At 43.8% G+C, this 71,549-nt stretch overlaps 3 protein-coding genes and 1 pseudogene across 3 annotated transcripts; all 4 read left to right on the top strand.

Moving 5' to 3' along the window:
* The first annotated feature begins 3,299 nt into the window (after positions 1-3,299).
* PTCHD3 (patched domain containing 3) lies at positions 3,300-11,056 on the top strand. The gene is made up of 4 exons (XM_048510494.1): positions 3,300-4,058; positions 6,357-6,478; positions 8,090-8,235; positions 9,046-11,056. Exons 1-4 carry the CDS (start codon positions 3,300-3,302, stop codon positions 10,656-10,658), a joined length of 2,640 nt encoding a protein of 879 aa, XP_048366451.1. The 3' UTR covers positions 10,659-11,056.
* Positions 11,057-14,887: 3,831 nt separating this feature from the next.
* On the top strand, positions 14,888-32,524 carry LOC125440633 (annotated as a pseudogene).
* A 6,126-nt stretch (positions 32,525-38,650) lies between these two features.
* On the top strand, positions 38,651-52,697 carry LOC125440632 (patched domain-containing protein 3-like). The gene is made up of 4 exons (XM_048510493.1): positions 38,651-39,430; positions 45,137-45,258; positions 49,646-49,791; positions 50,836-52,697. The coding sequence occupies exons 1-4, from the start codon at positions 38,651-38,653 to the stop codon at positions 52,362-52,364; spliced, it is 2,577 nt and encodes an 858-aa protein (XP_048366450.1). The 3' UTR covers positions 52,365-52,697.
* A 6,378-nt stretch (positions 52,698-59,075) lies between these two features.
* LOC125440485 (patched domain-containing protein 3-like) lies at positions 59,076-67,287 on the top strand. Its single transcript, XM_048510316.1, has 4 exons — positions 59,076-60,020; positions 61,102-61,223; positions 63,482-63,627; positions 63,747-67,287. The coding sequence occupies exons 1-4, from the start codon at positions 59,256-59,258 to the stop codon at positions 65,360-65,362; spliced, it is 2,649 nt and encodes an 882-aa protein (XP_048366273.1). The 5' UTR covers positions 59,076-59,255; the 3' UTR covers positions 65,363-67,287.
* Positions 67,288-71,549: the final 4,262 nt, after the last annotated feature.

The raw sequence follows: 71,549 nt of genomic DNA, 5'->3' as shown, positions 1-71,549 counted from the left end.
GGATTTTACTGGGCGGAATAGCAAAATCCACTTGCAAACAATTGTGAAAGTGGATTGAAAGTGCATTATTCTACATGTGCGGAAGGGGCCTCAGTGACAGCCAGTGTGGCACAGTGCTTAGAATGAAGGACTCAGATCTGGGAGTCCAAAGTTCAAATCCCAGTAAGGCCATGCAAATATACTGGGTGACCTTGAGCCTGTCACACACGCTCAGCCTAACCCATTTCACTCATTTGTTTTGAGGCAAATGAAAGATGAATTATGTAAGTCAATTTTGATTGCCGCTGAAGAGAAATGCAGGATATACATGAAGTAAACAAATACACCAGATGGCATCCGTGTATAATCACCATCAATGTGGCTGTGAAGTGATGCGCCATCTACCTGCACCATCTACCAGCCTAAAAAGAAAGCATAACATTGAAATTAACTGCCTCTCATCTCTAATGTATGTGTGCTGCAGATATCACACATAGGCACATGCAAAGATGTTAGAAGTCATCTATCGTTTTAACACAGCACGCTATCACCGATCTAGTGCTGGTGGTAACCATGGTGGCAACAATTGGCACTAAAAGCTCAACTAAATTTTATGTTTAGCACATGGTTCATTTTCTCATGGCCATAGTCTGGTAGACAGCCCATCTTTTCAAGGCCACATTGACTGCAATTACACACAGGTATCATGTGGTTCATTTAATTATTGAGAGAGAGAGAGGGGGGGGGGGTGTAGCGGGGTAAGTATTGGACTAGGATCTAGAAGACCCCGGTTAAAATCCCAACTCTGCCATGATATCTGGTCCAGTCATAGAATCTCAGCCAAAAGTATTTTACAGGGCTGTTGTGAGAAAAAAATGGAGGACAGCAGAATGATCTAACCTGTTCTGGAAAAGACAGGATATAAATGAAGTCAATAAATACAATTTACTTTTATCTATAGGTTTAGCTACAGACTTATAGCTGTAGGGAGCGTACTGCCCCCATACACCTCTAGGGCAATAGGCCTTTATTTTCTTGGTCACCAAGTCACAGCTGACTTATGGTGATCCCATTAGTTTTTCGCCTGCTTCTGCAAACCTGTTTTCATTCTGGTTCTTCAAAACTGAGGGTGGGGAGTGTTCTTAAGTTAAGGTTGATGGTGATCAGATCTGACTAACAGCCCAATTTAGACCTCTCCGGTGGATGGAGCTGGAACTACTGCAGCACCACCGTCTCCAAAGAGTTTGTCTGCAGCACAAGTAGACACCCCCACCCCGAAAGGAAAGCTGGCTAAAATGGCTAAAATGGACGTATGCCACAAGAAACAGGGCATACATTCGAGGATGGCTCTGTGGGTAGGTGGAAGCTGGGAGGGGAGCAGAAGCCAACTATGGTCAGCTCCACCCCCTGGAACACCCCCAAACTGCCCCTGGTCATGCTGGGGCATCTTTCTGCACCAGCCAAGCTGGGGAACGGCAGTGGCTTGCGTGGTCCCTGCGTATCTTTTCCCTTTGCCAGTGCATTTGTTCCTTGTGCCAGTGGGGTGGGCACCCTCATTGGCGCAGGGGTGTGCCAACTCCTAAGGTAAGTTTCCCCCTGCCCTGCATTAGGCAGTTAAGGTCCTTCCTAAATTTTAACACATTTCTGAATTTTCACTCTTCCTCCGGTCTTTGCTAAATTAACCATGTTTTGTAAACACTTAAGATTGAAAATGCGAAAGAAAACACTTCAAACCGTCCTGAACAATATTCATTTTTATTGCTGAGTGTTTGGTGCCATCGTGTGGTCAATTTAATTTTAGACATCAGCCAGAGCTGGTTGTGCACCAATTGCTAAACTGAGGCCCCTTCCACGCATGCAGAATAATGGTTGTGATGTGGTTGTGATCTAAGGAGATGACCTGTGATATGATCTGAAAATATGGCTTTGATGAGGGTGTATGGCTGTGATCTGTCATTTATTGGTGAATTTTGAGGGGTAGATCCAATGCTTACCTTTCCCCAAACTGGGTAATATGCTAACTTGTGTCCTTCCTTTGTATGCCAGTTGTTGTACAACACAATCTCCAGACAGACTTATCCTATTCTAAGTCCACTGATTACTCCATTTTTAAGTCCATTGATTCTAAGTCCACTGATGATATTGATTTAAATCTGACCAGGATTGCATTATTAATGTAACTGCAATTTTAACATAGTACTTCTGAAATCCTTACCATTTTGCTTACCCTGTCAAATCAGTTTTTTTCTTAATTAAATGCCAGTTAGAAACCAACAGCATTTGAATAGGCCTACTCAAATGCTGGCAACCAAGTGTATTCAGCACTTCCAAACCCCCCAGGAGAAAACAACTAGTTTTCCCCAAGCATGCATGGATTTCCTGTTTTGTTCCTTGGCCATCCACACTTTCCCAAGTACTGAAATCAAATTTAAAAACAAACAAACCGGAAACACTTTTTATGGATTAATCAAGAGAAAGCACCCGCACCTTCCCAATACATAAAACAGCCATGTTCAAATGGGACTACCTGGCCCATTTCAAACAAACTGGTGGTTTCTGGTTATGAGAAGCTGATCTTCATAATAAATATAAAATGATAAGAGAAAAGAAAAGAACGGTAGATGTTAAGTTTAGAATATTATACAGGATAGAATATTATATATACTTTGAGGTAGAGTAATAGACTTACTATTATTTTCAGTTTGATTGCATTAATCAATACAGATGTTTTAAGTTTATTGTTTGTATATATTTTAATTAAATAAAGAATTTTTTAAAAAAATGATCTTATCAGCATTTGAAATAAGTACTTTATAGCAAAAGAAATATTTTCAGTCTAACGATTGCCTTTGGAGGATATTTAGTTAAGAAATAAACTGATTTGACAGACAGAGAAGGCAAAATGGTAAGGATTTCAGAAGTAGTGTGTTCAAATTGCTGTTACATTAATAATCCAAACCCGGTTAGAGTTAATTCACCAATGGATTTAAGAATGGAGTGATTCTGTATGGGATTGTGGACGCAAGTTCAAACGTCACCCAGTGTGGGAAAAAGAAAACAGTGGATCTACACAGATCCTCATGGATCTGCCTCCGACGCAGTTCGCTGGTCGAGAAGGGGTTCAAATTTACCCGCCATCCACGCTCGAACTGCGCCACAATGGCATCGCCTAGCAGCGCCATTCAAAGACTCTGGCGCGCCCGTCCCTTCCAACGTGCAAAGAACACTTGCAGGAGGGCAGGCCTGGCGCGGCGCTCCTTCCAGCTGGTTGCCCTCCAAACCCGGCTCGGAAAGCGGGGTGGGGGGACCCCAAAGGCACGATGCCGGACCTGTGCCACACGGACTGCGTGGAGCGGCCCCTGACCCGCTCGCTGCGGCGCCTGGGGGGCTTGGTGGGCGCCCACCCGTGGCCCTTCCTGCTGCTGCCCGTGGCGCTCTCGGCCGCGCTGGGCGCCGGCTTCCGGCAGCTGCCCCGCCGCCAGTCCAACGACATCGAGACGCAGTTCACGCCCCGCAGGGGCCCCGCCAAGGCCGAGCGCCGGGAGGCGGTGGAGCACTTCTCGACGCGGGACTCGGAGCGCTTCTCGGCGCAGAGGCAGACCACCGAGGGCACCTTCGCCTCCTTCGTGGCCGTGGCCCACGAGCGCAGCGCCACCATCCTCACCCCCGCCGCCTTCGCCGAGCTGCTGGCGCTGGACGCGGCCGTGCGGGGGCTCAACGCCAGCGGGCGCGCCTACGCCCAGGTCTGCGCGCGATGGGACGGCGCCTGCAAGAGCCCCAACCCACTGCTGACTGCCGTCGGGGACGACCCGGCGCGCATCGAGGCGCTGCTGCCCAACCTGACCTTCCCGCTCTGGCGAGGGCAGGTCATCCTGGGCTTCTTCTTGGGGGACGTCTCCGTGGGGCCAGCGGGGGCCGACGAAAGGAGCCGCCCCGTCCGGGCCGCTAAAGCGCTGCGCCTCTTCTACCATCTGCAGGAGGAGGACCCCGCGCAGCGAGCAGCCAGCTTGCAGTGGCTGAAGGCTTTCCTGCGGCGCATCGGCGGCGTGCTGACCGAGCTCAACCTGGCTTCTGTGCAGGTAACGGCACCAGAGCCTTATTCCTTTCTGGTACCCATCTGCAGCCAGTTTTCTGCATAGAATCATAGAGTTGGAAGAGACCCCAAGGGCCATCAAGTCCAACCCTCCTACAATGCAGGAACCACAATCAAAACACTCCTGGCAGAGGGCCATCCAGCCTCTCTTTGAAAACCTCCAAAGGAGACTCCACCACACTCCAGTGTAGTGCATGCCACTGTCAAACAGCCCTTACTGTCAGGAATATTTAAGTGGAATCTCTTTTCCTTCACCTTGAACCCATTACTCCTGGTCCTAGTCTCTAGAGCAGCAGAAAACGACCTTGCTCCTTCACCAACATGACATCCCTTCAAATATCTAAACATGGCTATCATGTCACCTCTTAACCTTCTCTTCACCAAACCAAACATACCCAGTTCCCTAAGTCTTTCCTTGCAGAGGATGGATTCCAGACCTTTTACCATTTTAATTGCCCTCCTCTGCGTTGTTAGGAATAAGTGTCAATTTTAGCTGAGGTAAAATTATAACATATGCATTTTTTATAATTTTGTTTTCTATTCTGTTGTAGATTCCTTTTTAATGTTAATCAACTGTGGCTCCTTTTAATTGTTATAGTGGATTATACTTTTGATGCCCATGTATGTATGTATGTATGTATGTATGTATGTATGTATGTATGTATGTATGTATGTATGTATGTATGTATGTATGTATGTATGTATGTATGTATGGTAGTACTCATCTGCCTGCGCCACTGTGGATCCCTGCAGAGAAAGGAGAGGGATAAATGAGGTTAAATAAATAGGGTATGTTAGATGGGGAACAAGAAGATCCATGTGTAGCCATAAAGCTTCTTGGTGATCTTGAACTATGAAGTCTCCCTCCATCCTTTTCAACTTTACCAACCCCACATGCTTGTTGCGGCAGAGGAGACAACCTTGTGCGTCACCCCAAGCGTCTAGTCCCTACCCCAAGGGTAGGTTGGGGGGACTGCTGTTCTGCCCCTTGACCTTTAGCCTGTCAGGATCTCCAAAGTTCCATCTTGTCCTCATGTTTTTCAACATCTGTGTAAAGCTGCTGAAATCTCTGTCATTTGGGCTGAGTTGCCACTGATAAGTAGATGACACTCAGCTATGTCGCATGCTACCATCAGATCCATGGTAAGCCGTGGGAACAGTGAGCAAGTATCTGGAGGCAGTTTTGGAGTGGATGAGGGCTAACAAGCTGAAATTTAATATTGATAAAACTAGGTGCTACTGGGGGGTGGGGAGAGGATGTGACCTAGGAAATGGGTTATCCCCTGTTTTTGGGGCTCTTGGCGTGCTCCTAGACCTGGTACTCTCTGTTGAATAAACAGGTGGACAGTTGTGTTTCACTAGCTTCAACTGGTGAGCTAGCTGTGACACTTAGTGGGCCGAAAAGACCTTGCCACTGCAGTGCATGCCCTGGTAACATCTAGTTTAAGTTTTTAGAGTGTTCTCTACGTGGGGCTGCCCTTGGACACTGTCTGGAAACGACAGTTGGCATAGAATGCTGCTGCCGCCGCCAGAGTATTGATTGTACTGGGCCATAGGGATCATATTGGTTGATTGAGCAAGTGGTAGCATTTCTGGGTTGAGATGCAGTACAGGCTGTTTTTTAGGGAAATGGTCTCAGGCTGTGGTAAGCCTCTTTAGGGGGAAAAAGATGGAAACCCATTCGTGTCTTTTGTGCCCAGAGAAGGCACTGTCAGTTGAGGAAATAATTTTTCTTTTCTAGTGTTTGCAGCTTTGATTTATCTGTTGCACAAGATGCATACATACATACATACATACATACATACATACATACATACATACATACATACATACATACATACATACATACATACATACATAAGCCTTTATTGGCATAAATCAGGAACAATTGCATGGATACATGATAGATAAAAGGCCCCACGGGGAGCACAACAAATACGTTCTACTGGGAACTCTCAACTATCTCCGCAATGAAATTGGCGATCTCTTCACAAAGACCAGGGTCCGAGTTGTTTAACAATAGAGATAACCTAATCAGATCAGGCAGCCCAGATTGAAAGAAAAAGTGTAGGTTGGTATATTTAGATCTGATGTTATCAAATCTGGTGCAGTGCAAGAGTTGGTGAGTCAGGGTTTCAACCACATTAAGTTTGCAACTGCATAACCTTGCGGATTTATCTAAACAAGATGCTTTTGCGAACTGAATCAGATGTCTGACATTTCATTACATGTGAAGTGAAATAATATTTAACAAGGGACCTCCCCTTTTTTCTCATCCTTGCAGGTGGCTTATTTTTCCTCAATATCCAAACAGGAAGAATTAGAAAAAAATTCTGAGCAAGTGATCCCTTTGTTTATTGTCACGTATATTTTAACAGCATGCTTTTCGGTCTTATCATGTTTAAGGTAACATTTTCCCCTTCATTTCTTGGGTGGGGGAGGAGTGAGGAAGCACTGTTGGGTCATTGTCCAGTCATCGATTCTCGGTTAAATTCATTCCCAAAAAAGAAAGTCCACAAATGTCAGTATTATTATAATTAGAATCAGCATTATGTGCAGTGCACATTTAATTGCATCCAAAAGGTGTAGAAACTGGCAAATAGTATTCATCTATTTGTAGAGAAAATATTGGGGCCTTCCAATGAATTAGAAATTCATTTAATTGCTTGGTCATTTTTAAAATTTTATTTGCTTGTTTTTCTCACGGCGCTTCAAGGCAAATTGTAAAATATAGAACAGCACAATCATTCAGTGTAAGACATCCAGTAAACTGCAACAGACCTACAAAATTGGAAAACAGTAAAATAAAAATCTGCATAAAACACTACCTACTATACACAATGCAAAAACTGGATTCCAGAAGATAAAGCAATATCTTTGCTGATAATAAAGTTCATTGTCTTGGTCTTTCAATTAGTCAATGAACCAGGGGCATGTGTTCTGATAGAAATTCACAGGTATGTGTTACACGCATGTCTAATAAATTTGTACCTGATGCATCCGTTGAAAGGCACAGTGCTTCTCCCATCACTGTGGTATGATTTAACTAAAATGTGATGTCCCGGGAAAAAAAATTTGGAGGAAAAATAAGAAATTTGGGAGTGAATTTAAAAGACTCCTATGAAATGTTTTTCTTTTGGAATGAGTCAAATGCTTTTTAAAACGGGGCTGTATTCCAAATGTAAAGCATGGAAAAAATGTAAAACAGCCTGTATTATTAATCTAATTGTCATTAACTAATGATAATTTCTACATATACTGTATAGATTACAGAATATGTTCACTATTGAAAGTGAATACTTTCATAATACATAATAAGCTATAATGTGTTTGATGATAAATTATTAAAGTTCAGTGTTATCATGAAGTTTTAACTTGATGGATGTATACGGGTTATCATGAGAGAGCCTGCTGACACTTCCTCAAATGAGGAGGAGCGGGAGGGAGCCTCAGGCTGGTACCAGAGGAGCAGTTACTACCGGTAGCAGAAGCTGTTACACTGTGCCCTCAGCTCTCCAGCTCCAGAATTTCAGCTGTGCCTGAAATCCAACCGTCAACCTCACATTCAGGGTTGTTGGAGCCTTTGGAACAAAGGAGGAGGCATTTACAAATACAAATCCTTTAATGGCATATATGAGGAGGAGGCATTTATAAAGAGAACTCCAGGAAGAAGGAGTAGGAGTAGTTTATTTACGGTTAATCAAAAAACCCACCCCTGTTTGTTGTTGTTGTTGTTGTTGTTGTCGTCGTCGTCGTCCCCCCCCCCCCAAAAGTACCCTTCCCTCCAGGGCTTTGAAGCTTTTAGAAATTTACACCTCTGATTTCATCTCTCCCTTCCTCCACCAAGAACTCCCTGCGATAATATTGTCATGATGGGAACTATTTCTAATTCTTGTGGCTTTACAAATTGCCTCTTAAATACAACAGCTGCTCTATTTTTCTTTAAGGAAGCAGTGACTCTGTAGGTGCACCATGGAACATTGAATCCAATCAGATGGTTTTTATTATGTTTTGCAGGCTCGACTGTGTACGTACAAAAGTGTGTGTTGCAGCGTTTGGAGTGTTGTCATCAGGCTTAGCTGTTATCAGTGGTTTTGGGTTATTGCTCTTTTGCGGGGTGCCTTTTGTTATCACAGCGGCAAGTGGACCATTTCTTACACTTGGTAAGTGAGAGATGGTATCCATTTCCATAAGTAGTACTGAGGCTTTGGATAGATGAAGGTGGAGAGAATTTGTAAATGCACACATACAAAATCATACCCTTAAGAAGCAAGGTAAAAATCTAAGATTTTCCTTCAGAACGTCATTCTTCCTCCAAACATTTCTCATAAATCTTATCTGCATTTTTATTTCTTCCTCTTGCCCTTCTTATCAGTAGCCACAGAGAACACTTAGTCCCCTTCCGCACATGCAGAATAATGCACTTTCAATGCACTTTGCAGCTGGATTTTACTGTGCAAATAGCAAAATCAACTTGCAAACAATCCACTTGCAACGTTATTCTGCAACTCTGTTCTGGATTGCAATGTTAATTTTCTATGGATATCTTTTTTGAACCTTGATTCTAATTTTAGTCAGTCAATAGCCCTTTTAGTCTTCTATAATTTCATTTTCACCCAGTTGCCCCTCTGCCCTACCCCTGTCAAATGGGATCCTTTCTTGTTGCCCCGGTGCTCCCAGCCCAAAATGTCACTTCATATACATCAGGATGCTCTAGGGATCATTTTTGCTTCAGTAGACATAAGCTAGTTTGAAAGTACACCCCAACTCACTGTGGAATATGGATGTAATTTCCACCACACTTCCTCTCAAAACACACAGTAACAGATGCCAGATCTGGTTGAGATATCTATCTGCACTTTAAAGTAGGACGGGGGAAAAAGTGCTTTCATGCACCCGTCTTGTAGATGGGGGTCATGTGAATTTGGAACTGTTCTAGGCGTGCAAAAGTAATATCCCTTTTCTTTCTCCAGGGGTTGGTGTTGATGACATGTTCATCATGGTGTCCTGCTGGCAACAGACAAAAGTCAAGCACAGAGTTGAGGATCGGATGGCTAGCACCTATGCAGAGGCGGCTGTGTCCATTACCATCACAACCCTTACTGACGTTTTAGCCTTCTACATTGGCATTGCGACATCCTTTTCATCCATTCGGTCCTTTTGTCTTTACACAGGAACGGCTTTCATCTTCTGCTACATATACAATTTGACGTTCTTGGGGGCAGTCCTTGCTCTGAACGGTAGAAGAGAGGAAAGCAACAGACATTGGCTGACTTGTATGAAAGTGACAGATGAAGCTCAGCATAACTTTGTATACAACATGTGTTGTGTGGGAGGACTTTATGATAAAGCCACTGGAAGAGAGTTTGAGCATCCCATGAATGGATTTTTTAAAAAGCATTTTGGTCCTTTTCTTATGCATAGCTGGTCGAAAGTGGCTGTAGTTGCCCTGTATTTTGCATACATATGTAGTAGTATTTATGGGTGCACTCAAGTTAATGAAGGTATAGATCTTCGAAATCTGGTCAGCGACCATTCCTACGTTGTTCGGTATTACAATTTTGAAGAACAGTATTTTAAAGAGTATGGTCCTAGAGTTATGGCCATTGTTACTAGAAGCATACCGTACTGGGATGCAAGTGTTCGTGCAAATCTTGAGCACTGCATGGAGATGCTAGAAAACGCAACCTTTGTGGACAAGAAATTATCAGAGTCGTGGCTAAGAATGTATGAAGTGGCTGCCAACAGAATGTCTCTAAATATAGATGACCGAAGTTCTTTCATTGGTAATTTATCTATCGTGTTCAGACAAAATCCGCGGTCTCGATGGGATATCAATTTTACTGATCTGGAGATATCAGCATCCCGTTTTTTCATACAGACCGTCAATATTACTACTTCAGTGGATGAGCGGAATCTTTTAAGTCAACTGAGAACTCTTGCAGCAGACTGTGACTTACCGCTAACTGTTTACCATCCTGCTTTTATATTCTATGATCATTTAATTTTAATAGCACAGAACACCGCTCAAAACATTTTGATTGCTACTGGAGCCATGTTAATTATTTCCTTGCTGCTGATTCCCAATCCTTTGTGCTCGTTGTGGGTCACGTTTGCTATTGCCTCTGTTATTATTGGCGTGACTGGCTTCATGGCCTATTGGAATGTCAACCTTGACTCCATATCCATGATCAACCTTATCATGTGCATAGGATTTTCAGTGGACTGTTCCGCTCATGTTTCTTATGCCTTCGTGAGCAGCAAGAAAACCAGCCTGAATGACAAAGCCGTGGATGCTCTATACCGCCTTGGTTACCCCATGGTGCAGGGAGCTATTTCCACCATTGTGGGAGTATTGGCGCTTTCCATGACGGACACCTACATTTTCAGAGCATTTTTTAAGATTATATTTCTAGTTATTTTGCTTGGAGCAGCTCACGGTCTCCTTTTTATCCCTGTGTTTTTAACCTTTTTCGGCTTTTGTGGGAGACTGTCAAACATGCAGCGACGAGTTGACTGCCAGTTCAATGAAAACTCAGCCAGCACTGACAGCAGTGTTGTGCAGCTGCCTGTTATAAACACCTAGGCTTTACTATGTATCAAGCCAACCGGAAGGATTATGTTACCTGATGTACCTTAGGTTGCAGTCCTATACATGCTTACCTTAGGGGGTAAGCGCCAGTGGACACAGTATGATTGACTTGCGCTGTGAACATGCGTTGGATTGCATTGCTAGCCAGCTGAATTTATTCTACAATGTAGGAAGGTGCTTTCATGTATAGTATTTATAATAAACTGTTTAAGATCTGTTAGAAAGCTGCATATGGCAACAGTGACCATCAGCTACTCATAGCAAGTTCCTTACGTTACTAGCCGGACAAAGTCTTCTCATACTGTATCTCCCTTGGCTTACCTATATTCAGTTGGAACCAGCTGCTTTAAGGTGGAATGGGAACTTAGTAGTGACTTTATATGATCAAATAAATTATCCTGGATTTTTTTTTACAATTAAGACATTCCCTGCTTATTATTCAAGGAGCCATCCTAAGCCCTCCCTCTGACAGGATTGTCAAATGGCTGCAGAAAACAAAGGGTCCTGTCCCTTTAACATATACTTAATGGGATGTTATTTCCCTGGAGTTACTTGCATCCATGCCATGAAAAGCTTCAGCTGCCCATTTCCACAGGTTAAGCCTCCAATAAGATGCACTGGAGAAAACAGATGCTCTGGCACTATGCCTGACATGGAGGCCATGTAGAAATGGACAGTGTCAGGGAGAAGCAGAGCTCAGTTGGTACCCTAAGTCTTCCAACTATTGGCACTACCAGTTTCATGTTGATACTGATGATAACCTTAAGAGAGCCAGCATGGTGGAGTGGTTAAGAGCAGGCGCACTCTAATCTGGAGAACCGAGTTTGATTCCCCGCTCTGCCACTTGAGCTGTGGAGGCTTATCTGGTGAACTAGATTAGCTTGTGCATTCCAGCACATGCCAGCTGGGTGACCTTGGGCTAGTCATGGTTCTTTGGAGCTCTCTCAGCTCCACCTACCTCACAGGGTGTTTGTTGTAGGGAGAGGAAGGGAAAGGAGTTTGTAAGCTCTTTTGAGTCTCCTTACAGGAAAGGGGGGGGATATAAATCCAACTCTTCTTCTAATGGAAGTCTGACTGTTCCCAGTGAGCACAGGAAGAATAAAAACTAAATGCTGCACCAGGTTTCTGTCATGCACCATGAGGGTTGCCAGCTGCTTCTTGCTCTTCCCCCTTTCTCCCTCCTTCCCTTTCTTTCACTTTTCTCATCCCCTCTTCTCTCTCTCACCTCCTCTCTTTTCCCCCTCTTCTCTCTTTTCTGCCCTCCTTTTTCTCGTTTCCTCTCTCTTCCCCTCTTTTCACTCTCTTTTCCTCCTTTTCTCTCTCTTCCCCACTTTCTCTCTGGATGGAGGATATAGTACTGAGTCATGGTGTGTGAGAACAAGATCTTGGGATACAGGTGGACAGTAAGTTGTGAGCAGTCAGTGTGATTCAGCGTCAAAAAAGGCGAATGTGATGTCGGGATGTATTAATAAGGACATAACATCCAGATTGCAAGAGGTTGGGTGGGAGCAGTTTGAGAGCTTGCCCCAGGCACCATACAGACTTTAAAAGTTACATTCAATCAGAATTAAAGCTGTATGTGAAAATTATTTTATTGGGATACACATAAAATGTAAGGACGACATATACTTCCCCTATGCAGTTTGTTTACATTTAAGGGGAAAATGGAGTTTACCACTCTGTGTCATGGGTCTCTGAAAGCTTCCCCATTCCTTTCATAACAAGTTGGTGGAAAGGTTAGGATTCTTGTGGCAGTTCTAGACAACAGTCAGCTATGTCAGGTGAGACATATTCCCTGCTCATCTTCGCTCTCAAGGTTTTTTTTATTTTTGCACTAGTACTCCTGTGGTAATGTTATGTCTGTCATAACAGCTGTTATGTCTGTCAGTCATCAGTGTTGGGGACATTCTTGCTGGTGCAAAGTTCCATCAAGTTACATCCGACTTAGGATGACCCCACTGAGTTTTCAAAGCAAAAGACAAACAGGTGGCTTGCCATTGCCTGCCTCTTTGTAGCAACCCTGGATTTCCTTGGTGGTCTCCTATCCAAGCAGGTCTGACCCTGCTCAGTTTCCGAGATCTGACAAGATTGGTCTAGCCTAGGCCATCCAGGTCAGAGTACAGATATTCTGAATTGCACCCATAACTGTATCAACAGCAGAAGATAATTCATCTGTTAGGTGCGGTCCTCTGTGTTCAGGATCCAGAAGGACTGCTGCACTATGAACTGGATGAGAGCAGAACTTATATCTTAGCAACCATTTGTTTTACTTTTTTATAGAGAGGGAGGCAAAGAAAGCAAAAGAAGCTCAATTCAGTTTTCTTTCAGTTCGACAAGTATCTCAGAAATATTTAGGTTTGATATGTCCTTCAGGTTTCATAACAGCCACCGGAACTGGTAGTAGCAAACTGAATGCTCCTTTAACTTGAATTTACATTGTCAATAATCTGCTTCTGAATGTATAAAGAAACAATCAGGGATGCTGCCTTATCTTTTGAAGCATACCACATTTCGCTTTGCACAGCAAACTTTCTAAATGCTTTGTAGCTGGCCCCTATCTAAGCTGGAAGCAAAAGCACACCATCCTTCCCCAGCTTCCATGTCTGTCATTTCTTCAGTCTGTTCAGCAACACTGGGCGATCCTTGGAAGCCTCTATAATCGCCTTGTAGTTTGCCAGTATTGCCATGGAGATATTCACAGGTCAATTCAGCTATGATCCTACCTCACTCTGAAGGCAAACAATACTTTACTTTTAACAGAACCAGAGGCGTAGCTGGGCCAAACTGCGCCTGGTGCGCATTCCACATTTTCCGCCCCCCCCCCCCCCCCCCCCCCTCACCAGTTCGGCCACAAGCGCTCACCGTTCCCCTTCCTGATACTTAATTTTGTTCCTTTTTCAGAACTTTTTCAGGCTTCAAAAGGCTTTGTTCTCAGTAAAAAAAAGGCCTGATGGAAACTATACTTCCCAGGAGACCTTGTGAGCCCCAAGGTCTCCTGGGAACTGTAGTTCCTCAGGCTGTTTTTACTGAGAACAAGGCCTTTTGAAGCCTGAAAAAGTTCTGAAAAAAGGAACTAAGGTAAGTATGGGAAGGGGGGTGGGGGGCGCCACCAGGAGGCGGGGCCTGGAGGCAATTTTTGCCCCCGGCATGCGCCCGGTGCACGACGCACCCCACCGCCTCCTCATGGCTTCACTGCCGAACTGCTTTTAAAAAAATATATACACATTTCTACTGCAATCTGTCACAGGAGTCCGCCAAAGAAGACGACTCTGCAGAGAAAGGCAATGGTAAATCACCTCTGCTTCTCACATCCCTTGAAAACCCACCAGGGGTTACTATGTCAGCTGAAATTTGACAACACTTTACACACACACACACACACAGACGACAACTACATACTTAGTGCAAGCAATAATACAAGTCAGTGTTTTTCAAATGAACAATACTCCAGGCTCAGAGTTGCATTAATTTTAAAAAGTAGCTTTAAAAACCACAATATTTTAAAATAACATAGATGTTTATCTGCCATATTGTTTAAGATGCTAGTTTATGGCATACATCGGAGTCCTGAAGTTGACTTTCTCAGATGATCTTCCACTGCTTCTTTGGAATAGTTTTGTGTATGTGGCTTGCACTTTTTTCTACATGACTGTTTCTATGCGTTGTTAAAGCTTCCTAATTCTTGTTGAATTGTTAATATATTTCCGTCCAAAGTTTTTATATTTTCCAACTGCGCTCCTACTTTTGGTGGTTTCACTGTAACAATGCCACATACCAACGATTTAAACATTACTCTGACTAATTCAAACCGAAAGCTCCAGTAAATGCTTAAGCCAACACTTTTACGTACCGCAGATCAAGAAATGAGGCGTTTGGGGGGGGGAAAGTGCACATGTTTTGAAAACAGACGTGAATAAATATCGGGTGGAGCAAACTGAATTCAGGGACACTCCATGCAGCACTAGGGCTGGATGTCGAGAGTTTACTGGATGGCTGCAATTATTCATCCTGGGGATCCATCCCACTAGGGGACAAGGCCAAAGCAAACCCGGTGGCCCGCTTCTTGGGGGGACCTGCAGGCCTCTGCCGCAGCCGGGACGCTCGCAGCGCCACTCTCCGGAGGAGGCCCGAGGCGCCTTTCACGTGGGATTTGTGTCCCACCAGACGTGCGTCAGGCGGCTCCCTCCGGCACAGAACGAAGGCGCGAGGTGATGGAAGGGGGCATGGCCGAAGGGGGACCGGCCGATGGGGGCAGGTGCCGGACGGACTGCGTGGAGCGGCCGCTGTCCCGCTCGCTGCGGCGCCTGGGGGGCCAGGTGGGCGCCCACCCGTGGCCCTTCCTGCTGCTGCCCGTGGCGCTCTCGGCCGCCCTGGGCGTCGGCTTCGTCCAACTGCCCAGCCGCCAGTCCAACGACATCGAGGCGCAGTTCACGCCCCGCTGGCGTTGGGGCCCCGCCAAGGCCAACCGGCGCCTGGTCCAGGACCGCTTCCCGTCGCGGGACTCGCAGCGCTTCTCGGCGCAGAGGCTGACCACCGAGGGCGCCTTCGCCTCCTTCGTGGCCGTCGTGGAGGAGCCCAGCCACACCCTCCTCACCTCCGCCGCCTTCGCCGAGCTGCTGGCGCTGGACGCGGCTGTGCGGGGGCTCAACGCCAGCGGGCGCACCTTCGGCGAGGTCTGCGCCCGAAGCAATGGCTCCTGCGCCAGCCCCAACCCACTGCTCAGCGCCGTCGGGGACGACCCGGCACGCATCGTCGTGCTGCTGCCCAGCCTCACCTTCCCGCTCTGGCTAGGACAGGTCTTCCTGGGCGCCTCCTTGGGGGGCGTCACGGTGGATGCTGGACCGGCGGAAGTCCAAAGAGCCGCCCCGTCCTGGCCGCCAAAGCGATGCGCCTCTTCTATTACTTGCAAGAAGATGATCCTGCGCAGCGCGAGGCCAGCGTGAAGTGGCTGAAGGCCTTCCTGGTGCAGATCCCGGACGTGCTGGCCTCCTTGAACCTCACCTCGGTACAGGTAAGTGTGACCATTTCAGAAGGTGGAGGCTGAGGCTGCAGGATAGTTTGGAGGGAGTAAAGCCCAGTGAGTCACATGAGACTTACTTGTGAGTAGACCAGTTTAGCATTGCTGTTACCAGTTAGATGATGTGCCTTGTATACTATCAATTGCCTATAATATGTTACTTCCACCATGCAGTGGCATCCCAATCTTGTAGAGGATTGCTATGGGGCATGCCTATGATCCATCCGAGACTGATGAGAGTCTCTTACATTGTAGAAAAATGATCAAGTCATTATGGCTTATAGGTGTTCCCCAGTGAGTAACATGAGACTTACTTGTGAGTAGACCAGTTTCGGATTGCTGTTAGCATTTAGATGATGTCCCTTGTATACTATCAGTTGCCTACAATTTGATCCTTCCACCATGCGATGGCATCCCAGTTTTGTAGAGGATCACTATGGGGTATGACTTTGATCCATCACTGTAGAAAAATGATCATTATGGCTTATTAGATGTGCCCCATCTGGACAATGTTGATTTGTCACCAGTTTGGCTTGTGTGCTGATCTGGATAGCCCAGGCTGGCCCCCTCTCATTAGATCTTGGCTGCTAAGCAGGTTCAGCCCTGGTCAATATTTGGATGGGAGACCACCATGGAATCTGAAATTGTATGAGTCTGAAATTGTGTGCATCGAGGAATGCTGCTGTAAATTTCGTTGTGCGTGCACAATGACAATAAAATGCTTATGCTTATGCTTATGCTTATGAATGCTGGGACTCAAGGTAATGGTGAACCACCTCTGATGCTCTCTTGCCATGAAAACTCTGTGGGGATGCCGTAAAATGCTGTGACTTGATGGTAAAAGAAGTCTGACATGAAGATTTGTTGTTGTTTTAATACACTTCTAAGTTCTGCTTCAGTAATTTGCCATTCATCAATATGTGACTCTTGTGTTTGTGACATGCCCATATCCCTTTTGCTTTGGATAAGTGCATTGTAATAAAAACCAGATAAGGCAAGTCAAACTTTTAGGAGAGAATTGTAAAGGAGCTAAAAAAATTTGGACGCAAATCCATACATCAATCCAGAAGACCTTAAAGACTAAAATTCAACTGAAACTGGGAATGTACCTTTTGGGATTTATGGACAATTTGATAAAAAATATGGAATGTTATTTTTAGACATGACATCAACAGTATACTTTATGCACAAAAGTAGAATACTGCCTGTGGTGGGTTTTCTGGGATGTGTGGCCATGGGGTGGTAGTTTTTGCTCCTAACATTTCGCCCACATCTATGGCTGGCATCTTCAGAGGCATGTCACAGTGAGTTGTGTTTCTCTTCATATCAAAAACTACCAGACCACAATCACGCAGCCTGGAAAACCCACAACATTCAGGCCGTGAAAGCTTCCAACATCACAACAGTGGAAAAAATTCATCTATTCCTACTACAGAAAATTGGTTAGTGAAGCTGCTGGAATTGGCAGAAATGGCAAAACTTATTTTGTTAATTACAGAAAAGAATCTACCTGAATTCACTGATAATTGGAAACCTTTTTACACAAGAAAGAAAAAATGGTACAGAAGAAATCAGAAGTCCTTTTTTCTTTTCTTCTTTTTGTATTATGATTTTGTGAAGTTTTTGATGTGAGTTTTAAGTGTGTTTTAAAAGCGGTCATAATTTTTTAAAAATTAAAAAGATAAGGCAAACATCCCTACTACCAACTATGGCACATCACATTGTATATTTTTCAGTATTTTGGACTCCATTTGGGAAAAAAACATTTATTACATTTGGTTCCATTATTTGGTCCAGAATCATCGTTGGATGGCGACAGGCTGACTTCACGTAACCTAGGGCCCCTTCCGCACACGCAAAATAATGCGTTTTCAGACCACTTTCACAACTGTTTGCAAGTGGATTTTGCTATTCCGCACAGCTTCAAAGAGCACTGAAAGCAGTTTGAAAGTGTATTATTCTGCATGTGCGGAATGAGCCCTAGAAAAGGGGGCTGCTCCAGTTACCAAGACAAAGATGACCAAAAACATTAAAAAGCTGATGTTGCAGTGAGAAAAACAGTTTATTAGTAATAATATAAAAACCTCGACACATTTCAAATGGGAAAAGCTCTGAAGGTCAGTATGCACTATGATATTTTGACAAAGTACCATGTGAAACACACAGAGCTTTCGATATTATTGCATTGCTTATTTTCCAACTGCACCATTGGCTTTTCCTTTTTTGTGTGTGTTGAGTGCACACGATTATGTTCCAAAATTGCTTTGTGAAACAGATAGGAACTGTTGTGATAGGAGTGGGCACCTATGGTTATGAAATCTGAGAAAAAGCCATTCAAATTGAAGAAGAAGAAGAAGAGCTGGATTTATATCCCCCCTTTCTCTCCTGTAAGGAGACTCAAAGGGGCTTACAAACTCCTTTCCCTTCCCCCCTCACAACAAACACCCTGTGAGGTAGGTGGGGCTGAGAGAGCACAGAAGAACTGCGACTAGCCCAAGGTCACCCAGCTGGCGTGTGTTGGAGTGCACAGGCTAATCTGAATTCCTCAGATAAGCCTCCACAGCTCAAGCGGCAGAGCAGAGAATCAAACCCGATTCCTCCAGTTTAGAGTAAACCTGCTCTTAACCACTACGCCACTGCTGCTTGTCTGTATTGTACTGAATACTGTAGGAAAATTTGCTAGGGCAGATTCTGCAGTCCTAGAAGGATATTCTTGAGATAACTGTGATAATGAACTGACTTGTCCAGTCATTTGTTGCTTGTGGGATTGGGTAAAAGTCAGATCTAGATGCTTTAAAATGGATTCGCATGAATTCATATGATTTTTACATTGAAACAAAATAAAACCACTGTCGTATTGTAGATCATATAGTCTATGGCAGCCCCACAAAAATCATGCATTCATTGCTTCATGGCACCATAATGGTGCAAAAACGTAGTTCCAGAGACAGATCCTCATGGATCTTATGATTTTTGTAGCGTGTCACCCCAGACTCACCATCAAATCATACATCATATCCATAGTAATAGATTACTCCATAAAAGTCATGGATTCCTGATAGTTGAGAAACTAAGGTCAGATTAATCAGAACTTTGACGGTTATTAACTATTATTTCCAACTTGATTTGGGAAAAAAAGTATGAAAGAACTGATATTTGCTAACTTTATGATCCCTGGTAGTCTCTTTGGGAAACTGTGTTAAGAGAAATAATATTTAACAAGTGTTCCTCCTTTTCTCTCTCGTGGCAGGTGGCCTATTTTACCTCCATATCCCGACAGGAAGAGTTTGAAAAAAGTGGCAAGGCAGCGATCCCTCTGTTTTCCATCACATATTTTTTAACAATATTCTTTTCAGCTATATCATGTGCAAGGTAATTTGTTTATATTTGCAGGGGAGGTTAAATTTTCTAGTGATAGTATGATTTTGCAAGTATGCAAGTATATCTCTTTAAAATCAATGAAACATCACATCAGAAATGTCACATCCACCTCAGAAAACACAGAAATCGGTTAAAATGCTTGTTGAAAAACAAAGAATAAATTGTACACATATATAATTGACACTGTGTGGCAACCATAATGCCAAAATCACGGGAAGATTTTCCATATGGCTGATGTGGATCAAATCTGGTATCATTTCATTAACACCACTGTTGAACTATGAGCTTACTATACTTTTTAGAGACTTACAGTTAGAATACGATCTTTCCCTCTCAAGCCAGAATTGCAATATACAACTTAGTAAGCAAATTCAGAAAACAGTATCTCAGGTTGTACTGCGTAATGTTAGATATCTTTAGATGTTAGTTTACATTTAATATGAATAAGATTAGTCTTCACAGTTTTTGGATCCCTGACAGATTTCTCAAACTGATGCTACTGGACTTAAATACGTGTTTGAGGTGTCAGCAACCAAGAGTAAATTTGACGCAGTTGTTACGGATATACCGGATTATCAGGACATTTGGAAGTTAATACATTAATTATGACTAGGGAAGGGGTGGTCCAGTGGTGGTTTGGCTCATGCCATTCCAGTGAGCAGCACTGCCTGTTAATTGCCCTGGGAAATTCCCAGGTTGGCCGTGGGGCTCTTGAGGGGTGAGATCACGGTGAGACTGTAGAGTCTATAGCTGACATGCCCAAATACAACCTGATCAGCAGCAGAGGTGGGATCCAGCAGGTTCTCACAGGTTCCCGAGAGTAGGTTACTAATTATTTGTGTGTGCTGAGAGGGGGTTACTAATTGGTGATTTTGCCACGTGACTTTTGCCTTAGTTACGCCCCTCCTCTCAGCAGTAGCGTGCAGAACTTGAAGCAGTCTAGCAGGAGGTGCACCAGCGTGCGTGGCAGCCTGCGCCTGCGTGCATTCATTTCCCGCCCAAGGACCAGCACAGCGGCTGCGTCCTTGCCACAGCCCCGCCCAGGAATGCCCTGTCACCAGAATGCCCGCCTACGCCCCCGTCGTGTCCCGCCCAGCCCCATTGGCACTACACCACAGTTTGAATCCCACCACCATGGGAACCTGTTACTAAAAATTTTGGATCCCACCACTGACAGCAGTATCTTCACCTGGTGGATTTTCCTGACCTTTTAAAATGTTTAATTTGTGGTTAAGAAAGGAGGAAAGAAAGGAAAATGGGAAAAATATGCAACTGATTACAAATTTTCAAAAAACAGGGAAGGGTAGAGAGACCATCCTTAACCTTCTCATATAACATCATAAACAAAGCCCATCTTTCTGTGACTTTATCAGTGTTTGCTCTTCTAGATCTGCTTTGATCCATCATGTTAAACAAAATAAACTTCCCATATTTTCATAATCCATTCACTGATATTGGGGGCCACAAAGGATTTCCAACTAAGTGTTGTCTTGTAGCAGTTAACAAGTTCATTGCAAGTCTTCTGTCAGAGTCAGGGACACAATCCCTTTCGCATGATGTGTTGTCAAGTCAGGTGTCACCCATCCTATATCTGTGTATTTCATTTTTTTTCTGCCTAAGTGTAGCATCTTAAATTTATCTCTGCTGAAATTCTTTATCTTCATAACAACCTTGTGGTGTGAGTTAAGCTGAGAGTGCGGGATTTGTCTAAGCTTACCCATCAAGCTGGCAGAGTGGGGATTTGAAACTGATTCTTCCAGATTCTAACTTGAGATTCAAGATGCACCACCACTCTGGTTCATAATAAAACATAATAATGCAACAGTAGGATCAAATGGCCCATTAAAAAGGGCTCTGATGTAGAACTTTAAGGATCATATAATACATTTGCGTAAGTGACATTTCCTTTTACTGTCAATGTACAAATCATACTTTCTGGATTTTGTGTCCAATCATTCCAATCATTGATTTTCTAATTTTAATTCCTTTGCATTTATCATTCCTATTCTTTTGCATCATTCTCATTCATTCTTTCTTGAGGTTCTCCCAGTTTGTTTTATAAATAATTTTCTAATATCTCTGTAGTTATCCTCTCTCTTTCTTAATCCATTTTTCTTTCTTTCAGCCTTCCCCTCCCCCCACCCTTGCCTTTCCTGGACTATTATTAGCTAGTCTGTAATTTTCTCCTTAACCCTTGCTTTAGCCTCCTTAAATAATAAATCAGACATTTAAGCATGATGATTTCTTTATTCAAAATAATAAAAAGAATTACAGAAGTTTGGTGAGGAATTTAATAACTGCAACAAGAATGAAAATAATGCAGATCTGGAAGCAAAAAGTGATTATAGGACTAAATGATTGGTTGCAAAGAATATGGATTAAAGCACATTGTACGAATACATGAGGAAAGAGAAGAAAATTAATTTGCAATCGTTTATTAAGAATGAGTCTCAATGTGTTCAATATTAGATTCATTAGATGGACAGAAAACATGGAGGGGAGGGAGGGGTGGCATGCAAAGGAAGGGGAGGGAGGGAGTAAGGGATGGCATGCAAGGGAGGGGAGGGGGCCTGGCATCTGAACATGGCCCACCCACCCTAGTGAAGGGACGGGGAGGGGTGGCATGCAAGGAGAGGGAAGGGAGGGAGGGGAGGGAGGAGTAGCAGGCAAGGGAGGGGGAGTAGAGAGCTACGCCTCTGGGAATAGCAAAATCCACTTGCCAACAATTGTGAAAGTGGATTGAAAGTTCATTATTCTGCATGTGCGGAAGGAGCCTCAGAAAGACATTAAATGTGTTGTGAGTACCTGTTTTGCAGGCTCGACTGTGTACGAACAAAAGTGTGGGTTGGAGCATTCGGAGTGTTGTCATCAGGCTTGGCTGTTCTCAGCAGCTTTGGATTGTTGCTGTCCTGTGGAGTACCCTTTCCCATTACAGTCGCAAATGCACTATTTCTTATACTTGGTAAGTCAATCGCTGTTTCCAGTACTATACGTATCGCTATGGCTTCAGATGGTTGTGTTAGAACAGACATTAGAGAACATTTACATTCTTCTACCTCCTTAACCCTGATGAGCATATTAGAATTTTGCCATGCTATGTAGCTTTACTTTTCCGTATCAACGTTTCTTCTCCAAATGTGAATGTGGATCATAAATCAGACTTCCACTTGGATTTCTTCATCTCATTCTGCTTGATGAGCTTACTTTTTCTATGTTTACCTTTTCTGTACCAGGCTGCTAATGTTAACCAGTAGCTCTTTTAACTCTTCTGGCACCTTACATTTCTTCAAACTAGTTGCTTTTTCACTGCACAGCACTTTGAGGTCACAAATGGTCCCCTTGTCACTGATCACACTGTAATTAATTTATATGTCAGATACTCTTAAGACTGAGTTTTCACGTATCCTTTTTTACTCAAGTTCATATAAGCTAGTTAAAAAATATACACAAACTCACTGTGTTATATGAAGAATGCAAGCACCAAAATCGTAACCAGGCTATCAGGTAAGTAAAATGAATAAACTGGTACTCTGTGTATATCATAAAAATGGTATTAATATGAAGAATATTTAAATGTGTTTTCACCACATACCTTCAAAATGCATGATAACAGATGTTTAAAATAGAATGTGGTTGGATACGTGTACGTGCCACCTGCCTACAAGTAGGGTATTGCATAATTTGATGGAGTGGTGTGAAAAACTATATAAAGTGAAGCTGAAATTCCAGTAGAAGCCAAAGTTTCTATTCATCTAGCAATCCACAAAGATTTGTGGGTGGAGCCTTGGGAGCAGAGGCGTAGCTGGGCCAAACTGTGCCCGGTGTGCAGTGTGTTTTTTACGCCCCCTCCCCCCCGTGGCACCCCCCCGTCCCCTTCCCACACATACCAGTACCTTAGTTTCTTTTCTTTCTCTAGTACTTTTTCAGTCTGAAAAAAGCGGCCTCTTCACAGTTCAGGCTAAAAACTGCCTGAGGAACTATACTTCCCAGGAGACCTTGTGAGCCCCAAGGTCTCCTGGGAACTGTAGTTCCCCAAGCCGTTTTTGAGCCTGAACTGTAAATAGTCTGCATTTTTCAGCCTGAAAAAGTACTAGAAAAAGAAAAGGAACAAAGGTAAATGTGGAAAGGGGGCTGCACGGGGGGGGCTGCACAGGGGGGCACAAGGAAAAGGGGGAGGGGCCTGGGCGATTTCCACCCCCCAGGCATGCGTCCAGTGTGCAACGCACCCGCACCCACCCCCTTGCCACTCCGCCACTGCTTGGGAGGGTACAATGCCATAGACTCCATCCTCACAAGCAGCCATTTTCTCCAGGGAAACTCATCTCTGTCATCTGAAGATCACTTGTAATTCTGGGTGATTTCCAGCCCTCACATAGAAACCGATAGTCCTTGGCACTATTCGGACAGGCCAGGGAGGCGGGGTCAAACCAGGATGAATGATCGGTGCAGCCCTGGGACTGTTAGCATGCTCCCACGTGAGCGGCACTACAGCTGGCACAGCTTGCGAACACACCTTTCTGCATAGAGGTGGAGTCCTTTTGTTTGGTCACTGCCTCCCTGGCTCCGCAGATGGGAGCTAGGGAAGGGTTAAACAAGAATGGCAATTTTTGTGATTCTCTTGTTTGAACATGCATTGCAGCTGCAGCCGTTCGGTTGGCCATGGCTGTGAAGTGCATTAAAACTAAAAAAATAGCTAAAAACGTGATTCTTGTTTAACCTGCCCCACAGCCAGTAGCACGAGTGAGAGGTGGGTTAGAGCCGTGTTAGGGGCAGAAACTGCGAAGTTCCCACCCAACACAGGTTTAATCCCGCCTCTCTCCCAGGTTTACTGGCCCGTGTGGAAAGGGCCCTAGTTTTCCTGGAGGAAATAGCTGCTTTGGAGGATAGAGTCCATATATTATACCATTCTGAGGTCCTGCCCCTCCTCAAATCCCACCCTCCTCCAGCTCCACCCCTCAAATCTCCATGTATTTCCCAACCTGGAGTTGGCAGCTTTATTTCCTTACCACCTTTATCTGCCTATCTCTATTCTGTCTCCTCCTTTGCCCCCCACCCCCTTCCCAGCCTGTACCTTGGAAAACTAGTCTTTCTCCACAAAAGCTTAGCGGTACATTAGTCTTCTCTCCTCATTATTATCCCGATAACAACACTGGGAGATAAAGGCTGAAAGTATGTGACTGGTCCAAAATCACACAGTGAACCTCTATGAGACCGCATCACCCCATATGTCCCTGTACGGCCTCTTCGATCAGTTGGAGGCCAACCTACCTAGTCAGTCCCTGGTCTCCTCGGTTATCGCGTGCTGAAAAGCCTCTCCACATGGGCTGGCCAGGGCCTCTCCTACGGCTCTGGCCCCGGCCACACTGATAGTGAACGGTCTTCCCTCCCAGCTGTCCGAACCCCTGCCAAGTGGGACAGCTTTGAGTGAGTTCCACAGGGCCTGTAAAGACGGGAGCTTGTTCCGCCAGAGCCTTTGGAGGAAACCTTCGGCTGCTGATGGTGCCCCTATCCCCCCCCTTTCATGGTGGCCCCCCTCTCACATCTGGAGCTGTTTGTCATTCAACGGGACCTGCCATTCCTCCCTCTTGGGGAGAGGATTTTTAATATGGAGCTGGATGCCCTTTATTTTTATGCTAGTATTTTTATATTATATTTATGAGATCTAGCTTTTACTGTTTTATCGCTGCTTTTAAAGATTTAGCCATTTTATGTTATGTTATGTTTATTGTTGTACACCGCCCAGAGCCCGTTGGGGATAGGGTAATATAAAAATATAATAATAATAATAATAATAATAATAATAATAATAATAATAATAATAATAATAATAATAATAATAATAATAATAATAATAATACCGTGTTTCCCCGAATATAAGACAGTGTCTTATATTAATTTTTGCTCCCAAAGATGCGCTATGTATAAATGGGAAGTTCTCACAATGGAGAGATGTAGGGAGTGGTGTCCCCCAAGGGATCGTTTGGGACCAGTGCTCAATTGCAATATACAACTTAGTAAGCAAATTCAGAAAACAGTATCTCAGGTTGTACTGCGTAATGTTAGATATCTTTAGATGTTAGTTTACATTTAATATGAATAAGATTAGTCTTCACAGTTTTTGGATCCCTGACAGATTTCTCAAACTGATGCTACTGGACTTAAATACGTGTTTGAGGTGTCAGCAACCAAGAGTAAATTTGACGCAGTTGTTACGGATATACGGATTATCAAGGACATTTGGAAGTTAATACATTAATTATGACTAGGGAAGGGTGGTCAGTGGTGGTTTTGGCTCATGCCATTGCAGATGAGCAGCACTGCCTAGGGTGGTTAAACCACCTAGAAATTCCCAGGTTGGCCATTAAGGAGCTCTTGAGGGTGAATCACGGTGAGACTGTAGAGTCTATAGCTGAAATGCCCAAATACAGCCTGATCAGCAGCAGAGGTGGAGGATCCAGCAGGTTCTCACAGGTTCCCGAGTAGGTTACTAATTATTTGTGTGTGTGCTGAGAGGGGTTACTAATTGGTGATTTTGCCCACGTGACTTTGCCTTAGTTAAGCTCTCTCAGCAGCCAGCGTGCAGAACTTAAGCAGTCCTAGCGAGTGCACCAGCGTCGTGGCAGCCCTAAGCCTCGTGCATTCGTTCCACCAAGGACCAAGCTGCGTCATGCCACAGCCAGCAGGAATGCCCTGTCACAGAATGCCCGCCTACACGTCGTGTCGCCCAGCCCATTGGCTACACCACAGTTTGAATCCCACCACCATGGGAACCTGTTACTAAAATTTTATCCCACCACTGACAGCAGTATCTTCACCTGGTGGATTTTTTCCTGACCTTTTAAAATATTTTAATTTGTGGTTAAGAAGAGGGAGGAAAAGAAAGGAAAAGCGGAAAAAAAATGCAACTGATTACAAATTTTTCAAAAAACAGGGAAGGGTAGAGACCATCCATAACCTTCTCATATAACATCATAAACAAAGCCCATCTTTCTGTGACTTTATCAGTGTTTGCTCTTTCTAGATCTGCTTTGATCCATCATGTTAAACAAAATAAACTTTATATTTTACTTGTCCATTCACTGATATTGGGGGCCACAAAAGGATTTCAACTAAGTGTTGTCTTGTAGCAATTGCAACAGTTCATTGCAGTCTTCTGTCAGAGTCGAGGACACAATCCCTTGCATGTGCGATGTGTTGTCAAGTCGAGTCACCCATCCCTATATCTGTAGTATTTCATTTTTTTTCTGCCTAAGTGTAGCATCTTAAATTTATCTCTGCTGAAATTCTTTATCTTCACCTTAACAACAGGTGTGAGTTAAGCTGATTTGTCTAAGCTTACCCATCAAGCTGGCAGAGTGGGGATTTGAAACTGATTCTTCCAGATTCTAACTTGAGATTCAAGATGCACCACCACTCTGGTTCATAATAAAAACATAATAATGCAACAGTAGGATCAAATTGGCCCATTAAAAGGGCTCTGATGTAGACTTTAAGGATCATATAATACATTTGCGTAAAGTGACATTTCCTTTTACTGTCAATGTACAATCATACTTTCTGGATTTTGTGTCCAATCATTCAATGTTGATTTTCTAATTTCCATTCGCATTTATCATTCCTATTCTTTTGCATCATTCTCATTTAATTCTTTCTTTGAGAGTTCAGTTTGTTTTCACCAAATGACCTCATGGTTCAATTTTCTAATATCTCTGTAGTTATCCTCTCTCTTTCTTAATCCATTTTCTTTCTTTCCCAGCCTTCCCCTCCCCACCCTTGCCTTTCCTGGACTATTATTAAGCTAGTGCTAGCGATTTTTCTCTTAACCTGCTTTAGCCTCATTAAATAATAAATCAGACATTTAAGCATGATGATTTCTTTATTCAAAATAATAAAAAGAATTACAGAAGTTTGGTGAGAATTTAATAGCTGCAACAAGGCCGAAAATGTGCAAATTAAAAGGAATTGATTATAGGACTAAATGATTGGTTGCAAAGAATATGGATCATGCACATTATACGAATACATAGGGAAAAGAAGAAGAAGGTAATTTGTCGTTTATTTAAGAATGAGTCTCAATGGGTTCAATAGTAGGTACATTAGATGGACAGATAACATGGAGGAGGGAGGGAGGGGTGGCATTGCAAAGGAAGGGAGGGAGGGTAAAGGGATGGCAGGGAGGGGCCTGTGGCATCTGAACATGGCCCACCCACCCTAGTGAAGGGGCCGAGGGAGGGGTGGCATGCAAGGGAGGGGAGGGGAGGGAGGGGAGGGAGGAGGAGCAGGCAAGGGAGGGGGAGTAGAGAGCTACGCCTCTGGGAATAGCAAAATCCACTTGCCAACAATTGTGAAAGTTCATTATTCTGCATGTGCGGAAGGAGCCTCAGAAAGACATTAAATGTGTTGTGAGTACCTGTTTTGCAGGCTCGACTGTGTACGAACAAAAGTGTGGGTTGGAGCATTCGGAGTGTTGTCATCAGGCTTGGCTGTTCTCAGCAGCTTTGGATTGTTGCTGTCCTGTGGAGTACCCTTTCCCATTACAGTCGCAAATGCACTATTTCTTATACTTGGTAAGTAAATCGCTGTTTCCAGTACTATACGTATCGCTATGGCTTCAGATGGTTGTGTTAGAACAGACATTAGAGAACATTTACATTCTTCTACCTCCTTAACCCTGATGAGCATATTAGAATTTTGCCATGCTATGTAGCTTTACTTTTCCGTATTAACGTTTCTTCTCCAAATGTGAATGTGGATCATAAATCAGACTTCCACTTGGATTTCTTCATCTCATTCTGCTTGATGAGCTTACTTTTTCTATGTTTACCTTTTCTGTACCAGGCTGCTAATGTTAACCAGTAGCTCTTTTAACTCTTCTGGCACCTTACATTTCTTCAAACTAGTTGCTTTTTCACTGCACAGCACTTTGAGGTCACAAATGGTTCCCTTGTCACTGATCACACTGTAATTAATTTATATGTCAGATACTCTTAAGACTGAGTTTTCACGTATCCTTTTTTACTCAAGTTCATATAAGCTAGTTAAAAAATATACACAAACTCACTGTGTTATATGAAGAATGCAAGCACCAAAAGTAAGTAACCAGGCTATCAGTGAAATAAAATGAATAAACTAATTTACTCATGTGTGGTATATCATAAAAATGGTATTAATATGAAGAATATTTAAATGTGTTTTCACCACATACCTTCAAAATGCATGATAACAGATGTTTAAAATAGAATGTGGATCGTTAATGCGTGCCACCTGCCTACAAGTAGGGTATTGCATAATTTGATGGAGTGGTGTGAAAAACTATATAAAGTGAAGCTGAAATTCCAGTAGAAGCCAAAGTTTCTATTCATCTAGCAATCCACAAAGATTTGTGGGTGGAGCCTTGGGAGCAGAGGCGTAGCTGGGCCAAACTGTGCCCGGTGTGCAGTGTGTTTTTTACGCCCCCTCCCCCCCGTGGCACCCCCCCGTCCCCTTCCCACACATACCAGTACCTTAGTTTCTTTTCTTTCTCTAGTACTTTTTCAGTCTGAAAAAAGCGGCCTCTTCACAGTTCAGGCTCAAAAACGGCTTGGGGAACTACAGTTCCCAGGAGACCTTGAGCTAAGGTCTCCTGGGAACTTCTGAGCCTGAACTATGTAATTCTCATTTTCAGCCTGAAAGTACTAAAGAACAAAACAATGAAAAGGGCTGCAGAGGAGCACAAGGAAAGGGGGAGGGGCCTGAAGCGTTCACCCCCAGGCGTCTCGTCCAGTGTTACTGCTTGCTTCCGCACCCACCCCCTTGCCACTCCGCCACTGCTTGGGAGGGTACAATGCCATAGACTCCATCCTCACAAGCAGCCATTTTCTCCAGGGAAACTCATCTCTGTCATCTGAAGATCACTTGTAATTCTGGGTGATTTCCAGCCCTCACATAGAAACCGATAGTCCTTGGCACTATTCGGACAGGCCAGGGAGGCGGGGTCAAACCAGGATGAATGATCCCGGTGCAGCCCTGGGACTGTTAGCATGCTCCCACGTGAGCGGCACCACAGCTGGCACAGCTTGCGAACACACCTTCGCATAGAGGTGAGTCCTTTTGTTTGGTCACTGCCTCCCTGGCTCCGCAGATGGGAGCTAGGGAAGGGTTAAAGAAGAATGGCAATTTTTGTGATTCTCTTGTTTGAACATGCATTGCAGCTGCAGCCGTTCGGTTGGCCATGGCTGTGAAGTGCATTAAAACTAAAAAAATAGCTAAAAACGTGATTCTTGTTTAACCTGCCCCACAGCCAGTAGCACGAGTGAGAGGTGGGTTAGAGCCGTGTTAGGGGCAGAAACTGCGAAGTTCCCACCCAACACAGGTTTAATCCCGCCTCTCTCCCAGGTTTACTGGCCCGTGTGGAAAGGGCCCTAGTTTTCCTGGAGGAAATAGCTGCTTTGGAGGATAGAGTCCATATATTATACCATTCTGAGGTCCTGCCCCTCCTCAAATCCCACCCTCCTCCAGCTCCACCCCTCAAATCTCCATGTATTTCCCAACCTGGAGTTGGCAGCTTTATTTCCTTACCACCTTTATCTGCCTATCTCTATTCTGTCTCCTCCTTTGCCCCCCACCCCCTTCCCAGCCTGTACCTTGGAAAACTAGTCTTTCTCCACAAAAGCAACGTACATTAGTCTTCTCTCCTCATTATTATCCCGATAACAACACTGGGAGATAAAGGCTGAAAGTATGTGACTGGTCCAAAATCACACAGTGAACCTCTATGAGACCGCATCACCCCATATGTCCCTGTACGGCCTCTTCGATCAGTTGAGGCCAACCTACTAGCGGTCCCTGGCCCCTCGGTTATGCGGCTGGCCTCCACATGGGCCAGGGCCTCTACGGCTCTGGCCCCGGCCTGGTGGAACGGTCTTCCTCCAGCTGTCCGGGCCCTGCGGGACCTTGGTGAGTTCCACAGGGCCTGTAAGACGGAGCTGTTCCGCCAGGCCTTTGGAGGAACCGGCTGCTGATGGTGCCCCTTCCCCCCCCCCTTTCATGGCCCTCTACATCTGGGCCGTTTGTCATTCAACGGGACCTGCCATTCCTCCCTCTTGGGGAGAGGATTTTTAATATGGAGCTGGATGCCCTTTATTTTTATGCTAGTATTTTTATATTATATTTATGAGATCTAGCTTTTACTGTTTTATCGCTGCTTTTAAAGATTTAGCCATTTTATGTTATGTTATGTTTATTGTTGTACACCGCCCAGAGCCCGTTGGGGATAGGGTAATATAAAAATCTAATAATAATAATAATAATAATAATAATAATAATAATAATAATAATAATAATAATAATACCGTGTTTCCCCGAATATAAGACAGTGTCTTATATTAATTTTTGCTCCCAAAGATGCGCTATGTCTTATTTTCAGGGGATGTCTTATTTTCCCTGTGTTCTGTTCGTCGGGCTTGCTTCCAAACAAAAACTTTGCTATGTCTTACTTTCAGGGGATGCCTTATATTTCGCATTTCAGCAAAACCTCTACTATGTCTTATTTTTCGGGGATGTCTTATATTAGGGGAAACAGGGTAATAATAATACATCAAAGAGCAAGATTTGAACCCCTCTCCCTGCCTTTTACACACACAAACTGAAACTTGGAATGCTGTGGTTGCTTAGCAACAGCCATGGAGGAAATCTGTGGCTTAAAGGTACAGGTGCTCATTTTATCATCTTTGGGGGGTTTTAATCCTCCAAGGTACTTTTTTTGGATTTTATATTTTTCAGCAAAACTGGAGCCCTTTTCAAGTTTGCAGAAAGATCTGTCTTGCTCATTCACAGCTCGTCACAGGATTTAAATACAAAGGATGAGTAGAATATTACTATTAGAATCTAAGATTGCAGGCCACATTCCTCTCACATCAATTTCTGATCCTGTAATATCCTTTTTCTTTCTCCAGGGGTTGGTATTGGTGACATGTCCACCATGTTGTCCTGTTGGCAAAAGACTAAGGTCAAGGATGAAGTTAAGGATCGGATGGCTGACACCTATGCAGAGGCAGCTGTGTCTGTTACCATCACAACTCTTATTGACGTTTTAGTCTTCTACATTGGCATTGCAACACCTTTCCCATCGATTCAGTCCTTTTGCATCTATACAGGAACAGCCTTCATCTTCTGCTACATATACAATTTGATGTTCTTGGGGGCAATTCTTGCTCTGAATGTTAGAAGGGAAGAAAGCAACAGACACTGGTTCACATGCATGAAAGTGTCAACAGAAACCCAAGAGTCTCGTGGATCTGCTTACAACATGTGCTGTGTGGGAGGATCTTATAATGAGTCCACTGGGGCAGAGTTTGAGCACCCTATGAATGGATTCTTTAGAAAGCATTTTGGTCCTTTCCTTATGCACCCTTGCACCAAAGTGTTTGTGGTAGTGCTGTATCTTGGATACTTAGGTAGTAGTATTTATGGGTGCACTCGGGTTAAGGAAGGTATAGATCTTCGGAATCTGGCAAATGATCATTCTCATGTCATTAAGTATTACAACTGGAGAGATGAGTATTTTAAAGATTATGGCCCAAGGGTTATGGTCATTGTTACTGAAAGCCTGCCATATTGGAATTTATCTGTTCATGCAGATCTTGAGAACTGCATGCAGTTGATAGAAAACTCAACTTATGTTGATGAGTATTTGTCAGAGTCCTGGTTGAGACTGTATATAGAAATTGCTACCATAACATTTCTAGATATAGATGATCCTATTTCTTTTATTCAGAATTTTGTAACACTGTTTCAAATTAATCCAGAATTTGAGTTGGATATTAATTTTACTGGCCAGGTCTTGCCAGCTTCCCGCTTTTTTATACAGACCGTCAATGTCCTTACTGCAGTTGATGAGCGAATGCTTTTAGAACAACTGAGAGGCCGTGCAGCAGGCTGCAAGATACCACTAAGGGTTTATCATCCAGCTTTTATATACTTTGATCAGTACCTTGTTATTGTTCAGAATACCATTCAGAATGCTGTAATTGCTAGTGGAGCCATGTTACTTATTTCCTTGCTGCTGATTCCAAATCCTTTGTGCTCGTTGTGGGTAACGTTTGCTATGGGATCTGTTATTGTCGGGGTGACTGGCTTCATAGCTTTTTGGGGTGTAAATCTTGACTCCATATCAATGATCAACCTTTTTGTTTGCATAGGGTTTTCAGTGAACTTCTCTGCTCATATTTCTTATGCATTTGTTTCCAGTGAGAAACCTGCTATGAATGACAGGGCAGTGGATGCTCTGTACCACCTTGGGTATCCTGTTGTCCAGGGAGCTGTTTCCACCATTTTGGGAGTATTGGTGCTCTCCATGGCGTCCGCTTACATTTTCAGAACCTTTTTTAAGATTATGTTCTTGGTCATTTTGTTTGGAGCTCTTCATGGTCTCATTTTTATTCCTGTGTTTCTAACATTCTTTGGCCTTTTGGGAAGACTTTAAAGATAGCAGCAGATTGATGGGTAGCACTATAAAAATTCTGGTAGTATTGGGGGAGATGTTGCCTGCTGTACACAACTTTGCTTAAAAAAGATTGAGATAGGTTTAACAGACATTGGTGTTCAGTACATAGCAAGATACATTAGAAAACTGATGTTTTTGCATTTGCTGGAGTAAGTTCTGTGGTCACAGAAAACAATCGCATAAAATGGAAATTCTTATTCAGAGGAAGACTGTACTCTGGATGAGTAATTTAGAAATAATTGCAATTAGTGGATCCAAACCACAGCAAAACTCTTTTCAAAGGGTTAATTCAGCTAGGCAGCTATAGACAAAACACTAGTATTATTCCTGTATATAAGAAGATAGATGAAATATAGGCCAATGACTGATATTGTAGTTAAACTTTGTTCCAAATATTTATTAATTAAAATGTGGACTGCCTCCACACACCTTTGTCAAGGGACCAGGGACGAAGCTGTTATCTAAATGGATTTGCAAACATAAATCTTTTGCCAAAGAGTTTTCTTTAATCCGCATGAGTGATTTATTTGATTCCTGTAGAGGTACGGCCAGGGACGTAGGTATAGATTTTTTATGGGGGGAGTTCGGGGGTGGGGCCACACCCCCACCCGCTCCTAGGGCATGGCCACACCACCCCAAGCCCCGCCCCTGGCCTAGGGCTTATAAAAGCAGCTCTCCAAGGCTGGGGATGGCAGACTCCCCCGCCCTGCCCTGCCCTGCCCTCCCAGCCGGCAGTTCCTTCTGCCCTCCCCTCTGGGCAGAGGCATAGAGGGAAAATGGAGCCCGGTGCATAATCTGAGTTTGCGCCCCGCCCCTGGGCAGCTGCTGTGATACTGGAATCCACCCCCAAACAGCATCACTTTCAATGGTGTTTGAACTAGAGAGCCCAAATTCTCCTTTTAAATCCACCTTAAAGGGAGAATCTGGGGTCCCCAGTTAAACAACATTGAAAGTGATGCCGTTTTGGGGTGGATTATCCCCCACGATGAAACAGCATCACTTTCAATGTGGCGTAGTTCTTAAGAGCAGGTGTATTCTAATCTAGAGGAACCGGGTTTGATTCCCTGCTCTGCCGCTTGAGTTGTGCAGGCTTATCTGGGGAATTCAGATTAGCCTGTGCACTCCCAAACAGGCCAGCTGGGTGATCTTGAGCTAGTCACAGCTTTTCGGAGCTCTCTCAGCCCCACCCACCTCACAGGGTGTTTGTTGTGAGGGGGGAAGGTCAAGGAGATTGTAAGCTCCTTTGAGTCTCCTACAGGAGAGAAAGGGAGGATATAAATCCAAACTCTTCTTCTAAACTGAGGACCTCAGATTCTCCCTTTAAATCCATGCCAAAGGAGGTGGATTTAAAAGTCGAATCTGGGGAAATTTGGGGGGTTCCTGCTGTCAGGGGTGTAATTGTTAAGCTAGCAGCACCAAACTTTTAGGAGACTCTCCTAATGATACCACCCAGGTTTGGTGAAGTTTGGTTTAGGGGGTTCAAAGTTATGGACCCCATCTTCTATTAGCTCCCATTGGAAACAATGGGGATGGGGCACCCCCTTTGGGAGTCCATAGCTTGGGACCCCCTGCACCAAACTTCACAAAACCTGTGTGGTATCATCAGGAGAGTCTCCCAAAGATACCCTGAAAGTTTGGTGCTGCTAGCTTAACAGTTGTACCCCTGACAGCAGGCACCCCACCCCCAATTTTTTCAGATTTTCTTTTTAAATCCCCTTCAGCATGGATTTAAAGGGAGAATCTGAGGTCCCCAGTTTAAACATTGAAAGTGATGCTGTTTCAGGGTGGGGATAATCCACCCCAAAACAGCATCACTTTCAATATTGTTTTATCTGGGGACCTCAGATTCTCCCTTTAAGGGGATTTAAAAGGAGAATCTGGGCTCCCTAATTTAAACACCATTGAAAGTGATGCTGTTTGGGGGTGGATTTCAGCATCACAGCAGTCGCCCATGGGGGGGGGGGTGCGCAAACCTCACATTTTGCACTGAGCTCCATTTCCCTAGCTACCCCTCTGCCTGGAGGGGAGAGAGAAGGGACTGCTGGCTGCCAGCTGGGAGCCCAGCCGGTGGGCGGGTGGGTCACGGGAGTCTGCCATCCCTTGCCTCTGAGAGCTGCTTTTATAAACACTTAAGCTGGGCTGGGGCTTGGGTAGGCGTGGCAACACCCCCAGAGGCAGGTGAGGGCGTGGCCTCGCCCCCGAACCCCCCCCCCATAAAAAATCTATACCTACGTCACTGCCAGTGGGCCTCCAGTCTGGCAAGTAACAGGCTCCATTCGCTGCCCATTCAAAATATATGGGATCCTTTAAGTCCATTAACTGTAATCCCAGCTCCATTGCCACAGGGCCTTTCCCCACTTACCTCTTTTTGGTTGCCAAAGGACGTCTACCCTGCGTTTGTTGCACTCCACAGCTTTTGAGCATGAAGAAATTGTTCACTTCATTTTGCTATTCACGAAATAAAGCGGGGTCAGAATTGCAGTGTTCCCCAAGAGCACGTGTCCCGCTGCGGCAATCGCGGCCAGCGGAGGGCAGGTCTCTATTTTGATTGGCTGGCACGTGTCCACGTCATTGACACGTGGCAATTGCGGCCAGTGGAGGGTGGGTCTCTATTTTGATTGACTGGCACGTGTACACGTGTACACATCATCGACACGTATACTTGTGTACATGTCATCAAAACATTTCATTTTCCACCGCCTATGTTCCCCGCAACCCAGTTTTCACTTTAAAAGCCAAGCCCGTGTGCTCAGCGACACTCTGCCGTGAATGGCTGGTGCAAAGCTGTGGAGCTCGAGCAGTAAAAGCAACGTTGGAACGTCGCCCTGTGCACAAGTCTCAACTTCCTTAAAAATTGGAGAAGCCTGTTGCCTGATTGGTTGGAAGGCTGCACGTCACAGAATCAACTTAGCACAAACATGCCGAAGTTCTTCACCACCCCGCGGCAAGTGCCGCATTTTGAGAAAAGTTGCTGTTTTAAGAGGAACTAATTTGGCGCGCCCTAAGGAGGTGGGAGAGCAGCAGATTCGGGGCAGCTCCACTGTGGCCGCTGGTGCGGTGGGGAGTGCAGAGGATCCCCGGGTCTTTTCACGAGAGGTTAGCCCGCAGCATATGGTGAGTGGGGAAAGGCCCACAGCGGGGTTAATCAGCGTCCACACCCTGAGTGAATTACTGCCCACAGGACCACTCATGCATCTGAGAAGGACTGTTTTAAAGTCATTTGCAGTAAAGTCACTTGTTGGCACCAATATTTGTGACCTAGGCGCCCTCAAGGCCAGGTCGGCACCATTTCCTTGAGCTGGTTCAAACTGCTTCTCAGTCCCCTCTTAGTACGATCTCTCATTCCAGTGTCAGAGACGGGGCTTTTCACTACCAATCCAGGTTGGACATTTCAGGCCTTTCTGCATCCTCTTCTTTTCAACATTCCTCTCCTCCTCCCCTCGAACGGGATCCCCAAGGGGACACTTGGCATAATCCCAGATGCGTACTCTACTCACACTCCATGGTGTGTGTGTGTGTCTCTTGGCACCTCCTATAATCTGTGGGGCCAGGATCGCGTTTCTGGTCCTACACAGCTGAATTAGTTTTAAGAAAAACTTAAAATTTGAAATAAAGCAAAAGACATCTGACATTAGAAACAGACAGTTTTTACTTTGCAGAATTTAGATAAGATTACAGAAGGTGAACTCTCCCGAGGGAGAGACACGCCCTGGTGCCCTCAAGTGATAGACACAGAATTTAGATCGTTACAGGAGGTTACCCCTCCCGGGTGGCTCTCAAAGGAGGCACGGCCAGTAGAGGAAGAGCCTTAGTTTTGTAGATGCAAAAACGTCACATAGTCCATCCCCTTACTCACGTATTATAATCCATACCTCTCACGTGCTACAAGCATGTGTGGTCAAATCCCACTGGTCAGAATCTATCTCCTTTTCACATGAAGATTCTGTTACTCAAACACTACATGGTGTGAGCTTATGCCCTCTACGCGTATGCAAAGGACAGTAATAAAACTAGCTTGCTGTCTTCAAGAAAAACCTGTTTTGCTAAGTTGCTCCCAGAGAGAGAGAGCTGTCCTTAGGCAATGCAGGATTCTTTAGGCTCATAAAACTTTTCTGTTCCCCAGCATGAAATGTTTCTAACATTTTAAAAGATTTTACAAACATGATTCTAATACAATAGAATTATAGTGAAATACAAATACATGTGAATTTCTCCTTATCATTTATGTGTTCATTTAACTATATGGAAAAACACTTTGTAATTTAACTAATCACATTCTATTTCTAACCCAAAAACAAGGTAATAAAATGCATCTGTCTGCTGTCACGTAGTAACCTGCAGTTACAAGATGTCAAAGATGTTATCTTGCTTGCTTGCATAGTCACTAGCAAGCTGGTAACATGCCTTTTTGACCGGCTGCAAAAATGCAGGCTTTGGTCACTTACACAGAAGCTCCCATTTTGATTCTTTGCAATTCTTTGGTTCTATAACTTAATCAAATACAAATTTATACACATTCTGGCCTGTTCCCACAAATCAATCCCTTGAAAATTGCCCCCCCAAAATAACAAAAACTCACAGATATTCTCAAAAAGACAGGCAAGGGGGAATGGAGAGTTAGCTCAGAAACAGAAGGTTTGGGGAAGGCGGAGAGGCATGGAAATCGTCTTAAACAAATCGCAGCGTAGTGAAACCATTTTAAAAATGTTTCAGCCTAAAGAATGGTTTTTAAAGGGGATTCACTGAAAGTGTTTTGTGGCTGAAAATAAAATGAGCCAAATGAGGAAAAACAATGCGGAACTTAATGGAAGAAACATTTTATTTCCTGCCTCAAAACGTTTCAAAAGGTTTGTGCAAAAGTGGCCTATATGTATCTTTAAAGCATTGTGGGACTGTGGGACATCAATTATTCATGCTGACACTATAGCCAATATTCATCTGATAGGGTCTTACACACTCCAACATAATACAATAACAGATGCGAGCCAGAAGAAGAAAAAAATCTCAAACCACAATGTTAATACAAGAATTTGTATTCAAAATGTACTATATTAGCACACTGAAATTAAACATATTTGACCTGTAGGTTTCATCAGCATTATTTCAGCATGCAGTCCATATATAATATACACATTATGAGCCTGTTTGTGTAACCTCAGCTTGTGGGTTCTGTGGGGCAAAACCTGGAATGAGTTTGCAACAACAATTTTTAAAAACAAAATGGTTTACTTTCTTAACACATAACATCAACATTTAACATCACATTTCAAGGTCCTGTTCAGGTTGCAATGTCAAGTCCTTATATTTACAGTCTACTGATACTGCCAAGTCCAATTCTTCTTTGCAAATGGGTTGGCTCCTGAAGACTCCAAGGGCTTGATGAACAGGATTCAACATGATGAAGGTTTCCAGGAGAACTCTCACCCCTTACAACCACAAAAGAAACCCTGAAACAATAAACTCCAACACTTACAACATAGCAAAATGAACAACTACCTTCCCAGTAGTTCCCAACAATATTGCAGTTTACCTTAACGAGGTGTTAAGGGCTTATAGAAATCAAGGTCCGAGTCTGGTAGCCTTGTCTCCTCCAACTACATGAGGTCTGCTGCCTCGTGCTGCTCTGCGTCTCCACCCCTTACTGGGTCAACCCATTCTGAGCATGGGGGTTACATTTGCATGATCTCAAATTCTCCTCTTTTGATTTTAACTGCATCTTTGGTCTGCACGTATAGCATTTCGGCCACCTTAGTGGAAAAAGCTAACGTGAACATGTTTTAAAAGCAGACGTGAATAAATATCGGGGCGGAGCAAACTGAATTCAGGGACACTCCATGCAGCACTAGGGCTGGATGTCGAGAGTTTACTGGATGGCTGCAATTATTCATCCTGGGGAGCCCACTGGGGGACAAGGCCAAAGCAAACCCGACGGCCCGCTTCTTGGGGGGACCTGCGGGCCTCTGCCGCAGCCGGGACGCTCGCAGCGCCACTCTCCGGAGGAGGCCCGACTCGAGGCGCCTTTCACGTGGGATTTGTGTCCCACCAGACGTGCGTCAGGCGGCTCCCTCCGGCACAGAACGACGGCGCGAGGCGAAGGAAGGGGGCATGGCCGCAGGGGGACCGGCCGCAGGGGGCAGGTACCGGACGGACTGCGTGGAGCGGCCGCTGTCCCGCTCGCTGCGGCGCCTGGGGGGCCAGGTGGGCGCCCAGCCGTGGCCCTTCCTGCTGTTTCCCGTGGCGGTCTCGGCCGCCCTGGGCGTCGGCTTCGTGCACTTGCCCAACCGCCAGTCCAACGACATCGTGGCGCAGTTCACGCCCCGCTGGAGCCCCGCCAAGGCCGACCGACGCCTGGTCCAGGAGCGCTTCCCGTCGAGAGACTCGCAGCGCTTCTCGGCGCAGAGGCTGACCACGGAGGGCGCCTTCGCCTCCTTCGTGGCCGTCGTGAAGGAGCCCAACCAGACGCTCCTCACCCCCGCCGCCTTCGCCGAGCTGCTGGCGCTAGACAGGGCTATGTGGCGGCTCAACGCCAGCGGGCCCACCTACCTCGAGGTCTGCGCCCGCAGCCGCAACTCCTGCGCCAGCCCCAACCCGCTGCTCGGCGCCGTCGGGGACAACCCTGCGTACATCGAGACGCTGCTGCCCGGCCTCACGTTCCCGCTCTGGCGAAGGCAGGTCTTCCTGGGCGCCTCCTTGGGGGGCGTCGCGGTGGATGCTCAACCGCCTAGTGAAAAGAGCCGCCCCGTCCTGGCCGCCAAAGCGATGCGCCTCTTCTACTACTTGCAAGAGGACGATGCTGCGCAGCGCGAGGCCAGCGTGAAGTGGCTGAAGGCCTTCCTGGTGCAGATCCCGGACGTGCTGGCCTCCTTGAACCTCACCTCGGTACAGGTAAGTGTGACCATTTCAGAAGGTGGAGGCTGAGGCTGCAGGATACTTTGGAAGGAGTAAAGCCCAGTGAGTCACATGAGACTTACTTGTGAGTAGACCAGTTTAGCATTGCTGTTACCAGTTAGATGATGTGCCTTGTATACTATCAATTGCCTATAATATGTTACTTCCACCATGCAGTGGCATCCCAATCTTGTAGAGGATTGCTATGGGGCATGCCTATGATCCATCCGAGACTGATGAGAGTCTCTTACATTGTAGAAAAATGATCAAGTCATTATGGCTTATAGGTGTTCCCCAACTTTAATTGTCACCAGTTTGGTTTGTGTGCTGATCTGGATAGCCCAGGCCAGCAGTGGTGTATCTGCAATGGAAACATGTGGAGGTCAAATGTCCCCAGGCGCCCCCTTGTGGGGGGGGCGAACAAAAATGCAGGTCTGTTTGTGTTTTGGGGTTTTTTGTATTTTTAGTGTTCTTTCAGTTTTTGGCCTGCAAGGGGCACAGTTTTTAGGCTAGCAACACCAAAATTTCAGGGATTTTTTGGGAGACTCTCCTGATAATATCACCCAGGTTGGTTCAGGGGATCCCAAGTTATGGACTCCCAAATGGGGTGCCCCCATTGTTTCCAATGGGAGCTAATAGAAGATGGGGTACACTTTTGAGGATCCATAACTTTGGACCCCCTGAACCAAACTTTACCAAACCTGGGTGGTATCATCAGGAGGGTCTCCTGAAGATACGCTGACATTTTAGTGCTGCTATCTTAATAATTGCACCCCTGACAGCAGGCATCCCCCCCAAAATTCCCCCAGATTCTCCTTTTAAATCCACCTCAAAGGGAGAATCTGAGGTCCCCAGTTTAAACATTGAAAGTGATGCTGTTTCAGGGTGGGGGAGAATCCACCCCAAAACAGCATCACTTTCAATGTTGTTTAAACTGGGGATCCCAGATTCTCCCTTTGAGGTGGATTTAAAAGAAGAATCTGGGCTCCCTAGTTTAAACACCATTAAAATTATGCTGTCTGGGGGTGGATTCCAGCATCACTTGTGTAAACTAGGGAGCCCAGATTCTCTTTTTAAATCCACCTTAAAGGAAGAATCTGGGGTCCCCAATTTAAATAACGTTGAAAGTGATGCTGTTTCCCCCAACTGGGTGGACTGGATACAACACCATAAAATGTTCTCACAGCAGTAATAAAACATTTTGAAAATATTTTGAAATTGTATTCAAAAAATTTTTATTTCCGCTGTGTGGTATGGCCCATTGCTGTGCTCAGATATGTGAGTTGGGGCATGTTCTATAATGTGATGGTTACTTTTAAATGACCTGGTGTAAAAAATCATTGTTTGGTCACGGTGAGGGATGGCGGCTGCCCCTGGAGGCGGGGGGCGCAAAACTCAGAGTAAGTAAGTAAGTAAATAAATAAATAAATAAAGCTCGAATGAATGAATGAATGAATGAATGAATGAATGAATGAATGAATGAATGAATGAATGAATGAATGAATGAATGAATGAATGAATGAATGAATGAATGAGAGAGATATTGGCTGCTAAGCAGGATCAGCCTTGGTCAGTATTTGGATGGAAGGCCACAACATTCAGGCCATGAAAGCCGTCAACAGCACAACAGTGGAAAAATTCACCTATACCCACAGTACTACAGAAAACTGGTTAGCAAAGCTGCTGGAATTGTCAGAAATGGCAAAACTTATCTTGTTAATTTCAGAAAAGTATCTGAACTCACTGATAATTGGAAACATTTGATGGACTATTTACACAAGAAAAAATGGCACAGAAGAAGGCTTTCACAGCCAGATTCAACTGGTTATTGTGGGTTTTCTGAGCTGTTTGACCGTGATTGTGTGGATCTTGTTCCTAACGTTTCGCCTGCATCTGTGGCTGGCATCGTCAGAGGTGTATCACAGTGTGAAGGCAGTGTTTAGTTATCCATGTCCCAGGGTGGAGAACCAATCAGTAATTGTTTGGGTGGAACTTGCTACAAAGGTGTGGTTGACTGCATTGTATTGCCAGTGGGATTTTTCAGTCCAAGGAGTGATTTGCATTTGCATTCCTGGGGCAGCAACAGTCTTAGTGAATGCAAATCCTTTGTCTGGGTGGAGTCCATTGTCCGTGAACCTAGCATGCCCTTCTGGTGCTTTTAAGTACTGGTAGCCAAGTTTTGTTAATTCTCAGAGTCTCTTCCTTCTTGCTAAAGTTGTCTTGGTGTTTGTGGAAAAAAATAAAAAGGCAAACAGACCTACTACCACTATGGCACATCATGTTGAATATTTTTCAGTATTTTGGACTCCGTTTGGGAAACACATTTATTACATTTGGTTCCATTATTTTTGTCCAGAGTCATTGTTGGATTAATGCTTCAATCCACATAACTTTCTGTGTGGCGACAGGCTGACTGAACATATTCTAGAAAAGGGGGCTGCTCCAGTCACCAAGACAAAAATGACCAAAAAATTAAAAAAGGTGATGCTGCAATGAGAAAGCAATTTATTAGCAATAATATAAAAACCTCTACACATTTCAAATGGGAAAAGCTCTGAAGGTCAGTATGCTTTCAGATATTCTGACAAAGCACCATGTGAAACACATAGAGGTTTCAATATTAGTACATCCTGGTTCCTCAGGATTTTTCTACTAGGCCACCCCAAACTCATCTTCAAATTCCGTATTATGTCCATAGCCTCAGATTTACACTACAAAAAAAATTAAATCCACTACTTCATAGTTCTGCCACTATGGAAATTACATTTCCATTCCAAGTTCATTCGATGACTTCCTAGTGCTGCCACACTCCAAAAAATAGAGTCCTTTGAATCCACAGGGTTTTTCTGTGGTCACTCCAGATTCAGCGTCCAATCACATATCATGGCCATAGCCACCACTTGCATCCCAAAAATCCTGCATCCATTGCTTTGAAGTGATGCCGCGGCATCAAAACACAGTCCCAAAGCATGAATCTTCATGGCTCCTCAGGATTTTTGCCTCAGGTCACCGCAAACTCACCACCAAATCACTCATCATAGCTATGTCCACAGACTGCACCACAAAATCCACACGTCCATCACTTTCAGGTGCCCTTAGAGCACAAAAATGTGTACACAAAGCATGGATCCTCTTGGATTCATGTGATTATTAATAAATAATTAGAATTTTGGAAAAAAGATGGGGATGAAAACGTGGGAAGCACTTTGGGGCATCTATTAATGAAAGAAACTGGCTACTTATTGGTTATATGATCAGGGGACACAGGGAGGCCACTGCCAAGTGGGGGGTTTCTCTGTTTCAACCCCCGCATTACAAGTCTGAAGCACTGCCCCCGTTGGTGTTTTTTTGTATTTTTAAGTGTTTTTTTTGGTTTTTGGCCTGCAGGGGGTGCAGTTTTTAGGCTAGCAGCACCAAAACTTCAGGGATTTGTTGGGAGAGTCTCCTGATGATGCCACCCAGGCTTGGTGAGGTTTGGTTCAAGGGGTCCCAAATGAGGTGCCCCATCCCCCATTGTTTCCAATGGGAGCTAATAGGAGATGGGGCTACCCTTCTGAGTGTCCATAACTTTGGACCCCCTGAACCAAACTTCACCAAACCTGGGTGGTATCATCAGGAGAGCCTCCTAAAGATACCCTGAAATTTTGGTTCTGCTAGCTTAACAAATGCACCCCTGACAGCAGGCACCCCCCCCCCAAATTTCCCCAGATTCTCCTTTTAAACCCACCCCCTTCGGCATGGATTTAAAGGAAGAATCTGAGGTCCCCAGTTAAAACAACATTGAAAGTGATGCTGCTTCAGAGTGGGGGTAATCCACCCCAAAACAGCATCACTTTCAGTGTTGTTTTAACTGGGGACCCCAGAGCCTCCCTTTAAGGTGGTTTTAAAAGGAGAATCTGGGCTCCCTAGTTTAAACACCATTGAAAGTGATGCTGTTTGGGGGTGGATTCCAGCATCACAGCGGCCGCCCATGGGAGGCCCCCTGCAAAACTCAGATTTTGCACCGGGCTCCATTTCCCCTAGCTACGCCTCTCTTCGGAGGGGAGGGCAGAAGGGACTGCCAGCTGCTGGCTGGGAGCCCAACTGGTGGAGGGGGCGGGGGGAGTCTGCTGTCCCTTGCCTTGGAGAGCTGCTTTTATAAGCACTGAGGCCAGGAGCGGGGCTTGGGGAAGCGTGGCCATGCCCCCATGAGCAAGTGGAGGTGTGGCCCCGCCCCCCACCCACCCCCATAAAAAATCTATACCTATGTCACTGGCCACTGCCTTGGTAGTGGGCAAAGTTCATCTGAATCCTAGTTATTATATGACAAGGAGGGGTTGGGGGCGCGCGTGTCGTTTAGGACATCTTTAGCACATTTCTGTGCAGAAAATGAATAAATAAATGTGGTGCCAGAAAATGTTTATGCCTCTCTCATTTATTTGTTAAATTAATTTAAAAAAGTTTCCTCCCCGTAATAACTCTTCCTTTATTTTGTGAATGATATCTCTGAAGGCATGCCGTGTCTTCTTCTGCTTCTTAATATTGGGTGTACTCAAAATTTCCTTGTAAATCACTATGCCATTTATACTTTTAAATTTCATAAATATGCCAAATTATGTACTTATTTCTTCTAACTAAATTATAATTTATTGAAAAAATATAGATTTTATGTTGTTAAATCAATTTAGGCTTTAAAATGGGTTGTTTTATAACTTCCTTCCAAAATTTCGGTTTTCAGGGGATGGGGAAGTTTGCAATTATTGCAAAATTTATGGAAACTTTAGATTTCTAAGATAGAATTCATTTTCTGGATCTGTTTCAACCTGGTTTTGAGGGCTAAATTGTACAATGGGAACTGATAGATATATTGTATAGTCCTCAAATACAGCTACCAAATAATATTCCTGGACTTAGAACAGGGACATAGGTATAGATTTTTAATGGGGGGCGGGGCCACACCTCCCCAAGCCCTGCCCCAGCCTCAGTGCTTATAAAAGCAGCTCTCCAAGGCCAGGGGCAGCAGACATCCCTCCCCCGCCCCCCCGGCTGGGCTCCCAGCCAGCAGTCCCTTCTGCCTTCCCTCCGGGCAGAGGCGTAGCTAGGGAAAATGGAGCCCATAGTTTTGGACCCTCCGCCAAAGTTATGGACCCTCAAATGTGTAGCCCCCATCCCCTATTAGCTCCCATTGGAAACAATGGTGGATAGGGCACCCCCTTTAGGAGCCCATAACTTTGGACCCCCTGAAACAAACCTGGGTGGTATTGTCAGGACAGTCTCATAAAGATACCTTGAAATTTTGGTGCTGTTAGCCTAAAAACTGCACCCCCTGCAGGCCAAAAAGCAAAAAAACACTACAAATTTTCAAAAAACCCACAAACAGGGAACTGAGCTTCAGACATGTAATGGGGGGGGGGGGGTTTGAACCCGAGAACCCACCCCCTTACCTACGTCCCTGACTTAGAATCATTTAGTCTCTCACATATAATGTAACTTGTCCTAAAGGCAGTGCTTTTGTAGTCCGGATAGTTGAGAGATTCAGGTCAGATAAATCAGAAATTTGACTGTTATTAACTATTATTTCTAACTTGATTTGAAAAAAATAATGATAAAGAACTGATATTTGCTAACTTTATGATCCCTGGTAGTCTCTTGTGTTAAGAAATAATATTTGTGTTAAGAAATAATATTTAACAAGTGATCCTCCTTTTTTTCCCCGCATGGCAGGTAGCCTATCTTACCTCCATATCTCAACAGGAAGAGTTTGAAAAAAGTGGCAAGGCAGCGATCCCTCTGTTTTCCATCACATATTTTTTAACAATATTCTTTTCAGTTATATCATGTGCAAGGTAATTTGTTTATATTTGCAGGGGAGGTTAAATTTTCTAGTGAGAGGATGATTTTGTGTCGTTTTCATTAGTTAACTAAAATCAATGAAACGTCACATCATAAATGTCACATGTATATCAGAAACAAATCAGTGAAACGTCGCATGCACATCAGTTAACATAGAAATTGGTTAAAATGCATGTTGAAAAACAAATAAATTGTACACATACATAATTGACACTGTGGCAACCGATTTCTATGTGCAAGGTAATTTGTTTATAATTGCAGGGGCAGAGTAGGTTAAATTTTCTAGTGAAAGTATGATTTTGTGTCATTTTCATTAAGTTGACTAAAACTGCAAGTAAAATCTTGCAAGTGTATCTCTTTAAAATCAATGAAACGTCATATCAGAAATGTCACATGCATATCAGAAAACAGAAATCGGTTAAAATGCATGTTGAAAAACAAAGAATAGATTGTACACATATAAAATTGACACTGTGTGGCAACCATAATGCTAAAATCACAGGAAGATTTTCCATATGGCTGATGTGAATCAAATCTGGTATCATTTCATTAACACCACTGTTGAACTATGAGCTTACTAAACTTTTTAGAGACTTACAGTTAGAATACGATTTTTCCCTCTGAAGCCAGAATTGCAATATACAACTTAGTAAGCAAATTCAGAAAACAGTATCTCAGGCTGTACTGTGTAATGTTAAATATCTTTAGATGTTAGTTTACATTTAATATGAATAAGATTAGTCCTTGCAGTTTTTGGATCCCTGACAAATTTCTCAAACTGATGGCACTGGAGTTAAATACATGTTTGAGGTGTCAGCAACCAAGAGTAAATTTGACGCAGTTGTTACAGATATTCTGGATTATCAGGACATTTGGAAGTTAATAGACAAATTAACTATATATTAGAATATTTATTGGATCTTAATCAACATACTGGTATATTGAGGTATATTCCTTCTCACTTGATCTTTATAAGCCTTGGTGATAGCTAAATGAGTAATCTTTCAAAGTGGAAAGCAATAGATATGCCACACATTGAAATATAGACCAAAGCAATATTAGACCTTGCAGTTCAAGGAACAGTTGCCTTTAATGGACAAGAAACAAATGGAAAATTTCACCACTTGTCAGGGGATGGGGTCAAAGCCATCCCACAGACTCGACCAAGGCCCCAATGAAGAGATGGAGGAGGCTGGGCCCACCAACGGCTGGCGCTGCAATGGCGAGCCAGACGTCATTGTGGTGCGGGAGAGGCCAGCCAGTGGCCCAACACTGTCTCCTTCCACCCGGCACAAGCTGAGGTCGGGGCCGAAGGAGTTGGGGATCCCCTGAATTGAGAGGGAATGCAGGGAGGCAGTGGTTGGTAGGCCAGGCATCCCATCGGCAGCCTCCTGGGGAGGGGGCGGGACAGGGGATGGGAGGGGGGGGCAAGACGCAGAAGAGGACCGGGCTTGGCCGAAGAGACGGGGAAAGAGGAGATTGAGGACGTGGATGAGAGGAGAAACAGGAGGAAGCTGGAAGGGGATATAAGGAGGAAAGAGCGAAGGCTCAGAGGGGACAAGGAGAAGGAGGACAAGGCAAGAGAGGGTGAAAGTCTAGAGAAGGAGAGCAGAGGAGGAGAGAAGGTAGAAGGGAGGCATGAAGGGAAGGATAGTGAAAGAAACACGACGACAACAGCCTAGGTTTTTTTTTTTTATATCGAGGGAGACTTCAGGGAAGGAAGGGAGGGCTTGTTTGGAAGATTGGCGAGGAGGAGGGAAGCCAGGGATAGCTCCCTTTTCCAGCCAAGCTGTGGGTTAAACAGATAACTAGTAGTAGGTGGCCCCAGGACAGCAGGGCCCTGGACGGGCAGACCAACACCCAGGTAAGTGAAGGCGGGCACAGGCACCCCCAGCCGGAGGCTGGTTGGGGCTCCACCACACCACTCCTTCATCTTATGGAATCATTGAATAGAATCATAGGGTTGGAGGCAACTACAGGAGCCATCAAGTCCAACCCCCTGCAATGCAAGAACACACAGTCAAAGCACCCCTGACAGATGTCCATCCAGCCCTTCTTTAAAAATCTCCAAAGAAGGAGACTCCACCACACTCCGAGGTAGTGCATTCCAGGGTCAAACAGCCCCTTACTGTCAGGAAGTTTTTCCAGATGTTTCGGTGGAATCTCTTTTACTTCAAATTGAACCCATTACTCCTGGTCCTAGTCTCTGGAGCAGCAGAAAACAAACTTGCTCCTTCACCAACATGACATCCCTTCAAATATCTAAACATGTCTATCATGTCGCCTGTTAACCTTCTTTGCACCAAACTAAACATACCCAGCTCCCTAAGTCTCTCCTCGTAGGTCATAGATTCCAGACCTTTTACCGCTTTGGTTGCCCTCCTCTGGACCTATTCCAGCTTGTCAATATCCCTCTTGAATTGCAGTGCCCAGAACTGTACACAATATTCCAGGTGAGGTCTAACCAATATAAAATAGAGAAGTACAATTACATTCCTCAATTTTGACACTTTTCTTCTATTGATACAGCCCAGAATCACATTGGCTTTCTTGACCTCCCAATCACACTTGTGACTCATGTTCAGTTTGTGGTCTACTAAGACTCCCAGATCCCTTTCGTATGTAGTGTTGTCAAGCCAGGTGTCACCCATCCTATATCTGCGCATTTCATTTTTTCTGCCTAAGTGTATAAGTGTAGTATCTTAAATTTATCTCTACTGAAATTCTTTGGTCTGTTCTGCATAGGCCAGGGAGGCAGGGTCACACTGGGGTACTAGACTCCGGTGAAGTCCTGGGACCGTTTGCACACTCCTGTGTGAGCGGCCTTGTGGCTGCTGAGGGACACAGACGCGCCTTCGCATGGAGGCGCATCCATGGTTCCCTTTCCCGCTGCCTCCCACCTTGTCCCTGCTTGCCTGCAAAGTGCAACTTCGCAGGCAGAGCCGACCCCCTGGGCCATGGGATGGCCCCTTTCCCCCAGTGGCTCTGCAAATGGGAGCCGGGGAGGGGGATATACGAGAATCACTCAATGAGCAATTTGTCTGTTTAAAGTGGCTGACAGCCACAGCCGTTCGCTAGGCCTTGGCTGTGCTATGCAGTAAAACCAAAGAATCGCTCATTGAGCAATTCTTGTATAACCTGCTCTGAGGCTGATGGCGTGAGTTAGGGGTGGTTTTGAGTTGTGTTCAGGGTGGGAACCGTGTGAAGTTCCTGCCCTAAACACTCTGCCAGCTTAACTCACACCACAGGGTTGTCATGAAAATAAAGGCCCACTCCACATTGACCAATATATACAGTGTTATCTTTATTTTAAATGTCAAAAATTATTTGCGGCTCCAAGTGTTTCTTTTCCCGTGGAAAACGGGTCCAAATGGCTCTTTGAGTGTTAAAGGTTCCCTACCCCTGTCCTAGATGCTCCACCACTCTGGTTCACAATAAAACATAATAATGCAACTGCAGGATCAAATGACCCGTTAATTCTAAAATGTACTAAAAGGTTTGATACAAAAGGGCTCTGATTTAGAACTTTAAGGATCATATAATACACTTGCCTAAGCGACATTTCCTTCCTTTTACTGTCAATGTACAAATCGTACTTTCTGGATTTTGTTTCCAATCATATCATTGATTTTCTAATTTTAATTCCTTTGCATTTATCATTCCTATTCTTCTGCATCATTCTCATTCATTCTATCTTGAGGATTTATAAATAATTTTCTAATATCTCTATAGTTATCCTCTCTCTTTCTCAATCCATTTTTCTTACTTTCAGCCTTCCCCTCCCCCCACCCTTGCCTTTTCTGGACTATTATTAACTAGTCTGTAATTTTCTCCTTTAACCTTGCTTTAGCCATCAAAGAAATTATAAGTCAGAAATTTAAGCATGGTGATTTCTTTATTTGAGAATCTTTCAAAAATAAAAAGGATTATCGAAGTTTGATGATGAATATGCAACAAGAATGAAAATAATGCAGATCTGGAAGCAAGAAGTGATTATAGGATGAAAGGATTGGTTGCAAAGAATATGGATTAAAGCGCAATGTATGAATACATGAGGGAAGAGAAGAAAATTAATTTGCAACCACTTATTCAGAATTGATCTCAATGTGTTCAATATTAGAATAAATGTAATACATTAGATGGGCTAAAAGAAGTAGTACAGGATTATGTTGAAGTAGCTAAGCAGTTGTAGAGGATACAAAATACTTGTGACGTAACAAGTTGTGTATTAGAAGTTCGTAATAACAAAAAAGGAAAGACTGCAGAATAGTAAAATCCACTTGCAAACAATTGTGAAAATGAATTGAAAGGGCATTATTCTGCATGTGCAGGAGGGGCCTCAGAAAGACAGTAAATGTGTTATCAGTTCCTGTTTTGCAGGCTCGACTGTGTACAAACAAAAGTGTGGGTTGGAGTGTTTGGAGTGTTGTCATCAGGCTTGGCTGTTCTCAGCAGCTTTGGATTGTTGATGTCCTGTGAAGTACCTTTTCCCATTACAGTCGCAAATGCACTATTTCTTATACTTGGTAAGTAAATGACTGTTTCCAGTACTATATGTATCGCTATGACTTTAGATGGTTGTGTTAGAACAGACATTAGAGAACATTTACATTCTTCTACCTCCTTAACCCTGATGAGCATATTAGAATTTTGCCTTGCTATGTAGCTTTACTTTTCCGTCCTAATGTTTCTTCTCCTCCAAATGTGAATATGGATCATAAATCAGACCTCCACTTGGATTTCTTCATCTCATTCTGCTTGATGAGCTTACTTTTTCTGTGTTCACCTTTTCTGTACCATGCCTCTAATGCTAACCAGTAGCTCTTTTAACTCTTCTGGCACCTTACATTTCTTCAAACTAGTTGCTTTTTCACTGGACTTTGAGGTCACAAATGGTCCCGTTGTCACTGATTACACTGTAATTAATTTGTTGTTGTTGTTCTTTAGATTTTATAGACGGCCTAATCCACAAATGGCTCTAGGCGGTTCACAATGCAATAAAACCCAATACATTAATTAAAACATCTAAAAACATTTGAAGTTTAGTATGCAGCATCATATCGGTGGCACCTGGCCTTAAGCCCAGTAGGGCGGGGTAAAAATCAAATGAATGAATAAAATAACTAAATCATATCCTGCTGAGGCCTCTGCCCATGTCCTCCTCAGATTTCACCATGTAATCTCTTGAAATTTTCCATTTTGGAGCTGGCAACACTAATCTTCCCTCAAAGGCCATAATAGTCCAGTCTTGGCCCCTCTCCCTGCCTTTTACACACAGAAACCGAAACATGGAATGCTGTGATTGCTTAGCAACAGCCATGGAGGAAATCTGTGGCTTAAAGGTAGAGATGCTCATTTTATTATCTTTGGGGTTTTTTTAATCCTCCAAGGTACTTATTTTTAGATTTCATATTTTTCAGCAAAACTGGAGCTCTTTTCAGGTTTCCAGAAAGATCTGTGTTGCCCATTCACAGCTCTAGTCACTGGAGTTAAATACCAAAAATGAGATCTCAGGGCACATTCCTCTCACATAAATTTCTGTTCTTGTAATATCCTTTTTCTTTCTTCAGGTGTTGCTATTGTAGACATGTCCATCATGGTGTCCTGCTGGCAAAAGACTAAGGTCAAGGATGAAGTCAAGGATCGGATGGCTGACACCTATGCAGAGGCAGCGGTATCTGTTACCATCACAACTCTTACTGGCATTTTAGCTTTCTACGTTGCCTCTGCAACATCCTTCCCATCGATTCAGTTATTTTGCATATACACAGGAACAGCCTTCATCTTCTGCTACATATACAACTTGACGTTCTTGGGGGCAATTCTTACTCTAAATGGTAGAAGGGAAGAAAGCAACAGACACTGGCTCACATGCATGAAAGTGTCAACAGAAACCCAAGAGTCTCGTGGGTCTGCTTACAACATGTGCTGTGTGGGAGGATCTTATAATGAGTCCACTGGGGCAGAGTTTGAGCACCCTATGAATGGATTCTTTAGAAAGCATTTTGGTCCTTTCCTTATGCACCCTTGCACCAAAGTGTTTGTGGTAGTCCTGTATCTTGGATACTTAGGTAGTAGTATTTACGGGTGCACTCGGGTTAAGGAAGGTATAGATCTTCGACATCTGGTAAATGATCATTCTCATGTCATTAAGTATTACAACTGGACAGATAACTATTTTAAAGATTATGGCCCAAAGGTTATGGTCATTGTTACTGAAAGCCTGCCATATTGGAATTCATCTGTTCGTTCAGATCTTGAGAACTGCATGCAATTTATAGAAAACTCAACTTATGTTAATGAATATTTGTCAGAGTCCTGGTTGAGAACGCATATAACAATTGCTAAAACAATGTATCTAGCTATAGATGATCCTGTTTCTTTCATTCAGAATTTTGTAACCCTGTTTCAAATGAATCCAGAATTTGAGTTGGATATTAATTTTACTGACCAGGCCGTACTAGCTTCCCGCTTTTTCATACAGACCGTCAATGTCCTTACTGCAGTTGATGAGCGAATGCTTTTAGAACAACTGAGAGGCCGTGCAGCAGGCTGCAAGATACCACTAAGGGTATATCATCCAGCTTTTATATACTTTGATCAGTACCTTGTTATTGCTCAGAATACCATTCAGAATGCTGTAATTGGTAGTGGAGCCATGTTACTTATTTCCTTGCTGCTCATTCCAAATCCTTTGTGCTTGTTGTGGGTACCGTTTGCTATTGGATCTATTATTGTCGGGGTGACTGGCTTCATGGCTTTTTGGGGTGTAAATCTTGACTCCATATCCATGATCAACCTTATTATTTGCATAGGGTTTTCAGTGGTCTTCTCTGCTCATATTTCTTATGCATTTGTTTCCAGTGAGAAGCCCGGTATGAATGACAGGGCAGTGGATGCTCTGTACCACCTTGGGTACCCTGTTGTCCAGGGAGCTGTTTCCACCATTTTGGGAGTATTGGTGCTCTCCATGGCGTCCGCTTACATTTTCAGAACCTTTTTTAAGATTATGTTCTTGGTCATTTTGTTTGGAGCTCTTCATGGTCTCATTTTTATTCCTGTGTTTCTAACATTCTTTGGCCTTTTGGGAAGACTTTAAAGATAGCAGCAGATTGATGAGTAGCACTATAAAAATTCTGGTAGTATTGGGGGAGATGTGATGTTTCCTTCTGTACACAACTTTGCTTAAAAAAGATTGAGGTAGGTTTAACAGACATTGGTGTTCAGTACATAGCAAGATACATTAGAAAGCTGATGTTTTTGCATTTGGTGGGAATGAGTTCTATTTTCACAGAAAATAGATGCATAAAAGGGAAATTCTTATTTAGAGGAAGACTGTATTCTGGATAAGTTATTTAGAAATAATTGCAATTGGTGGGTCCAAACCACAGCAAAACACTTTTCAAAGGGTTAATTTAGCTAGGCAGCTATCTTTGACAAAACACCAATGTTATTCCTGTATATAAAGAAGATAAATGAAACATAGGCCAATGAGTCTGATACTGTAGTTAAACTTTGTTCCAAATGTTTATTAATTAATTAAAATGTGGACTGTCTCCTGACATTTTTATCAAGGGACCCAGGGACATTATCTAAATGAATTTGCCAAAGAGTTTTCTTTAATCCTCACGACGGATTTATTTGATGTATCACTCTTCCAGTTGGCAGCCTGTCAGAATAACACCAGAAAAGAAAGGCAAGAGATGGTCAACTCGGCAATTTAACCTGAATACTGAGGTTTTTAAAGATTAGAAAAAATGGTTGGCTCCGAGGCGCATGTTACTCGGGAGTAAGCTTGGTGAAGCAACCGTGCAACGTCTCAAATGGGTGAATCATGACCCCAGGAGGGTTTACTCAGAAGCAAGCCCCATTGCCAGCAACCGAGCTTACTCCCAAGTAAAGGATCGTGCTTTAGTTCTTCCCATGAAAATCAGTGGGGTTTAACAGCGCTTAACAGGGTTACCTATACTGCTTCCCCAAAACTAGGTCTTAGGTTTAATGCTAATAATCTTCCTGAAATAAATGCACTATTATCACACTGGGGCCTGGCGGGGGAAGGAGAAGGGGTGTGAGGGGAGAGGGAAGTAAAACTTTTGTTTTCAGAAACCCAGTAAACCCCTTACCACAAAATAGAAGTAAAAAGGCAGTCAAGGAAGGCAATCTGAAGCAAGAATGCTGTGCAAGGGGTGGGATAACTTCAGGAAAGTGAAATTGGTGGAGCAGCCATCTGATCTGCAGTTTTTCCTTCACATGTCATCACCGCACTTGACTTCCCACAAAAATGCAACAGGAACAGAAAAATAAAAGCAGTTCTAGCTAAGACCTTGGTGTACTTTTTAAAAAAACCCTAAAAGCATCTCGGTTCCTCCACCCTAGTCTTGATCTGCCCAGGCAATTGGCAAAAAACTTGGGTCTGAGCGTTTCCCCAGTGTTTGGAAAGGCACACGTTTTTGTTCAACCCCTCGAGCAGCAGCAGCCAGCCTGCTCCAACCTCCAGCAGGTCCTGCATGCACCCACCACTCTGCCCTGCTCCAGCACCTCTGCCGTACCCCTCTTCCTCCCCCCCACCCGCTCAAACAGGAACCAGCCAGGTCTAGCCTCCAGCAAGTCCCATGTGCACCGCTCTGCACCACTCTAGCATCTCCACCTCCTCTGCCTTCCCCCCGCCCCCCCCCCCCGAGTCCTCCCTGCTCACCACAGTGCCTAGCAGCCCAGGCCAGCCTAGATGTGGGGGCGGGAATTATTTTCCGCTTCCCCCACATGACGAACACTGTGTGCACGTGTCCACAGAGAGGGCTCTGAGTGCCACCTCTGGTATGCGTGCCATAGGTTCACCATCACTGATCTAGACATTCCTTTCCTTACCTAGTTTTGCTCTGGAGTGTATGGGATTGTAAATTGTTCAGTTAAAGAATTCCTCATCTTATGTCCCATGGATTCCCCTCCCTTGCCAGTAGCTTTCTTTGGAATCTGTTGCTGGCCATTTCTACTTATGCTTCAACATTTTCCAGCACTCATCTTTTGTCTTTAATTAGGTAGGTAATAATTTATCTTGAACAATCATAAGTAAAGATTACCACACGGGGTAGACATTTTTATCAGTGTACAAATATAACTATGTATCACTGCATTTTGTTCGTGCCATGATGTTCGTTAAAACTTGGCCTGGTTCTTTTTACTTTGATGTAGCACAAACACTTCTCTTCATCAGCACATTTCTCATTTGCATGCCTTTGGTTAAATTCTGACTCTCATCTTCACTAATGATATAATTGTCCTTATGCCCCAACCCCCAGTGTTATATATCCTGGAGCAATTTTTGTGATGGCATTGTTTTGCAAAGATACTTTCTATGTATAAGATTCAGGAGAATACAACTCTTCATTTACCATCACAGTTGCAATTAATTCACCTTCTCTCTGATAAAACACCTGTCTCAAAAAAATGAAATCATCCCTTTCTTGGCCTGTGTACTTACAGAGATAAGGTTATTCACCAGCATTGGCACATACAATTAGTAACAAGGACATCTTGCATCTGATTGTTCCAAAACCAATCTCTTCTGCCCAGATGACATTCTATCTGCAACATTTAATTTGTCTTTATTTTGTTCATATCACATTCCAATAAAATTTTATGACACCTATGTGAACTAGTTCAGGAATCAGTGAACCAGACACCACTTATGTGCCTTTTGGTGATAATATAAACCCTTGTTCCCTAACTTTAATAGGCAGATTTTGCTACTGTCCGCTCTTGCTTTGGGAAAGCCCGTCCCCTCTGGTTAATGCCTATGGGGCAATTTCTCATAAAATGGCCTAGTCTCCCACAAGAGTGGCATGTTCTCTCGCCTTTATCATTTATATATTAGAGACATTTGGATACCCTCTGATCTCTTGAAATCTCTTCCAATGAATTCTTTCTCTAATTGATTGATGTTGCTTTGCAGGAACAGTATAAGTTATTTTCAGCCTCAATGGCACGGACAATATTCGCATTTGATTCTGGAAGGCTGATTAACAAAAGCATATGCTCATCTGAAATTTCCTTTCCTGAGACTCTCTCAACTGTTTAGCTAAATTTAGCCTTCTGTCAAGATGTTTCTGGAGATTTTTTTCACTTTCTTGCCTTCTACTACTAAACAGCTAAACAACCCTTTCTGAAGATACATTTGGCTCTTTGATGAGGATTCCACGTGCAGCCTTTGTAATTCCGCCCATACAGATATGCCAGTTGGCATCTTAATGACTGTTTTGGCCTTCAGTTAAACCTAACATAATTGCACCTCTTGCTTGTTTATTTTGAGAGTTCCACACCGGCTGATGCTTTGCATCTTAAGTTGGTTGCTTGTCAGTCTGGGTAATAATCCACAGACTTTTTACAATTCGATGGGTCTTCATTCTTTCTCTCCAAATTTGAGAGTTGCTCTCTACGAGCCTATCTTGCCACTATGCTGAGAACCATATTCTTTCGCCATCTTCATTCCTTTGTTCTTGCCTGCTTATGCCTTCCTGGCACCTGAGAGTCCCTGGCAATCTTTCTACCTTTAATCAGACATGTACTTAATCTGGGTCACCATAATCCCTGTCGGCAGAGTAAATAAATAGCATAGTAAAAGTGCACAAACTGATTACAGTGTAGATAAAGCTTTATTCAGGAACTAACATACTTATAGTAAAGAGAGATCAAGATGGGAGTCCTAACTACACAATTAGTTGAGAGAACAGACAGAGACTGAGTGGAATTTCCAAGAAAAATCAGGATATTGCTGAAATAGTAGCAGTCTGGAGACAGATGAGGAATGGCACGTAAAAGGTCAGAAGGTGCTCACATCACTATCATCTAATTGTCTTGCTGCCCCTACAGGGTCTTGGTTGTCCCTGTAGTGGTTAAGAGCAGGTGGATTCTAATATGGAGAACTGGGTTTGATTCCCCACTCCTCCACTTGGGGGCAGAAGCTTATCTGGTGAACCAGAAGTGTTTCCGCACTCCTACATTCCTGCTGAATGACCTTGGGCTAGCTAGTCACATTTATGCAGAACTCTCTCAGCCCCACTTATCTCACGGGGTGTCTGTTGTGGGGAGAGGAAGGGAAAGGAGCTTATAAGTCATCTTCTCCTTACAGGAGAGAAAGGTGGGATATAAATCCAAACTCTTCTTTGTTCCCCAGATCTTGCCTATTCCAACACTTTTTGTTAGAGACAGTGAAGGAGGGTTGGCTGTTCTAAAATGACTGGGCATTCCCAGTTCTGCAGAGGCACAAAGGCCTGGGGTGAGGGTTGAAATAACTTTCACAGTTGTGCTCTAATTTACAATGGGGTTGCTGGTATTTCCTTGATTCTACTCCTTGGAAACCCTCCAGGCAGCCTCATGCCACAGTCCCCTTTGTGTGGCACTGGTTGAGACTGATCTGCCTTTGATGTGGGGTACCACCATCAATAACCACAGCTTTATCACTGATTAGGTCCTACCTGGCCAATGGACTATGTGAGGCTTGTTTACAAAATGCCTCACAGTCGATGGCCACCGTATTGGCTGCCAGTGCCCATGCCCCCAGTACACTGCTGAGGTAGTTTGGCATGTGCCAGCCTCGACTGGGATGAGTGGTTTACACAACATTCATGAATATATTGTGACCCAGGAAAGTCAGTTATAAAAATTGTGGTCTTCTGCCCACCTTCTTTTCTGAAAATGGACCACACCTGCCATCCTTGGCCTCTGGTTTAAGGAGTGAAAAAAAATCCACATAGTGCCCATTGAGGGTACACTTCTTCACCTTGCAGAGGAGGCAGATACTGCAGGGGTCCTTGTGATCATTGTAGATGGCCGAAGCAAAGAGGGCTGCAAAGACTCGGCTATCAGAAGCAGCAGAGAATAAATCACACTCTGCCAATGGTCAATGAGTATCAGGGATCAGTGATAAGCTCCGTCCACCAATCTTGGATTTTTTTTTAAATAAAACATTATCAGATGAGCAGTGCAGAAGATCTTTGGCTGGACCAATTATGGGGATTACTTTCGCCAGTTCTCCCAAGGGAGCAACAGATCTAGAAACCATACGCACAGATGACATGCAGCCACCAAGCTGTAGAACATTTGTGGTATCTATTTACTTTATCCATTTATACTCCTTCTTTCTCCTCGATGAAGACGCAAGGCAGCTTAAATGATTCCCTGTCCCGTTTTATTCTTCCAACAACAGCCCTGTGAGTTGGTTAGGCTGAAAGTGACTGGCCCAAAGTCACCGAGCAAACTTCCATAACAGAATGGGGATTATAACCTTCCCTACTTTTTCCAGAGTTACGATGACAGGAGGACAGTTCTCTCAAAAATATTTCTAGTTTTAAATCTTAACTCAGTGGGAAATGAATTTTTGTTTTCCCCTTGTACCTTCTGATTAAGTAAATGTTTACTCGATATTTAGGATTTGAGCCTGAACTTGATTTTGCTGACCAGAGGAAGCTTACCTGTAAAACTAGACTTTCAAATTAGCAGCTGAGCAGAGCATCCTTGTTTTAAAAACAAATATAAGATCTCCTCATTTCTACTTGAAAGCAGTTGTCAGTTGGTTATTTGCCCCCATTTAGCGTCAACTGCCCATTTCCGCAGATTAACAGATAGGATTTTTTCTCCCACCCAGTCAGCAACCCTAATTGCAGCTTTGAACATATGAAACTGCTCTTGGGAAGGGAGGCCCTTGAGAAGGAGTCGAAAATATGTCCAGGCCTTGGGCCTGTAATGGTAGCGCACAGCACAGCAAGCAGTACAACACTCAAGAAGAATCCGTTTACAGGTCATAGAGGCAGAATACAAAGACCCACACATGTATTTTTCCCCTCATCTACATGACAGGATATGCCTGATCTGATCTGATATGCCTACAGAAGCCTGTATCAGATTCAAACTGGTAGCACTATTTAGGCTAAAAAAAACCCCTGTAGTTGTGGACCTCTGTTGCTCAGCTCAGTCACACAGTTCACAGTGGAGGGCCTTGGGCCTGTCACATTTGGCTTACTTCACCTCTCAAGACTATTGTGAGAAGGGGACAGGAAGGAAAACCCAGGCATCTCACATTACTATGAGATGTAGGAGAGCTGGCCATTTCACCAGCGCCAGAGTAGGGGGGGGGGGGGGGCATTTTATACACACACACACACACACACACACAGAGCACCCCATTCAAGGAAGCAGGGGCTATTATACTCATTTCCAGCATTGTGAAAGATAAAGTTAAAACGTACTTGACATGCTGTTAGTAAAAATGGGCAAGCCACAACTGAGGGGAGGCGACAGGACTGGCAACCTTAGCCTGGAGACAATGCAGGAACCGAACAGACAAAATTGAATTTACGTACAAATTTGGTAGACTAACTCACAGTCGTTAATGCAGCAAACCACAGTTTATGGTGACTTGTGAATGCAGTGCATTAGCCTCAAATAATAAAGCTATTCTCTTAAGAGAGCGAGAGAGAAGCATCGCAAGGCATGTTAAAGCGTAATAAGTGAAACTGCCCTTTGGCGGCGAGGCTGAGCAACGCTCTGAAGCGAAATACGTCCGACCTTAATTTATTCAGCACTCCAGGCACAAACGCGTTTGCTGCACAAAGAATGCCTATGCATGCCTATATTTCTTCTAACGTTCATTCTAATTCGCTGAATAAAATCTGCTCTTCGTTGATGTGAAACGCCTTTGTTTAAAATTGGCTCTTTTACGGATCTTTGCTCCCCCGCCTTCGCCCAGGCGAATGGAAAAGTTTACGCGTCGTCTGGAGTTCACTGCTTCCACTTTCGATTCTCGGCTGGTGCAGTAATGACGCCGGGTAACTCCGGCAACGCCCGGTTGCAGGAAAACTAATGCACGTGGCTCGTCGGACTGGAAAAGAGAAGCACCGCCAGGCAAAGCGCTAAGGGTTTCTTCGGGAGGAAGCAGCCGGCCGGTTTCTGAGCCGGGCGGGGCAGGCGGCTTCCTCCAGCAGAGAACGAAAGTGCCATGGCCGGCGAGGGTGCATGCAGGACGGACTGCGTGGAGCGGCCGCTGTCCCGCTCGCTGCGGCGCCTGGGGGGCTTGGTGGGCGCCCACCCGTGGCCCTTCCTGCTGCTGCCCGTGGCGCTCTCGGCAGCGCTGGGCGCCGGCTTTGTGCAGCTGCCCAGCCGCAAGTCCAACGACATCGAGGCGCAGTTCACGCCCCGCTGGGGCCCCGCCAAGGCCGACCGGCGCCTGGTCCAGGACCGCTTCCCGACGCGGGACTCGGAGCGCTTCTCGGCGCAGAGGCTGACCACCGAGGGCGCCTTCGCCTCCTTCGTGGCGGTCGCGGAGGAGCCCAGCCACACCCTCCTCACCCCCACGGCCTTCGCCGGGCTGCTGGCGCTGGACGCAGCTGTGCGGGGGCTCAACGCCAGCGGGCGCACCTTCGGCGAGGTGTGCGCCCGCACCGACGGCTCCTGCGCCAGCCCCAACCCACTGATCAGCGCCGTCGGGGACGACCCGGCACGCATCGAAACGCTGCTGCCCGGCCTCACCTTCCCGCTCTGGCGAGGGCAGGTCTACCTGGGCGCCTCCTTGGGGGGCGTCACGGTGGATGCTGGACCGGCGGAAGACAAGAGCCGCCCCGTCCGGGCTGCCAAAGCGATGCGCCTCTTCTACTTCTTGCAAGAGGACGATGCTGCGCAGCGCGAGGCCAGCGTGAAGTGGCTGAAGGCCTTCCTGGAGCAGATCCCCGACGTGCTGGCCTCCTTGAACCTCACCTCGGTGAAGGTATGCAGGAGGTAGCGGATACAGTATCCTGAGCAGCGCCTGTGACTTCCCAGAGCCTTTTTAAAAAAAATAGCTCCCCTTTTACTGGTCTGATAGCCACGCCATGTGGGTACCTGTCGTTGGTTCTGGATCCCTGCGGTGATGGGTCCATGTGGTTCAGAAGAGACTATTGTGATGTACTGCTCACCTTACAGGAAAAACTACAGGTGACCACAGTATAAAGTATCCCGTCCCCTGCCCAGCTTTTGTAATATTGATTTGGCTCTATTTTTCTGATTTCACTGTGACCATCAGAAAAGAAAGTTACTTTTGTAATTAAATGGGGAAGAAAGTAGGCCAGATAGTATCTACTACTTGCACCTTTTAAAAAAAATATATGTTTATATATATATATATATATATATATATACCATATATACCATATATATACCACACACACACACACACACACACACACACACACACACACACACACACACACACACACACACACACACACACACACACACCCCAGTGGTGGCGAACCTATGGCATGGGTGCCCGATGTGGCATTCAGAGCCCCCTCTGTGGGTACGCACACAGAGAACCCCCCCCCCCACACACACACATCTAGGCTGGCTGGACCGGGGCTCGATTATTAGCATTAAATCTAAGACCTAATTTTGGGGAAGCAGTGTAGGTAATCCTGTTAAGCGCTGTTAAACCCCACTGATTTTCATGTGAAGCATGACCTGGGAGCATGACCTGGGAGTAAGCTCGGTTGCTGGCAGTGGGGCTTGCTTCTGAGTAAACCCTCCTAGGTTCATGATTCACCTATCGGAAGAGTTGCACGGTTGTTTCAAAGCAAAGCCACTGACTACCACCAAGCTTACTCCCGAGTAACACACACCTCAAAGCCAACTGTTTTTTTCTAAACTAAAACCTCAGTATTCAGGTTAAATGGCCTTGTTGGCACTTTGCGATAAATAAATGGGTTTTAGGTTGCAATTTGGACACTCGGTCTTGAAAAGGTTCGCCACCACTGACCTACGCCTTAACAAAGATGAAATATATAACAAGATGTCATTTTTCTCCCCGGCAGGTGGCATATTTTACCTCGCTATCCAGGCAGGAAGAATTTGATGAAAATACCAAGGAAGCGATCCCTTTGGTTTCCGTCACATATACTTTAATGATATTCTTTTCGATTATGTCATGTTCAAGGTAATTGTTGGGGGAAGGAAGAATAATTATTTTTTTTTAATATTTTCAGTTTACAATTTTGTTATCATTAAGCCAGAATGGCGTTTCTGCCCATTATAATAATAACATGTGTAAGGTATCTTGAACAGTACCAAAAAAAATGTAGGAACTGGCATGTAGCCGTCATCTTGTGGAAAGCAAACAATGAAGTTATAATGGAATAATTTTAATCATAAATAGTTTAATTCTTAGGTGCATAATCTGATCCTGAAAATACTTTTTTTTTTTTTGCTCATGGTAATTCTTAATTACTTCAGTAGATGCAGTTTGTTTGGTTTGTGCATTATATCATCCCCATTCACGAAAAGTTACTTGGTGAAACAAGAAGGTGGAGATGATATGTCTGTCACTGAAAGGACAAGTTGGGCTACCAAGCCTGACCGGAACACATGTCTATTTTCAAACATAGTCTAGACATGAATGGAGACTAGTAGCTTCTCTCCATCTCAGGGATTGACTGGGGGGGGCGGGGGGGGCGAAGTGGTGGTGGTGGTGATTATTTATTATTTATTACTCATTACCATGACTTTTGACATTTGTTAACAGTCTGGTGTTGAAGATGTTATTTTATTGTTTGATTGTTTTAATATTGTATTGATATTTACATTTTAATACTTTTAATTAGTATATAATTGAGTTTATGTTGTGACCCGCCCTGAACCCTGCAGGAATAGAGCGGGATATAAATTCAATCAATAAACAAATAAGTCAATTTTTCTGCCTTACGTTAGAAGTAAGTTGCAGATCAGGGGTCTCCAACCTATGGCCCTCCAGATGTTTATGGACTACGATTCCCATCAACTCTGCCAGCTGGCCATGCTGGCAGGGGCTGCTGAGTTTTGTACTCCATGAACATCTGGAGGGCCATAGGTTGGAGACCCCTGTTGCAGATGTTTAAGCAGGGGGTGAACGTGCGACTGGATTTCCTGCTTCATTGTAATGGAATAAGCAGGGATTGCTTCGTGAAACATGGTGTATTGCCTACCTCACCAAAGGAATTGCCTTGGATGGCCCTGTCTAGCCTGGTTTTATTAGATCTCAGAAGCTAAGTAGGGTTGACCCTGGCCGGCATTTGGATGGGAGACAACCAAGGAATACAAGGGTTGTTATGTAGAGGAAGGCAATGGCAAACCACCTCAGTTGATCTCTTGCCTTGAAAACCCTACTGAGTTGCCATAAATCAACTCACACTCACATAAATGGCAACTCACATAAATTGCACTTACACAGCAGGATAATTAATAGCGTTAAGGAAAGTACAATCATAGTATTCTAGGCGAAGGAGTACCAGGAACCAAGAAAGGAGGCCAAAGCCCCCCCACCCCCACCCCAAAAAAACCTGCATGGAGATGGAGCCCAAAATGCAGCATATATAATTATCTGACTTCCAGAAACTCACCTGACAGAATAAGGTCTGTGTGTACCTTAAGGCAGTATTTCCCTTTGACTCAGTACATTTATAAGGCTCTCCGTCTCCATTTATAAATCTGCTCTTTTACATTTTAAATTATGCCAGTTATAAAAAAATGCCTTTCATGTTCAACAGCTGCAGGCATTACTCAAGGGTAAGGGAGGTTTGAATCCTGGATTGCCCAAACTAGCCCAATCTTGTCAGCTGTTAGAAGCTAAGCAAGGTCAGCCCCCGTTAGTACTTGGGTGGGAAACCACCATGGAAGTCCAGGGTTGCTATTGCAGAGGCAGACAGTGGCAAAACAAATCCCCATATAGCAAAAGTGGGGTTATCCACTGTTTTAGCCCTTTCAAGGGAGAGCAGGCAGTAGTATGGCAGGCTCCATGTTTAACTGGCTCATGGGAGACATTGGTGACCAGGATCCCTTGCTCTCTTTTCCTATTCTGCCAGCCAGCTGTCTGGCAGATGGGAATTTAGAATACCAGGACACGCCTTGACCTTTAAATCCTCTGGGACCTGTCTCCCCCTCCTCCTCTGCAAGCTCTTGTGCTGTGGATGAACCCATTTGGTTAACCCCAAGCTTTTACTTCTCTGTTCTGTATTTCTTTTCTCTGGCCAGTTGGTTGTAGTTGAAATAGGTTACGTAGAAGGACTATCGAAGGGCAGAGTTGCTATCCTTTTTGCAAATATTAAATAAGGGTGTCTGATGTTTTGTATGTGCATAATATTTTATTTCAAAAAGCATTACTCTCTTTTTGTCGAGAGGGGGGTTGTAAACTGGAGCTCATGCCGTGAAACTCTTTTACAGGTTTGATTGTGTACGAACAAAAGTGTGGATCGCAGCCTTTGGGGTGTTGTCGTCGGGCTTGGCCGTGGTCAGCAGCTTTGGATTATTGCTCGTTTGCGGTGTGCCTTTTGTTATCACGGTTGCAAATGCACCATTTCTTATACTTGGTAAGCTTGAGCAAAGGCATTACTAATTACTAAGACAGTTCTTCTTTGGTATTGTTCCTTTTTCATATACCTGTGCATAGTATTTGGGCAGTGATCGACATGATTTTATCTCTCTTCAGGGGTTGGTGTTGACGACATGTTCATCATGGTGTCCTGCTGGCAACAGACTAAGGTCAAGGACAAAGTCAAGGATCGAATGGCTGCCACCTATGCAGGAGCGGCTGTGTCTGTTACCATCACAACTCTTACTGACGTTTTAGCCTTCTACATTGGCATCGCAACGTCCTTCCCATCGATTCAGTCCTTTTGCATCTATACAGGAACAGCCTTCATCTTCTGCTACATATACAACTTGACATTTTTCGGAGCAGTCCTTGCTCTAAATGGTAGAAGAGAAGAAAGCAACAGACATTGGCTCACATTCATGAAAGTGCCAACAGAAACCCAAGAGTCTCGTAGATCTGCTTATAATATGTGCTGTGTGGGAGGATCTTATAATGAATCCACTGGGGCAGAATTTGAGCACCCTATGAATGGATTCTTTAGAAAGCATTTTGGTCCTTTCCTTATGCAACCCTGGACCAAGGTGTTTGTGGTAGTCCTATATCTTGTATACTTAGGTAGTAGTATTTATGGGTGCACTCGGGTTAAGGAAGGTATAGATCTTCGGCATCTGGCAAATGATCGTTCTTATGTCATTAAGTATTACAACTGGAGAGATAAGTATTTTGAAGAGTATGGAGAAAGGGTTATGGTCATTGTTCCTGAAAGCATACCATATTGGAATTCAGCTGTCCGTGCAGATCTTGAGAACTGCATGGAGTTGATAGAAAATTCAACCTATGTAGACAAGTATTTATCAGACTCGTGGCTGAGATTGTATGTAACAATTGCCAACAGAATATCTTTGAATATAGATAATCGTAGTTCCTTCACTGGTAATTTATCTATTTTGTCCAGAGTAAAACCAGAATCCCAGTGGGATGTAAACTTTACTGACCTGGAAATATCAGCATCCCGTTTTTTCATACAGATAGTTAATGCCACTACATCAGTTGATAAGAAAAATTTTTTAGAACAACTGAGAGACTTTGCAGCAGGCTGTAAGGTACCGCTAATAGTTTATCATCCAGCTTTTATATACTTTGATCAATACCTTGTGATAGCTCAGAACACCATTCAAAACATTCTGATTGCTACTGGAGCCATGTTAGTTATTTCCTTGCTGCTGATTCCCAATCCTTTGTGCTCGTTGTGGGTCACGTTTGCTATTGGCTCTGTTATTGTCGGGGTGACTGGCTTCATGGCCTATTGGGATGTCAATCTTGACACCATATCCATGATCAACCTTGTTGTTTGCATAGGGTTTTCAGTGGACTTCTCTGCTCATATTTCTTATGCATTTGTTTCCAGTGAGAAGCCCAGTATGAATGACAAGGCAGTGGATGCTCTGTACCACCTTGGGTACCCTGTTGTCCAGGGAGCTGTTTCCACCATTTTGGGAGTATTGGTGCTCTCCATGTCAACCACTTACATTTTCAGAACCTTTTTTAAGATTATGTTCTTGGTCATTTTGTTTGGAGCTCTTCATGGTCTCGTTTTTATTCCTGTGTTTCTAACATTCTTTGGCTTTTGCCCCCTGTTGCCAAAACACCAGTTTGACCTGCACAATGAAAATTCCCACACTGTTGAAAGTGTTAATTATGTGAAAGGTACCTCTATGAAAATACTCTAAGAAGATCCTGGTCACCTGTAAAGACTTTCCTGCACATATATGTGTTCCTACCTCATTCTTGCCACCTGTCTTAATATGTCGGAAATGTAGTTGTGCTCTTGAAAATGGAATCTTTGCTTATCCTGAAAACCTTCATGCCAAGTGTACTCTTGTTTCTTAAGGTCTGCTTTACACATTTGCTTTATGGGATGTGTCTACAACTAACAAGCTGTGTGGCATAGATAATTCAAGTCACTGTTAGAATGCTTTCAATGTTAATTCTGAGGTCAGTGCCTTTAAATTTTAGTAGAAGCACTAGAATATTGGAGCAAGCAGAAGTATCTGTACATTCTGGGAATGGTTTTTCCCCCCAGTTATAAAACAGCCTGAATAGAATCTCAGCAAATAATAATTCATAAACTAGACATGTAGGGCTCTTTCGATATTCTATGAAACTTCTATCCCAGTTTTAAGATAGGTTGGCACAGCCACAGGATAAAGTATAACAACATCTACAACTTGACCTAACCTAGAAGCTAGCATTTTAGGGATCTTAATCCAGCATTTCAGGGAGATCGATTGATACAGATGCTTAGATTGGAAATAGGAACAATGACCGCCTGGTCAACCCGGCTGCTAAATGCATGAGCTTGGGATATAACTATATGTTTAATTCCCACCTGAGCCTCTTCCTGTAGGTACCTAAGATAGGAGGCACACTGACCTCCAACAAACTTGTAGGACTCCCCGGGTCTGTAGAAAAATCTGAAAACCTAAAAATCTGTGCATGTGTGGACAGCACACTTACATGCTAAACTAGTGACTGACTTCAGGATGTGCAGATGCTGCACTAGCAAGAGATGGAGGCAGCTGCTCTGGGACCTGGTGCACCACTGGTGGACAGAGGTGGCTGCTCTGAGCCTGGGTGTTCTACCTCTGGCCCACAGCACCTGCCTCTGCAGAGCAGTAGTGTGGCATGTGCACTGGCTCCGTCCCCCACCGTCCTTTGCCAGCATCTGCACTCCCTAGACCTGGCTGGTGAGGGGAGGCAGCCGCTCCAAAGGAAGACGCCAGCAGTCATTGATGGGTAAGTGGGAAGAGCTTCAGTGGTAGGGGGAAAGGAAATGAAGCAAAGTGGGGGGAGGTGATACACCCTCTTCACAAGTTTCTGGAAGATCCCCCCAGCTTGTGAACTGTATTTGTGACATTCTTTGATCTGCAAGTCAGATTATAGTCCTTCTGAACTCTATTTGTGGAAAAATTCATGAAATCATGCGGCAGGTCTATGTAATGGTGGAGTTTTAGGCCATTTATCATTGTCAAGGCTGCTTCTTAATGGGCTGTTAGCGTGTAACATTTTCCTTCCTGTAGGTGCCTTCAGAATAACTCCAGTGGAGGTATAATACATACGTGGTGATATTCCAGTGCTGAAACCTCTTTGGGATCTGTAACCTCTGCAGTGGAGCTCTGCTTTCTTGTTCTAGAATTGTAAGGGCTTAATAGGATGCGATAACTTCTGTCCAAAGAAAATAACCAAAGGTTTTTGTGATACAAGTAAAGAGAATGTCAATGACAGCCATTTTCATGTCTTTCTGTTCGCTATACAAGATGGGTTTTGGGTTTTTTTTGGTATATTTGTTCTTAATTTGTATGGATGGATGTTTTTAGGAGAGTGGATGTTTTTAGGAGAGGGTGGATGTTTTTAGGAGAGTATTTAGGACTGTGCTGGGAAGGTTTACTCTGAATAAAAGCACCTGTGCGTGTGTGATCAGTGATATGAAGTATTGTATTGAAACAGCTATTTAAAAGAACCTGCAACTTGCTCTGTAACTTCTAAGTAATACCTGTCTAAAGTTACCAGAAATGTTTAAAGAACCTCTCTGTAATATCAATCTGAGAAGAAAGATCCTGAAATTAAACTTCTAATTCTGTTTTACTGTTAAAAAGCCTCACAGTGACTGTCTGTCAAGAGTAAACCATTTTGGAGGGGAAAGTGAGATCTCACAGTACTAAATTTCCCCCAGAGGTGGCAGTGTGATATTGCCTGACAGGAGCCACCTCGAAGGGCTTGTGTGAGTGTGGGGTGTGTGCATCTGCCCTGGTGCTATTGCCCTTGGAGCTACACTCTCTCCCTCAGCAAAATAGAGGGAAAGAAACCATTATAAGGCAGTCGGCTCCCTTTTAGTGGTACCAAAAGATGGGAATCCTTTTTAGTGGTGCCATAGGAAAAGGGGTTCTGTCACACTTGGCTTATGATTCCTATCTCTGACTGTCTTGGTCTGTTGGCCTATAATCCTGCCCTTGACATCAGCAGGGTCATATCCAAGCCCTCCTCTTTCTGTCTTATGTTGGGCCCAGGTCTGGAAAGGTTGAAGACCACTGATGTAAAACTCTTAATGAGGCTGGATAATCAATACCAAAAAAGGAGGGGGAGTAAGTTTTTGGGGGGCACAATGGCAAACCCACATTCTCCATGTGCTATGTATTCTGTTGATCCCTAATAAAAATATTACAATAATTTATTTCTGCGACCTTCCTGCATCTGATCAATCATACTATTGCCTACAGAAATCAAGTTTTCAGATCAGATTTTTCATATTAGACTACATGCGATTATAGGAGCAATTATGTCCCTGGAGAACTGCTCACTAGGTCTCTACAGTCGTTATAGGGATTTAAATTGTTATTTACACTTGATAGGAGCACCAAAGTATGCATCATTTTATTGAAAAATATCCCTTATCAACGTTAATAAGAAAGATAAAGGTCAAGTACTGGGGCAATGTCACATCACAATGTTTACTAAGCAGATTGTGTTTACTGTGTGGTTTGCCATTGCCTGCCCCACTCATCTACACTTTATCACTAGCAAACTGGGCATTCATTTTACTGATCTCGGAAGGATGGAAGGCTGAATCAACCTTGAGCCAGCTATCTGAAACTGACTTCCATCGGGATCAAACTCGGGTAATGAGCAGAGCTTTGACTGCAGTGCTGTGGTTCATGTTACACCAGGGGGCTCTTTGTGTTAATAACATTGCATTAATAATGATGAAAAAATAGTATCTTAAAGCATATCCTTAATTTTGCCATTTAATCTTCTGTATGGCCCAAAATAAGCCTTTAAATCTTTCTGGAAGTGTTGTTTCTGTTGCTGAAATCTCCCCCAAGCAAACACAGAACTAAAATTTGATATGGCACCCTTGCATATTGGTCTGGGGGGGAAAATCTATATTCAGATTAAAAGTAACAGTTTTAAATTAAACAATTAAATAAAATCAATATAAAGATTTTGAGCCAACGACGTAATAATGCATAGCTTTAATACCCACAAAAGTAATTAAAGAATTTTTGCACATGACAAAATTAGTTTCATTTCACCCAAAACTTTTTATCTGGCTCGGGATAGTTCACAATTCTATAACATTCTGCACGTGGTATCAAATGCACCATTACAGCATTTCCAGGAAGAAATGGAAGTAGCAACATGTCATTGTAGGAATCACCAGAAACTCTATAGTTTCCCCAAAGTCTGTTTTAATTCAGTCTTGCATTTACACTTATTCTACAAGTATTAGAATTTTGTTCAAAATAAGAAAGAAAATCAGGTAGTAGCAAAACTATGCCAATGACCTCCAACTACTTCAAGCAGCCAAATTAGTTTTTTTAACCTAAAATGTTACAGATGTAATTGCTGTAATTGAACCAAGCATTTTACCAACATATTTGTGATTCTTCCAATCGGAAACAGGTATAGAATGCTAAGAGAAACTGCAGTTGCTGAGAATGAACACAAAATAAATTCCTTATGTAGTGAACTGCTAAATCCCAGAGTGTTGTCCTCATGATGGGATTACAAGAATGCTGTACTATTCTGCTGGTCTTAGTAAATATGATATCCCCAAAATGTTTTATTATAGGACAAATTTCATGATGCCCTCTGCAACATAGATAGGTTTCTAAACATACCTATGCATTTTTGTGGAATCAAGTACAAACACATCAATGTTTATTCCTTTGTTTGGACATCAACAGACTTCTATGCTCCGAAAAGAAGGTCTCCCATGGATAGGCTATGCACAGATTCAAATCTTTTTTGCTTGCACTGTAGACAATAGAATTATGATGACTGTTATACTGTGAAGACAGACCTCTTTTCCCTGACTAGGCTTGATTTTGTGAAAAATGCAGAAGGAGTTTGATCCCTGCAAATATGTGGTTTAAAAAGTAAATTCTATTTTAAAAATCACATATTTTTAGCTTTGTATACTACTTTTATTTAATTTTTTAAAATATAATCTGTATTGAGTTTAAAATAAAAATACATTTTGTAATAAAGCAAGAAAAATTATATACAAATCTATGGTATTGGGTAATTTTTACATTCATCCTTAATAGATTCTTTAAATGGTCAAACATTTAATGTGAAATGATTAAAAAAAGACTTCAGCTCTATGTCAAAAAGTGGTCTAAAAACCCCAAAAAGGAAACAACAAAACCAGAGAAAGAAAAATACCATAGTATATATAAAACTTACTAAATTATAGTATTTGCTTTACTATCAATAGCGTCTATTGCTCAACTCATAAACTAAATATAATATAATTGAATGACTAGGCTGTGCTAAACACAACTCATATTTATGTAGGAAAGAAAAGAGAGAAAAATGGATCACATACCTATATGAAAAAGAACGGAGGGGGAAAAAAGGAAAGAAAGCCATTATCTGTAGTCTAAAAATGATAGGATAGATATTTACATTTTACATTCAATAAAGGAAAAAAGGATTCCTGCAAGTGCATGCAAAACAGACAATACATCAAGTAGATCTGGAGAAGCATGGGAAGTTGCCAATGCAACGGTGACCAAAGTGCAAGTAGCCCCAGGAGAGGAGCTGCAGATGAGACCAGAGCAGCCCTTGACCCTAAGCCCTCAAAAACAAACCCTTAGCCAGTTGGAACCATGTAACTTAATTGACCTAGACCTTGAGGAGATTCAAAGCAAGACGCAAAGTTGTAAACGGTCCCTGGAAAAAACATGCCATCAATATTAATTATACAGCTTCCAATTCTAACTGGGTCAAGTACAACCATTCAAACAGAAGATTATGAGATTGACAGATATTCCACAAGGGTAGTGCCAAGCAACGGTTAAATCTTCTCGGAAGGCATATCTTGGGCAACAAAGAACTTATGGAGTATGCAGCACTGGAAGACTGTTTATTAGAACCAGATCCTTTGATCTGGTTCCCAATGACTCGCCCTCAGACGGTAGCAACGAACAAACCCTATTGAGGGGATGGATTCTCTCAATGGGGTGTGTATTTCCTAATTATAGTAATGGGGTGTTGGACCAACTAAATGAGGGCCGGATTGACTGATATTGCAAAACATCTGACCCCAATACATTCTCTCAGCCTTCCTATCTTGGAGATATAGCAGGTTGGAAAAATAAGGCCAATAACTCCCCGATTTTTTTTAACATTTCTTAAAGATTTTAACATTACCTCTGTTCCAAGAAACTTCTGGACCCCTCTCCCTATTATTGTAGCCCAAGGATATCAAGGCCTACTGTCTTCCTTAAGCTCATAAGTCTAATAAGATGGGAAGGCACCAGGCGGGTCTGGCAACGTCTTGGTAGCACAAGAATTGAACCTCCGGATCACAGAGTTACCAGTATGCTATCATTTTAAGCCTACAGGGCTATTCTATGTGAGGGCTTGATCTCTCCCTCCTAGTGGTTAACATCTACCTTCCCCACAACAGCGGATAGTGAAAACCGGCCCATTCACATTGATGTGTATCACAGACTAATACCTTGATAGCCTGAAACAACTATATCCTATGACTAGAAATGAGTGGTAGCTGGGTGACCCATATGCTTTCGAATTGGAGGTAACAGAGACTGCCCTGATTACACCCCTTGGGGCTTGAACTTGATACCCTTCCCCTGGTTCTTTTCTCACTTTCCCTAGGTTCTCCAAAGATAATAACTCAAATATAGCTGGGAAAGAGCTAATTTCTTTTGCCATGTACAGAACAATCTATGCATATTAAATGGACTTACTCAATTTAGTAGCTCTGGGAGAGGTCAACCTGCTTAAGCCATTAGGAAGGGGAGTAGTGTGGTTGATTATATTTTAATATCCCCCCCAACCTTTTGAATATGTAGGTGAATTCTAGTATTATTCCACCATTTAAGTGACCAT

The sequence above is a fragment of the Sphaerodactylus townsendi genome, linkage group LG11 (assembly GCF_021028975.2).
Source record: "Sphaerodactylus townsendi isolate TG3544 linkage group LG11, MPM_Stown_v2.3, whole genome shotgun sequence".
In the NCBI taxonomy this organism is placed as follows: domain Eukaryota; kingdom Metazoa; phylum Chordata; class Lepidosauria; order Squamata; family Sphaerodactylidae; genus Sphaerodactylus; species Sphaerodactylus townsendi.
Note: the sequence above shows the minus strand (reverse complement) of the source record. Positions and strands in the feature narration are given on the sequence as shown.

What these genes read in the sequence shown, in the direction of transcription:
- PTCHD3 (XM_048510494.1), top strand. Translation starts at nt 3,300, where the DNA reads ATGCCGGACCTGTGCCACACGGACTGCGTGGAGCGGCCCCTGACCCGC. An exon ending in TCAACCTGGCTTCTGTGCAG is followed by an intron (nt 4,059 to 6,356) that starts GTAACGGCACCA and finishes TCATCCTTGCAG; the next exon opens with GTGGCTTATTTTTCCTCAAT. An exon ending in TCGGTCTTATCATGTTTAAG is followed by an intron (nt 6,479 to 8,089) that starts GTAACATTTTCC and finishes TATGTTTTGCAG; the next exon opens with GCTCGACTGTGTACGTACAA.
- LOC125440632 (XM_048510493.1), top strand. Translation starts at nt 38,651, where the DNA reads ATGGCCGCAGGGGGACCGGCCGCAGGGGGCAGGTACCGGACGGACTGC. An exon ending in TGAACCTCACCTCGGTACAG is followed by an intron (nt 39,431 to 45,136) that starts GTAAGTGTGACC and finishes CCCGCATGGCAG; the next exon opens with GTAGCCTATCTTACCTCCAT. An exon ending in TGCACTATTTCTTATACTTG is followed by an intron (nt 49,792 to 50,835) that starts GTAAGTAAATGA and finishes TTCTTTCTTCAG; the next exon opens with GTGTTGCTATTGTAGACATG.
- LOC125440485 (XM_048510316.1), top strand. Translation starts at nt 59,256, where the DNA reads ATGGCCGGCGAGGGTGCATGCAGGACGGACTGCGTGGAGCGGCCGCTG. An exon ending in TGAACCTCACCTCGGTGAAG is followed by an intron (nt 60,021 to 61,101) that starts GTATGCAGGAGG and finishes TCTCCCCGGCAG; the next exon opens with GTGGCATATTTTACCTCGCT. An exon ending in TCGATTATGTCATGTTCAAG is followed by an intron (nt 61,224 to 63,481) that starts GTAATTGTTGGG and finishes ACTCTTTTACAG; the next exon opens with GTTTGATTGTGTACGAACAA.